This window comes from Carya illinoinensis, chromosome 8 (genome assembly GCF_018687715.1).
Source record: "Carya illinoinensis cultivar Pawnee chromosome 8, C.illinoinensisPawnee_v1, whole genome shotgun sequence".
NCBI lineage: Eukaryota > Viridiplantae > Streptophyta > Magnoliopsida > Fagales > Juglandaceae > Carya > Carya illinoinensis.
In genome coordinates, this window is record NC_056759.1 from 11,789,345 (window position 1) to 11,861,433 (window position 72,089).

A 72,089-nucleotide genomic window follows, 5' to 3' on the forward strand; every position below is an offset into this window, starting at 1 on the left:
GAAAAAGAAAAAAAAAATTAAATAGTACAGTAGAAGTAAAGAAGGAGCAATGATATCAGTATTATTTTTTGTTCGGCGGTGTTCCCATGTGCTTGCTTACTTCCTCGAGTACTAATAATGCTATCCATAAAATAGTTGGGAATTGGGATACGTACCTTTAGGAAACTCGGTGGAGAATCAAACAGGCCACAAGGCTCCACCCCCACGAAAACTCTTAAATATATGGTGTTCAATCGTCGACGTCGTTCCCCTCCATTAATTGTTTGGAATCAGGCATGCAGGCATGCATGCATGCAGTCGGACAAAATTCATTGAGTTGCCAATTAATCGGCCCTACTTCTACTTGGATATATTCTAGTACGTACTACGATATTAACCCTGCCACTACCATTACCACTACCAGCTATCACACGTTTCGATCAACTTCCTTCGATCATTGTTATTATGATCATGGAATAGCCCGACTTGTATATGTCATTTATTGATGATGTTTTCTAGGATATATATATGTGGAGACATGATTGAAGTACACAAATCGGCCCACTCCCCGACTGCTTTTTTCATGGGTTTTGATCTGATCTTGATCTTATGATCTTTAGTGTGTCGTTTTACTTTATGTGAAACCGAAGCAAAAGCTCCATCATAATTCTTTGAAGAAAACCCTCTTTGAGAACTTCAGACGGTGACTAGCTAGCTGGCTTCTCCCCCGATCATCCATCACATAAAATGGTTTGATTTAAGAGAGAACGTCTACTGATTCATACCACCATCGTATCAAAGAAATTGCAAAAAAGCAAAACATTAATACATCAACATGGATTCTTTGCGAATTACATGAGCTAATATTGGCTCGCTAGCTAATTAATATAGGTCAGCATGATGCATTATTTCCTAGCTGTAACGTCTGATCATAAGAGCGTACGTAAGCGCGTACATATAATATTCTTGATGTCCGACAGAGTCCCCACATTTCATGTGACCTGTGTTCACGTCTCTAAAGAATTAGTACAATTAATACATGATATATTAAGACGACAGTCCTAGCTAGCTAGGGCCCTGTTTGTTCTTTCACTTTTGAATTAATAAGGGTCTGTTCGTAACTCTTACCTGCATTATATCATCCTCTCGTGTTGGCAAAACAACTTTGGAGTGTTCTGCTGATCAGGCTGTACTCGCGGCCTGTATTATAGGAGAAAGAGTAATATATCATACATTATTTTTATATATTGTATAGTTTTTCAAATTAAATTATGTCACGTAAATGATATATATAGTGTAAATGCCTTCAAATAGAATTATTTATGTGAAAAATGTCGAGGACTCATGCGTATTGAAAAAAATATATATGCCACGTGTTATAGCTAGCAAAGATCAAAATGGCATAAATAATAGACATACCGTTGGCGCCCTCATCTTTGAGAATTATAAAGATCTCCGAGCTCCGGAACATGGAGTGGGAGAGAGATAGTACTACTTATATTCGTGGGTTTTCATGTTGGAAACGTAGAAAGTGGTTATAATACAAAGTTGCAGCAAGAATGTCATATGGGTCTATTAATTTAAGAGAAGTGTTAAAACTATAAAAATATTTTACAAAAGTAAATATTCAAACTTACGTGGTTTTATATAATATGTTAGATTTACTTTATAATAAAAATAATTTTAAAATCTAAAATACTACGTCAAATCATGTCAATTTGTGAGTTTATTTTTATAAAATCTTTTTGTGGCTTAAACATTTATCATTCTTTAATCGCACAAAAAAGATACAAGAAACTTTTGGGTTCATTTGAATTATAATCAAAATCTAAACCTTCCTCGTGTGAATGGTGCGTTTAAACTTGGTTAGAAGAAAATTGGACAAATTGAGAGCAAAAATGTCAGCCGGCTACAGTAGTGTATCCTCACTAGAGGTCCAGTGCAGAAATCGGGCCCTCAATCTTCACCAGAAGCACAGCCCATACATCCCATGCCAGCACTTGGGGCAGGTCTCTCTTGCGACATGACTCCTGTCTAGATTCATAAGAAGCTGCCTGCATTGGTATGGGCCAAATAATTTTTAATGTACAGCTTAAAGCTTTTCTGGCGCAACGAAGGGCCATCAGAACTTGTTCCTAGCTTGTCAAGGAAAGCCCGTATCATTTGGGCCGCTGTACTTGAATCGCAAAAAGACTAGTACTAAAAAGAAATGAGAAGATCGTTTGTGTATTGACCGCTCAATTAATATTTTGCATTAAAAAAATCAAAAAATAAAAAATATTGTCTCTAGAATTAGGGGTGTGTAGAGTTTGTGCTCTAGGAGAGTGAGAGTTTTGTGTGCTGTCTTAGACAGTGATCTAAGACAAAATTGTGTCTCAGACGGTTAATCTAGAGGAAGGGTGTAAAAAAACCCGAATCGGACCGGACCCGTTGTGCCGGTTTTAGACCAAATTGGTCCAGAACTGATTTCTATAAATGAAAAACTGGCCGAAACCGGTCCGATTTCGGTTCCAATTAATTTTTAACCGGACCGGTACTGTTTATATATTAATATTATATATAATATGTTTTATATTATATATAATTTTTAATCACATAAAAAATAATCATATATATACCAATACTAATATTCTAATATAGACTATAGTTATACTCATACTAATATAGTTATACTAAATCATCAAAACTAATAATAATATATAGCTATACTAATAGTCTTATATTAATACTATTATATTGTCTAATATATTATATAGCTATAACTAACACTAATATATATATACTAATACTAATCGTCTAATATAGGATTATAGTAGTTTTTTTTTTTTTTTACACTAGATTTCTTATTTTAATTTTTGTTTTATAGCAGTTTTTTATATAGCAGAATTTTGTTTATATAACAGATTTTTTTTATAAAACAGATTTTTTATATCAGAATTTTTTTACATAGTAGATTATTTTTATAAAGCAGATTTTTTATAGCAAAATTTTTTTTACATAACAGATTTTTTTTATAAAGCAGATTTTTGTAAATGGTAATAGATTTTTAATAAAATAGAATTAGTTTCTTTTTTATGACAAATTTGTATTTTATTAAAACCGGACCAAACCTGACCGGAAATTAGTAAAACTGAAATACCGGTTTAAAAAGAAAATCAGTATGTAATCGGTCTTGAAAAATGCAAAACCGATGCCTATTAGTTCAGTTTTAGATTTTGTCCAAAACCAGACCGAACCGGACTTGTTGCACCCCTAGTATGGAGGGGCAGGACAAGGCCCAACCAGCTATAAAGAAATGTATGTATTGAAAAGCTAGAAAAGTTAGAGTTTGACTTGTATTTCTCAGGTCAAAAGTTGTAATTGTCCGTCATATTAATAAATAAAATAATATTTCATTATAAAAAATAAAAGAAAAAAAATGTAATATTTCGCATTGATCCTCTTCCTTGTTTTAATTTAATGCATTATTGATTAAAAATGACTATTGATTACCTTAAGGAATAACCTTCCTGGCCCTTCTAGGCCTGAGTAGAAATTCGAAAATCCGACTCCGGCTCCGACTCAGCTCCAGCTCCACTGGAGTCGAAGTTCTTTTTCCCCTGGAAGTCGGACTCGGAGTCGGAGTTGGAGGTGGAGGTGTCCCGACTCCGACTCCGCTCCGATCCGACTCTGACACACCGACTCTGACTCCGATTAATCATCTGACTCCGACTCCGACTCCGATATTGTGCATATTTTATAAAAATATGTGTTATCAATATATTAACATCTAATAAATAATAATGTATAAACATTATAATGAATAATATAAGTTAATATAGTTACTATAAGTTAATTTACATTACTAATTTACTATAAGTTACTATAAGTTACTATACCTTATATAGTTAATTTACATTATTAATTTACTATAAGTTACTATATAATAATATAGTTACTATATAAGCTACTATACCTTATATTATATAGTTAATTTACATTACTAATTTACTATAAGTTACTATATAATAATATAATTACTATATAAGTTACTATACCTTATTTAGTTAATTTACATTACTAACTTACTATAAGTTACTATATAAGTTACTATAGCTTATTTTATATTTTATATTACTAATTTAATATAAGTTAATATAGGCTATATCGTTATTATATAAGTTATTATAGCTTATTTTATATTTTACAATTTACATTACTAGTTTACTATAAGTTAATATATAATATATAGTTATATTATATATAATTATAGATTATATATATACTATATATATATATATATATTAAGGGCTTATATAATATATAGTTACTATACTATTTATTTTTTATACATTAATCATATATATTTACATATTTTATATAACTATACCTTATATACTATAATATATATAGTTATACTTATATAATATAATATATATATATATATAGTTATATATTAACTTACTAATTAACTATACTTATATAATATATATAGTTATACTTATATAATATATAGTTATATTATATATAATATTATAGTTAATATATATAGTATTAAAACAAAATTAATATTTGATTTAGAGTTAAAAAAATAAAAAATAAAAAGGCTGAAAATACCAAAACAGAGTTCAACGGCTTCGTTGGACTCTGTTTTGGTTGCCAAAATAGAGTTAATTTTAGTAAAACGACGTCGTTTTGGAGGTAAACGGTGCCGTTTACTTCAGTCCTAAGAGTGAAGACTAGTTTTATTCCCCCCCCCCCCCCCCCCCCATATTGAACTATGGCCGAGCCCTACTTTTGATTAGGGTTTATTTGTATTCTGTAGTATCTTTGATTCTTTATACTTCAAACTCAGCAACCCCCCATGATAGTTGAAACAGCGCAGGGACAGCCTAGCCTTCAACTCCCTCAGCCACCATGAAACGGCGCAGCCCCAGCCTCCGATGGCTTCTCCGGTATCTCCTCTCTCTCTCTCTCTCTCTAGTGCTTCGTCGATACTAAATTAATTGTAGGTTTTTTTCTGGTATTTTAGCTGATCATCATGATCTAACCCGGCCTCCTAGCTATGCATTGATTATATATCTTCCAACAAAAAGCCCAACTCCGACTCCTCTCCGACGAGTTGGAGTCAGAGTGTCGGAGTCGGAGGTCGGATTCGGCCTCCGACAAAGTTGGAGTCGGAGGAGGCCAAATCCGACTCCAGTTGGATCGATGCTCAGCCCTAGTCCCTTTTGATGGATTTATATACAGTTAGAGCCCTGAAGGTGTTGTTAGTTTTGCACTCCTACATTGGAAGCTGAATGGGTGGAGAGATATAAATTGAATAATTAAAAGTTATGTATTATTGACTTTACATTTTACCTTTATTTCATTAAATATTTTTAGTGTAGAACATTTATTAATGAAAGAGAAATGCTTTTTTGTCTTAAACTTTTTTCATCCCTAATATACTTACCAGGTGGAATATTTAAGACTATTTAAGTAGTTAATATACAAACACTTTAGGGCTAGTTTAGATAATGAGTTAAGACGAAGTGAATTGATATGGTTAGTGAATAGTAGTAAGATAATTTGTGAATAATAGTGAAATAATTTAAGTTAAAATATTTCTTAGAGTTTTAGAAAATAAGAAAGAAAAAATTGAATAAAAATATTATAAAGTTAAAATATTGTTATAATATAATTGTTTAATACTATTTTTGTTTTGAATTTCAAAACATTTAGTTTTTTTTTTTAGTTTAGAAAAATTATAATAATTAAATAATGATTAAATAAAAAAGTTAAAATTTGAAATTAAAATGTGTTTGTATTTATATTTATTATATTTGAATATTGAAATAAGATGAAAGTATCTCTATTCAAATCAAGTCTTAAAATATGTCCGTGAGTGTGGTTGTGAATATAATAAGATATAGAATGAAAATTGGTGTTTTTTTTTTTTTAAATGAGAATCAGTTTTGAGAGAGATTGAGATCTACTATAATTTTAATTTTTATTATTCAAATACAGTTTATATCTAATAGAAATATAGATACAATATGTGGACTCTTATCTTTGCATGTGGTGGGATTTGCATGCAATATTTAATGAGAAACTCTTGTTTCAACTGGCTTGGGGAACTTCCATGTAACTGGGCACGCCTTTTGATAACAAAATTTATCTTTTCCTACTTCTCTTCATTTTATTGTTACCACCTCTCTTTCTCTATCGATTTTGTTGGTGATAATCCTCTCCTCCTATTTCCCTCTCCTTTCACAATCAATGAAGCCTTCAAAGCTACGCACAGAAATGATTGAAAGTGAGATTGAAAGCTTTAAAACCTTCAAAGATCGCCAATATGGTTTTGGAGTTCGTAGTGGGATTGAAAGTGGAAGGATGAATCTAGAAGCACGAAGGCTCAACTAAAAGGATGTGGCCACTAATGTTTTTTTATTTTTGAGTTTCAAAGTTTATTCTATTTTGGGATTCTATTTAGATAATGAATTCATGTTTGAAAAAACAGATCTCTATCATTTCTTTTTATCAGAAAACCCATAATCTTACAAATAGCCTAAAGTTATTTTCCCCCATCCTTCTTCTTCTTCCCCATTCCCTTCCAACTTGTACTTAAAGGAAGTTTGAGAGCGGGTGACTGCATCGGGCCTCGACAAAGAAATCGCATCCTCGTTGTAGTCGATGGTTGTGGCATCTACAAGGAGTCTAGCGAGAGGGTAGAAACGGGAGGAGTGGGCGAATAAGGAGAGTATCCGTTTTCATTTTTTTTAATATATCATTTGACATGAAAAAATGTCACGTCAGCTGATTACATTGTGGTTATATCTCGAAACAATAGTTCTACAGACAGTCGTGGGTTACAAGCGTGGTGCAATCGGCTGACGTGCCAGATATTAAAAAAAAAAAAAAAAAAAAAAAAAAAAAGGGCCAAAAACGCAAAATGGGTTTCAGCTTCATATTTCCCGCTCTGTTATTACAGGCATTGGTGCGAGAGGTGCGAGAGGTTCCCATCGAAGCAGCTCCAGCTCACGGCATCACTGCGTGGGCCGTTCGTTAGTGTGGGTGCAGAAACGAAGTGGGTTGGGCGTTGGTTGGTGTGAGTCAAGGCTGTGAATCGGGTTGGGTCAGTGTGGTGGGCTCGGTTTGGGTCAGTGTAGTGGGCTCGGTTTGGGTCAGTGTGGTGGGCTCGGTCTGGGTTAGCGTCGTTGCCACTGTTTCGGCCAGGTACATGGGCCAAGATACCAGGTCATCCATCTCGTGGGTCAGGTCCGTGGTTGGGTCAGGTCCGTGGGTCATTTGCGTGGAGCATCTGCGTGAGTTGAATCCGTAAGCTCCTAAGTCATTCTTCAATCTGCAATAATAGTTACATTTGCTTAAATAAATACCAGTTATTGATAACAATAAAGCATGTATTGATTTACTTAACAATATAAGAATTTGGCAGGAGTTTTAAGTTAGATATGAAGAAATTTGTTGGCTAAAAATAATAATTTTGAGGTTAAATATTGTGGTTTAATTATTGTGGGTTAGTTGTTGTTAAATTTATGTTTGTAGTAGTATGAACAGAGGATGTCATGTATGTAGTTGGTTTAGTAATCCCTACTGCCTTGGTTGTTCATGAAGATGGCATGTTTCTATTGATTTACTTAAGAATAAAAAAATTTAACAAGAAAAAATAGTTAAATATGTAGAAATATTTTGGCTGAAAATATTAATTTTGTAGTTCCATATTGTGGTTTAATTATTGTGGTTTAGTTGTTAAATATTGTGGTGGTGTATTTATTTTTGATATATTTATAAGTAGATGTAAAATTGAATTTTTGTTCCAAGAGCTGGGTATGAAATGTTTAGAAATATGAAAGAGGGTGGATTTTCAGCCTTGTGCTATTATTTATTGCACTTTAAAACTATAGTAATCTTGTATTCTATGCTCTTTAAAAGTATATAAACAAATTTCATGTAGTATTGTTATATTTATTTTTTCATAGAATAAGTAGCAAAGGATATTAGTCATCACTCAAAGTTCTTGGTCATCCATGATATAATTTTCCTGAAACCTTATCAAAGACTAACCTTGGATATTGAACAACTTTTACAGGGCATGGGAAAAGGGGAAGAACACCCGTCTTCCCATACACTATCTAGCTCAATTCCCCCCACTTCAGTATGTTATTTGAGCCTATATAAAACTTATTGGTATTATAAGTTTAGCATTCTAATTAGCATTATTATTTTTATGTTAGGACATTCTTGAAACTGGTTTAGTAAAGTATACAAATTACATGCACGGTTATTTTGGACCAGTGCCTGAATGGTCACCAACTTTTATGCCATATCAAGCTGGCTACCAAATTCCAATCAACATTCAGGTGGTTTTGAAGCTTGAATCTTGTTGTATTTGTAGTTATTTAATATTTTTTATTAAAAGTAGTTTAAATGTTTTCTTTTTTTCTTTTAAGCAGAATGTTGGTTACCCATTTCAATATGGGATGACACCTCCGAGGGCAATTATCAATACAAGCTCCGCAACGAGTGCAAGAGTTGGTGACCGAGATACACGCATTTGTTTGGAAATTGAAGAGGCATGTAGTTCCGCTAAAGTTGATGAAGAGAATATCATGGATAGATCAAATGAAATTGAAATCGATGATGGCACTACCGGTACACCACAGGTAGTTCCATCATCAGATGGTGATGATATCATCGAGGAGCCCAACTCGGGGATGGAGTTTAATTCGTTTGATGAATTGTTGAGCTATTATAAGCATTATGCTAAGAAGAACGGGTTTGGGGTGATGACCCAAAGGAGCGAGAGGTCAGAAGATCAATCAGTCAGATATGTCACCCTTGGGTGTGCACGGGGAGGAAAGGCCCGGAATAAAAGTTTAAATGTTGCCAACCCTCGTCCAACAAGAAAGACGGACTGTAAGGCAAGGATTAATGCCTTAAGAGTCGAGGGGAAGATGCGGTTGACAACAGTTTATAATACACATAATCACGGACTAAGCCCAAAAAAGAGTCGCTTCTTTCGATGTAATAGAGATGTGAGTGAGACCGTTAAAAGGGTCCTAGACACAAACGACATAGCTGGCATCCGACTGAATAAGAGTTATGGATCTCTTGTCGTAGGGGCAGGTGGGTTTGAGAACCTCCCATTTTTGGAGAAGGATTGTCGCAATTACATCCACAAAGCACGACATCTACGACTTGGTGCAGGGGGTGCTGGAGCACTGAGAGATTATTTTATGAGGATGCAGTTTAAAAATAACGGGTTTTTTGCATTGATGGATTTGGACGATGACGGTAGGTTGAAGAATGTTTTCTGGTCAAATCCACGTAGTCGGGCAGCCTACCAATATTTTGGTGATGTGGTGACATTCGACACCACATACCTGACAAATAGGTATGGGATGCCCTTTGCACCATTTGTTGGTGTAAATCACCACGGGCAGTCGATTCTTTTGGGAGCTGGCCTGATTTCTAGTGAGGACACAGAGACTTTTGCATGGTTATTCAGAACTTGGTTGCAGTGTATGGACGGTATATCTCCAAAGGTCATTATTACTGATCAAGATCGAGCAATGAAAAATGCAATTGCACTTATCTTTCCGGAAACACGACACAGGTTTTGCCTATGGCATATACTGAAAAAAGTCCCTGAGAAGCTTGGGTCATATGCTGCGTACAAAAGTGGGCTGAAAACTGGGTTAATGAAATGTGTGTACGACACACAATCTATTGAGGACTTTGAAAAGTGTTGGGCCGAGTTTATTAACACATTTGAGTTACATGAGAATGCGTGGTTGAATAGTTTATATGCAGAGCGTGATCATTGGGTACCGGTTTTCCTAAAAGAGACCTTTTGGGCTGGAATGAGTACAACCCAACGCAGCGAGAGTATGAATGCCTTTTTTGATGGTTATGTCCATTCGAAGACAAACTTGAAGGAGTTTGTCGACCAGTTTGACAGTGCGCTTAAGAAGAAAATTGAGAATGAAAATCAGGCAGAATTCCAGTCTTTTAGTGTCACTATCCCCTGCGTATCTAGATCTCCAATAGAAAAGAAGTTTCAAGAGTTATACACCAACGCGAAATTCAAGGAAGTTCAGCAACAAGTAATTGGTGTGCTTGATCTGGAGACATCTCTACTGACGTCAGATGGTGTTTTGAAGAGTTATTTGGTAGAAGATGAAGTTCGTATTCAGGAGTTCACAAAAAGCTTGACATATTCCGTGGAATTGAATGTGGATGATTGCAATGCAAAATGTTCATGTGGGTTATTTCAAATGAGGGGGATACTGTGTAGACATATTTTGGCGATATTCAAATCAAACGGCATAAAATCATTGCCAGACCGGTACATTTTAGACCGGTGGAGGAAGGACATCAAAAGGAGATACACATTAATCCGAAGCAGCTACGACGAAGGGGAGCTGAGGCCAAATGGTAATAGATATCCTATCCTTTTGAATATGTGTTATACGATGATAGATTATGCGGTGGATTGTAATGAGCACTTTGAAGATGCAAAGAAGAGGATACATGAGATGACTGAATGTTATCGTCAGAACCAGCGCCCCATATCTTTCACCGAATCAGGTTCGTTCGAAGGCTACGACTTGTTTAGTATATCATCTTATTTGGTTAGTTCATTATAACCAAAACTAACCAAACTACAAAAATGTATCAATATATAATTTTGTAAGCTTAAAATGCAGGGGGTTTGGAGATGGTAGTTACAACTGCCGTTGGTAGCTCACAACAAGTCAAGAGTCCAAATGTTGTCAGAGGGAAAGGAAGACCCCCATCTTTGAGGAGAGCATCCAGGATGGAGACAGAGCTGAGCAAGGTTAAAGCCAAACAAAGTAAGGCACAAGTGGGAGGAAAGCGCAAACATAATCATGTATTAACCAAAACCCAACTGCCCCCTTTATTCTAATGTTTATAAAGTTTCACACATAAAAGTTAGCAAAGTATTGAGTATTTTTATTTTTTACTTTATTATTAGCGAGATGAAGGAGATACAACAGCAAAGGAGACGCGCAGGAATTTATTTGGCCCAATAGAGACCCCCATCTTCAATGTTGGAAATTTTCAGGTATATTAGAAGCATTTGGAATATATTTTAGAAGAAATTAGGTGGAATTCATATGTTACGTAATTGGTGTGCACTGAAAGCAATTAATAATCATTGGTAGCTAACTTCATAGAGATATTGCTCTAGATTGTGGCAAACAGCGCAGCAACTGACATTTGTGGTACCCAGTTTGGTCATACAGTATTTGGGACTCAAGAAACAGTAAGGCTTGTTGGTAACTTTCAATTAAATTCATGTATTCAACAACTAAAGATAATATCTATTTTTACTTCATTACAGTTGCAATTTGGGTTGGATGGATCACAACTAGAGTGTATGGATGGGACACAACCAGATCAAACAATGAGGTTGATGGATTTTTAAAAACATGAATTTTTTGTTGAAAAGCTGTAATTCCTAGAGAATTGCTCTAGTATATGGTGTAATTATTATGTTTTGCAAGTCTATAATGTTACAGTCGATGTCACTGAGAGTTACATATTAGGGGTTGTAATTATTAGATTTGGAATTTTAAGCAACTTCATGTAACCTGTGAAACCTACGGGTTTAAATTGTAAAGCATAATATTGTATTAATATCACTTCAGGTGGTTTTGAAATTTTAGAAGAAATTGCAAACTGGGTTAATAGGGGAAATTCAAGAGTTTGACAAAATTCAATATAGGATACGTGAGTCCTAGCTAACTTTCAGGTATGTAGACACTGAGTTGTTATGGTTTATTCAGGCAGTTGATGCATTATTTTGTTGGTACGCGCAAGGTCTAGTTATGATTTAAAACAAAGTAAGCCAACAAGCCTGAGTTGTTATGGTTTATTGAAGGAGTGTATATGGTTTATCAGCAACGCAGGAGTTATATTGGTTTATTTAAGCAACACGGACAAGGAGTTACACACTGGAGCAACAAGCATTAGTTGTTGGTTCCTGTAATCCAAACTCAATTCGTGTCTATATATCAGATTCCTGTAATCCAAAGCAATTCAAGTTGCTGAAATAGAAATTCAGACGGGCTCAGCCCTTCCAACCAGATTCTCTTGGTAGCTAAAATCATTCAATTTCATTAATAGATTCTATTTCAGAGTACATCCACCATCAAGCACAAAATGAAACTTGTTTATGAGTCTCAAACATTGAATCCGAACCCCATAGTACATAAACCATCAAGACAGAACAGAACAAAAAAAAAGGAAAAATCTCATTACAAACGTCCAAGTTTTGTTCAGACTAACTTAATATACATACACAAAATAAAGCTATACATTCAAATAGAAATCACTTAGACACCAGAAAGTAACATGAGACAACAATGGCAACAGCCCAATACAGATTGTTTAGTGTGCGTCTCCGCCTGTTTTGAGCATCTTGCTTCCGAACCTCCTCAAGTATATTAGCCAACATCTTCTCCATGGCATCGGCTCGCTTTCTGAACTCAATTTTATCCATTCTCAGCTCTTCCTCCCTCCTTAATAGATATTGCTTTATATCTTCAATTTCTTGCTCTACGTCCAAAGCACCATCCGCCCACTTGAAGAACTTGCAATACGGTAAGCCCTATTCATTAATTACATTGACAAAAATGTTAGATGTACCCTCTTCAAAAACAAGTGACTATAAAAATGTTACATGAACGAATGTTTTACCTCATTGTTGTACTTCGGGCAGCCTAAGAAGGGTCGTCCTGGATTTTTGGGAGTATTTGAGTATCTCAGTGTTGCCTCAACCTCACAGAAGCAGGAAGGTTGACTCGAAGTACGTTTACCAATGGATGAAGAAGACGAAGGTGATGACAACATAATTTTCCTGAACCAGAACATATAAACATTTAATCATATTCAAATCCATCCAAGTAAGCTTAAAAACAGAACAACTAAAGGTATGAAATCAAGAGAATATCATGCAAATAATATCAGTTCAGCCTCATTTAATCATATTCAAATCCATCCAAGTAAGCTTAAAAACAGAACAACTAAAGGTATGAAATCAAGAGAATATCATGCAAATAATATCACTTCAATCCCATTTAATCATATTCAAATCCATCCAAGTAAGCTTAAAAACAGAACAACTAAAGGTATGAAATCAAGAGAATATCATGCAAATAATATCACTTCAATCCCATTTAATCATATTCAAATCCATCCAAGTAAGCTTATAAACAGAACAACTAAAGTTATGAAATGAAGAGAATATCATGCAAATAATATCACTTCAGCCTCATTTAATCATATTCAAATTCATCCAAGTAAGCTTAGAAACAGAACAACTAAAGGTATTAAATCAAGAGAATATCATGCAAATAATATCACTTCAGCCTCATTTTAATCATATTCAAATCCATCCAAGTAAGCTTAAAAACAGAACAACTAAAGGTATGAAATCAAGAGAATATCATGCAAATAATATCACTTCAGCCTCATTTAATCATATTCAAATCCATCCAAGTAAGCTTAAAAACAGAACAACTAAAGGTATGAAATCAAGAGAATATCATGTAAATAATATCACTTCAATCCCATTTAATCATATTCAAATCCATCCAACTAAGCTTATAAACAAAACAACTAAAGGTATGAAATCAAGAGAATATCATGCAAATAATATCACTTCAATCCCATTTAATCATATTCAAATCCATCCAAGTAAGCTTAAAAACAGAACAACTAAAGGTATGAAATCAAGAGAATATCATGCAAATAATATCACTTCAATCCCATTTAATCATATTCAAATCCATCCAACTAAGCTTAAAAATAGAACAACTAAAGGTATGAAATCAAGAGAATATCATGCAAATAATATCACTTCAATCCCATTTAATCATATTCAAATCCATCCAAGTAAGCTTAAAAACAGAACAACTAAAGGTATGAAATCAAGAGAATATCATGCAAATAATATCACTTCAATCCCATTTAATCATCTTCAAATCCATCCAAGTAAGCTTATAAACAGAACAACTAAAGTTATGAAATGAAGAGAATATCATGCAAATAATATCACTTCAGCCTCATTTAATCATATTCAAATTCATCCAAGTAAGCTTAGAAACAGAACAACTAAAGGTATTAAATCAAGAGAATATCATGCAAATAATATCACTTCAGCCTCATTTTAATCATATTCAAATCCATCCAAGTAAGCTTAAAAACATAACAACTAAAGGTATGAAATCAAGAGAATATCATGCAAATAATATCACTTCAGCCTCATTTAATCATATTCAAATCCATCCAAGTAAGCTTAAAAACAGAACAACTAAAGGTATGAAATCAAGAGAATATCATGCAAATAATATCACTTCAATCCCATTTAATCATATTCAAATCCATCCAACTAAGCTTATAAACAGAACAACTAAAGGTATGAAATCAAGGGAATATCATGCAAATAATATCACTTCAATCCCATTTAATCATATTCAAATCCATCCAAGTAAGCTTAAAAACAGAACAACTAAAGGTATGAAATCAAGAGAATATCATGCAAATAATATCACTTCAATCCCATTTAATCATATTCAAATCCATCCAAGTAAGCTTATAAACAGAACAACTAAAGTTATGAAATGAAGAGAATATCATGCAAATAATATCACTTCAGCCTCATTTAATCATATTCAAATTCATCCAAGTAAGCTTAGAAACAGAACAACTAAAGGTATGAAATCAAGAGAATATCATGCAAATAATATCACTTCAGCCTCATTTTAATCATATTCAAATCCATCCAAGTAAGCTTAAAAACAGAACAACTAAAGGTATGAAATCAAGAGAATATCATGCAAATAATATCACTTCAGCCTCATTTAATCATATTCAAATCCATCCAAGTAAGCTTAAAAACAGAACAACTAAAGGTATGAAATCAAGAGAATATCATGCAAATAATATCACTTCAATCCCATTTAATCATATTCAAATCCATCCAACTAAGCTTATAAACAGAACAACTAAAGTAAAACTCAACTTCGGTTGGACACAGGGTGCTGCATTCATTCTCAATGCTGCATAAATAATAACCTCCAGACGAAACAAGCACAAAATCAGATTCAGTCCCCAAAATAAACATAACAAATACATGCAAATAAATAAATAATATCTTTCTTCCTAAATTGAAAGGGGGAGCTTACGTATTTATGTATGGGTTCTCTGGCCAATTGCCCAGTGCCCAAATCCGAGGTCCAAGAAGAACGGGTTAGGTTTAGGGTTAGGGTTAGGGTTAGGGTTAGGATTAGGGTTTCGGGAATTAGGGTTTCGGGAATTAGGGTTAGGGTTCGGGAATTAGGGTTAGGGTTAGGGTTAGGGTTCGGGAATTAGGGTTAGGGTTAGGGTTAGGGTTTCGGGATCCACCAGGGTGAAGAGACAATGTTCTCTTTTTCAAGACTAACCGAGGTGGGAAAGATGATAAAATCTAACAAAACTTGTGAAATCGAAAACACTAGGGATAACCCACACAAATATTACAACCCAGACTTGCGAAATATACAAGTGAATCGTTATGGAGAACCCAGACTTGCGAAAGACAAATCTCGAGAAATCGAAATGAGAACCTAGATAAATCTCGAGAAATCGAAGTGACTGAAACCGAGGAACTACCAATCCTGGATCTGCGAAAGAAATGACAAAAATATATAAGGATGAAGCACCATTCCAACTCAGACTAAGGATTCATGTAAATAAAAGTGGGATACAACAATTAGGGTTAGGGTTCTTCGCAAACACAAGGAGAACCCACACTGTGAAATCGAATACACAGTGCTGAACCCACACTATGAAATCGAATACACAGTGTTGAACCCACACTCATTTAGAACCCCGGTTAGTCAAATCAACAAAACTACAGAAGAACCAAAAAACCGAAGGATAACCAAGTCCTACGAAAGAGTCTAAACGAGAAATCCAACTGATAACACAAACATCTAAAAAAATGAAACCGAGGAACTAAAATCCTGCGAAATATTTTAGACAAAAATACAAGTTTGAAGCACCATTCAAACTCAGAGTAAGGGATCGAAGGGTTAGGGTTCTTCGTGAGTATCAGAGGAGAGATGAGAGGGAAGGGGCGATGGAGAAGACGAGGGGAGTCGGCTGAAGTGTTTGAGTTAGGGTTTGGTGAGGGTAATGAATATAAACCATTGACAGTACGCACCGTTTCATTACTAAAGTGGGTGTCGGTTCGATTTCCACTCGGCTCCTTTTCAATTCACTTTAATGAAACGAACCGTTTCATTAACAGTGCCACGTAGGACCCCGACTGCGCCGCCGCTCCCCAAAGCGACTGTAAACAACATTTTCCATCTTGAAAACTGATATTTTATAACAAAAAATATACACAGCAGTCTTATATTTTTTTACATTATTAAAAAATATGAATTTATTATTTTATTCTCTTTTATTTTATACTTAAAAAATAATGATGTGTTGGATGTGAAGCTAATTTTATAAAATGAAATGAAATGATACTTAGCTTCTTCTTTTTTAATTCAAATTGTAAAAACTATTTTAGATAAAAAGAAAGAATAGTAAGAAATTAAGATTATTTCTCCAATTAGGCTTGGTAAAAGTGGCAACTGTAGTTCCGAGGAATGGATTAGGCCTCACAAGACTCGAAATCTGTACTTTTGATAGTGCTGTGTGCTTCTTTCTTTGAACTTTCATCCATTTATATCTTTCCATGTCTGGGAAGTTGTTCTTACTTATCAAAATAGGTGTTATAATTATAAATAGATTTTATAAAAATAAATTTTTAAATTGATATAATTATTTGTGACACGATTTATTTTATAATAAAAATAATTTTATAATATAACGCAAGAGCATTCACATTAGGTTTTCTATAAAATTTCTTATAATTTAATTAAAAATGACATTTCCTAAAACTTTTTCCTAAATTTTATTCATCTTTCAAAAATCTTATACATCTCATCTTTTATATTCTATTAAAATATTATTTTTTTTCTCTCACTTCTATTTACAAACTTAACTACTTAATAATTCAATATTTTTTGTTATGTTTTGAACTATTACTCTAGTGAATATTTTAAACAAAAATTTAAATTATTTTTTGTGGGTATGATAATATTTTTAAAATTAACTTTTATATATTTTTGTAATTATTTAAATTATTTTTAAAATTATTATTTAAAAATATATCAAATATGAGAATTATAGAAAGTGTAGATGATTAGAAATAGGTAAGCATGATAAAAAGTGTAAATGATTAGAATAAAATATTAATAAGAAATATTTTGAGAATGTACAGTAATTTTCCAAATACATCCCATAAACACTTTTCTTGAAATGAAGATTCGAATGTAAAGATAATTTTAATGAAATCTCTAAAATTTTCATTAAATTATAAAAAAAATATACCTATGTCGAGAATGCTCTTATATCAAGTCATGTCAATCTAAAATTTTTTTGTAGTTAAAAACATTTTTCTATTCTCAATTACTTCAGTTTAATTTATAAAAAATTTATTATTATTTTATTATTATTTATAAACCATGTCAGTGTTATCCGAAATTAATGATAGCTATGGCATTACCTTTCCGCGCAAATTGGTCGTGCATGAAGTACTCCCTTCATCTCCGACACTGAAGTTGACACCCCAAGCCTTATATGATTATATCATTACAGTGGATGGCCTTTTGGCTTCCAAAACCAGTACAGGCTGAACAGTTTGCCCATGATGATCTATTCTTCTACACCCCTAAATTAATTGACAATTTCGCGACTGCAGACAGCGTCACCCAATGTCAAAACAAATATAGAATAATCTGAAGAGAAAATGGTCGCCAGGGAGTGATCAGAATGCATGTGAGAATCAACGCTAGCTATATATCCACGGTATCTTTCACATGGACGGCGGTACTTTAAATAAATTAGCCGTTGATAAATTCCAGAGAGTTTTTAAGTTCTGGGTGGACGTTTCTGCCATCAGATCATCTGCATGCGTGATTGGATGAAGATATGTACCAAAACGAATTATTCAAAATATTAATTGTTTTTGTATTTACGAACTTTCATGGGTATTTCCGTACACAGATTCCAAATTTAAGGGCTAGTACACGAAGGAGCTAGGAAGCAACTCTTTCCTGACTGGCCAACCCGTGAAAAAGATTGCACTTATCCTCCTGCTCTGTTGGGTCTGGACAAAGAAAGCCAGCCATGACTCTTTCGTCTGTATGTATTGATTAGTTTTTAGCAACAGTGGCATCAGGAACAAGAACCAAAAAATCTTCACACACACTCACACACATATACAGCTATTGAATCCACGACAAGTCACCATCATTGCAGAAATTCAAGAATTTTCAAGAGATGAAAAGCCGACTGTCTTCGTTTGATGAAGAAGAAGATGAGAATGGGTTATCGAAAATGGTTCATTATTGGTGGCGTTCAGCTGCCGAGTTTGATGAATGTGTCAAGCTCAAGTTTGACCTCCCAAACGTTTCAAGCCTAACACCTAGGCTTAAAGTGCTAAGGGAAATGGAAAGGTTGGCTTTGGTTGCACCTGATGGACTGAACGAGCTTCGGCACAAGCTTTTCACGTATCGTTCTGGTAATTTTTGGGTGCCTACGGGGGGGATCAACAAGGAAGACATGGACATTCCTCCAACCATTACAATTCTCTTGCTGGGTTTTACTGGTTCAGGCAAAAGCTCACTCGTGAACCTTATGTACAGTGTTCTTGGGCGCTCTGGACTAATACCATTCTCTCAAACATCACTAGGTAAGCCACTGCTTATAAGTTCTAGTTTTGCTTATGGTGTGCATTTTTGTGCCGAAAATGTACTCAAAGATGTTTGAATTGTACTGATTCAAGATAACGGATCATTGAAGTAGTATCCTGTTTTCTGTTGCAGGGAGTTCTTCCGATTTCACCTCTATGCTTATGAAAGAGCATAATGTGTTGAGGTCTATGCAAAGCGGGTTTTGTGTGTATGATTCAAGGGGCTTTAATTATGATAAAATGGGGGAGAATCTCGAAGAATTGTCGAGTTGGATGACTGATGGTGTTAATCATAATCAGCTATGCTTAAGGTTGGGAGATGATGCATTGAACAATGATGATATGGAAAATCACACCATGAATTCATCTTCAAAATTCATCAAAAGGAGAGTGAACTATGCAATGGTGGTGGCTAATACAGCAGAGATCTATAGAGCTTCAAAAGCAGGTGATTTCAAGCCACTGGAAGCCATCAGAGAACTCTTGTGCTGTCCTGTTCTTAAAAAAACCAGTAAGACCTCTATAATTTTAAAGTTCGTTTATTTTTTCTACTTCTGTCCCAAGTATGCCACCAAACAAGATTTTTTAAAACCTAAATTGGTTCCATATGATTTAACATCGTCATAAATATGATGTTGAAGTACAGAAATCATTTTCACAGCAAACATTATAATCCGAAGCACTATTCAATGAGCACAACAGGAGACCTACTTTGTAAAACATAATTATCAAAGTGATGTACTGAAGTTTCTTGTCATTTGTCAATCCAGTTAGGTTTCATCCACTTTAAAAGTTTGAAAGTGATTTTCTTATTCAATCTTTTATCAATCATGACTAAACTGAATACATCATAAGCTCCTCCATGATGGTCATTCCGACCCTACAACTTATGAATTTTACTCATCAAATCTCAGCCACAAACTTAATAGATGACAAAAAGATTTTTACCATCTGATCCTTGGCCTTTCTTAAATTAATTGATTTTCCTGTAAGTCAAGACTCAGGATGTCCATTTTGAAGGTCATGTCATCTTGGACAGACGACCTACCATGGGCCTGGCCAGTTGAAATACACGTGCTAACTGCTAATGTTGTCTCTATTGCTTAAAAACTTTTGTTTTTGGATCTGTTAAACACCTTATTATTCTTTTAGGGGTAAATCTTGTGAGTATGGCATATCTGCTACGGTAATGAGCAATAGATTCTCGCAGTAGATTCTCATATCAGTGATATAATAAGTGTTGGATCAATTGGGGCTGCAGATGAGAACCCTCTACTGATCTTAACACACGGAGACATGTTATCAACGGAGGAGAGGATCGAGGGACGGCTGAAGATATGTGAATGGCTAGGTATATCAGAGACAACTGGGGTGTATGATATTGTGTGCCTCACACAGTATGGATATCTTGCAGAAGAATCAGACCCTGTCACAGCCTATGCCTTATCTGAAGCTGTTTATAGAGCGTTGCTTGTATCAGATAGGGGTCACTTTCCGAAAAAAGATATGTGGGACTGGGCAGTGCTCATATTGTCGTGGCTAATGTGCTTCTTTGCAACTTTCTTCGCTTTCCTTTCTGATGTTTGCTCCAAACTCGGGCAGAGGAATAAACTGTTGTGAATGATATTGGTGTCTTGTAGGAAGTATTCGTTGGTGTTTGATAGGCTGATGCGTCTTTTGCTGTTTGGTGTTCGCATTGCTGACTAGTGAGTTTTGAGATTGGCCAACTCAATGACTTTACGTGTAAATGAAACATTCTTCAAGCACAAAATGTAGTCTAACTTAGCTTCTGTTTGACCCCAAGAGTCAATAACTTCAATTCGCGTTGCTAGTTATAATGAAATACCAAGCATATTCATGTATTTGAATTTAAATGGTGAGGCTGTTCATGCCAACATTACTCTCTCTCTCTCTCTCTCTCTCTCTCTCTCTCTCTCTCTCTCTCTCTCTCTCTCTCTCTCTCTCTCTCTCTCTCTCTCTCTCTCTCTCTCTCTCTCTCTCTCTCTCTCTCTCTCTCTCATTTTAAATGTTTGCTACATCTTTAAAGTCTCAACTTTAGAGTAAGAGAGACTAGTATATTAATATTTTCTATAATTTTCAAACAAAACACTTATCTTTAATTTTAATTTTAATGTCCACATTTTCCATGGGTAACATTTAATATAGTGGGGTTCACGTTAGGGCTACTCATCTGGCCTACCCCTGTGACAGCCCGGGCCCCAGCCCCTGCTTGGAATTAGATGGTGACTAAAGTATCAGGACATGCAATACAAGGTTACATACCTCGTACATGACAGTTAAGATGTAATGCATATATAATCTAGCAATATGCAGTAAATCACAACAAAAAGCTCTTTAACTACTTAAGGACAGTGGCAATAATTAAACATGGTACCAAATGTAAAATCTCAAAAGTTAATACTTCCATAAGCAAGTTTTCTAAAAGAGTTAATTGTTTGAAAACATTTCCCCAAAACAAGGGACCCTCAAAATATTGTTTTTCTAAAATATCTTCAAAATATTATCACCAAAAGACTAAAGCCTCTCCGGCTTAATCCTCTTCTCAAGCAACTGATCTTTGCTTAGGCTCCTGAGTCACTTAAGTTCGTCAATGAGTTGTATTGCTTCAGTAAGGGGTTTGTCGATGGACTCCAAAAGCTTGGGGATCGAGGGCTCAGAAGAGCTAGCCTCCATTTTCAACACTATCCTCTCCAGAGGGAGTGTCGTCCTCTTTCATTTTGTCATCTCATCTTATCACCACTTCTATCATTCTGGTTGGGGAGAATGGTAATGAAAACTAACACAGTAAGATTTTAAGAAATCTCAACAAGTAAACAGTCAACACACAATAAATAACACATGCATATATAAGAAAACCACAAACAGTCGCAATTTAATAATAAATGCATGAACATGAACTTTTACGTAGACCTTGACACATGCAACTTAAACTTTTCATAAATATTCCTTTTATCTTTTAGACTTCTTAACACGTGTTCATATCATTTGAGCTCGGGTTCTTGTACTTGGCACAACATTTCATATCATAACATTTCATGGCATAGCATATCATATCATATCATAGAGCTTAAAAGCCTTGTTCATTTCATGATTCACATGAATGGATATCTCATGGCTTCCCTAAGTACTATGTATTCCTCGCTAGTTATTACATCAACTATCGATCCCTTTGAACGAGGTAACTACATCTTATCATAAACATTATCTTTTATTGAAATTCACTTACTTCACCTTCATTGTAACACTCACCCACTAGCTTTAGGCGAAACCTAGCTCTGATATCCTTTCATAGGAACCTTTTGAGACCCGTCGACTTTACTTCATCGACTCAGGGGTCTCCACTTGACTTTAAACACTCTAAAATGGATAGGAAGTTCCACTAGGGCATTTCCTTGTCCTAGCATTTTGGGTCGTGATAATTTACTTTTGACTCTTCAATTTGTAAAACATAGACTCCAATGCATGAAACATGACATAACACTTCATCATACTCATGCAAATATGTGCAACCCAAAACATATATAAATCCAATCACCATGTACATCTCACAGTATGGCTTGAAAATATTAGAACATGCAACCATAGGATGAACACATGTAAACATATATGAAATACACTCCTTCCAATCCAAAACAAATTTGGATTCCCTCAATATAGCCTTGGCTAAAACATCCAAGTCCTCCAAACAAGGATCTTCATCATCACATTTCATATTCACATGCTTCCACACGTTCATAGATCAAAACAAGCATACAAAGCATATATATATATATGATAAAGCCGAAACCCTAAACATGGCATATCCAAGATATGCATCAACATATCATTATCCAATCATGGCATTTCATCTTTATATCAAAACCGAATATACACTCCACAATGTAGCAAGACTCAACCAATGAAATATCAAACAAGAGTTCACAATATATATATACAAGAGTTATCCAAATAAATACATGTAAGACATATTAAAAAACACTAGAGAAACCCTAGTCTCGAAGTAGAGGTGGACATGTGTGTGCATCTCTGGTTTTTAAAAAGTGTCTTTCAAATAAAACCCTAGAGTCCGAAACTCTTGAGGACAAAAAACCCTAGCTTTTCCTCTAGGTATTGGTCGTGGCCTTCAACCCCTTTCCTACCATTCATAAGTTTAAACAAATAATACTCTTCAGGTTCTTCCTTCTCTAGGAGTGAAACCCTAGTTTTCTTTCTAAGTAAAAACCGAAACCCAAGCCCTTCAAAACTTGTGTTTCCTTCATTCAAAGTTTCTTCTTCCTTTTAAATAAAAGCCTTAGTTTCTAAAGTGAAAGTGTGTGGTTGTGAACAAAACCTTAAAACCAAATGAAGATGGTGGGTTTTTCCCTCTTGGCCGTATTTGTATGTGAAAGAAATGGCAGAATAGTTCTTACCTCCTTGAGTTCTTCCTCTAGCCAAATGGTGTAGGGAAAATCCTTGTGATTTTTGAAATGATTGGGGTGAAAGAGTGGTATTTGATTGGTGAGAAAGTGATGAGAAAGTGTAAGAACTTGAAAGGAAATGGTGAGTGCCGAAATCCGTGAGAAGAAAGTTGAAGATTTAAGCAAAAAGACCTCCAAGACTTTCGGCCATGCCTTTTTATAGAGAGCTTTCTATCCTTTTAGAAAAACAAGAGCTTTTGCATGGATGTCACTTGGCAAAAGACTCTTCCATTTCACCCTTGATGGGATTGCATGGGAAAGTCAAAAGCCTTTTCCAAGGATGGCGTGTAGCCTCCAAATCCGAACCCCTCTCTTGCCTCATCTTCCACTTTTGCCCTTCTTCTCTTGTCTAGATATAATGCACTTGATGGTTAAAAGGTAAAATCATAATTTCAAGTCCTTCTTGAAATTTCTCTACCATGTGTAAGGTTACCATGTGGCAAAGTGTGTGTGTTGTTTGCTTTGGCATAAAACCATAGATCTCCCCTAGGTGATCCTTGGCCTTCCCAAGACAAATCCCTTGGCCTTCCCCATGCAATCCGTCGCTCTCTCTCTCTCTCTCTCTCTCTCTCTCTCTCTCTATTCCAATATTCTTCTAGAACATGGCTCTCCCCTTCTCAAGTAAGATCTCCTTAAAACCCCAAAGGTTTCCTTCTTACTCCACACATGCATGACAAATGGCAACACCTAAAATGGCCTTAGCAAAGGGGCGTGTAAGCCCTAGCTCAAGTGACATCATCCTCCATTCAAACCTTCTAGAAACTCATGCATGCAAGACAAGTGTCTCACCATGCCTTCTCCCTAGGATTCTTGCTAGAAAAGATTAGAAAGTCCCTCCTTGCCATGCGACACCTACTTCAAGCCTTAGGAAACATTTTGGGCCTTCCAAACCTAATGCTATCCTATTTGGCCGAATCCCACATTGACCTTGTCGGGCTTCTCTTCTTCTTTCCTCCTTTATAGCTTTCTAAACTTATAGTCCTTAAGATCTAAGAATAAGACATACTATAGGGCTTTTCTTCCAACACTTGGATTATTTATCTCTCTTTCTAAAAGATTAAAAGACTTTTCTAAATAAAATAATAAAAAATAGACTTGACAAAGTTCGAGTTCTCACAACCCTCCCCCCCCCCCCCAACATGGGCTTGAGCAGGCAATCTACCCGGCCCAAGCAAACAAGCGGGAGGGCATTTTAATATAAGTTGTGGCGGGTGCCACTACCCATCCACCCATATTTCACCCTTCCACCCCACATATTTGGCATAAAAGCCAAAAGGGTGAAAACCCTAATTTGTCTCAACTCTCTCCTCTCTCAATTCCTCTTGCCGTCTAAGTCATCTCTCAATCTCCTCTTTCTTCTCCTTTTGCATCTCCTCCTTTATTGTTGGCACTATCCCCACAGCAGTGCAACATATCGTCTCATCCTTCTCTTCTTCCTCTTCTCTTCTGCTCCTCCTCCAAAGGCTACGACATGGCCATAGGTATGCTCAAAGAACCACAACCATGATGGGCCATAGGTCTCTACACAAAGTCGCAAACCCACCTCTTCTTCTTCCTTTTCTCATTTCCTCCTCCTCCACGTGGTTTTTTGCTTAGATCCACGGCCACAACTAGCTGTAGTTCTCTGCTCCGAGCCACAAGCCACAACGTGGTCGTCGTTTTGTTCAGAGAACCACGGGCCATGGTTCTTCTTCTTCATGTTCCTCTTCTTTGGTTGTGGTTTGATTTTTGTTGGTTAATCGATATGGATTCTAGTTTTGAGTTGATTTTAGTTTGCTTGAATTTTGGTTGGCTAGGTGTGGTCATGGGTTGATTTTGGCTAGGTATAGCCGAGCCACGAATTTGGTGGTTTGGTTTAGTTTGCTAGGCATGGTCGTTGGTTGATTTTGGTTTGGTTGATTGATTTTTGGATGGAGGAGTGGTCGAGCCATGGATCTAATTGGCTGATCTTGGTAGGGGCAAGGATATGGCCGATGCTCCGAGCCACTCGTCCACCCATCGATTGGACGAGGCTAAGGCATATATGGAAGAGGGAATGGGATGTCGAGACAATAATGACTCCCCACCCAAGTGGAGGGCAAGGTGCACGAGGGGTGGTTGCTTGCCTGTATAGGGCGGGTAGCACTCCTAGTTCATGCGTTGTATCTATGCCTTTTTGAATTATGAAAAGTATTTTGGAAAAAAATATATATAAAAATCTGAATTTGAGACAAAACAAAGGAAAATGACACATTTTCTACAAATTTTTTCTAAGTGTATTTTAAATCGAGAGCATTTTTACAAAAATACATTTTCTTTTAAACAAAGTTGTAAAAAAATGTTATGAGAGAAAAAATGGTGCAATCTTCGACTCCATTATCATTGCAGGTTTACAGAACTTCAGCGAAAGAAAAAAGAGCAATGCTACTCATTATTCTCTCATCATCCTATGGTGTAATATTAGATAATTGGAGATTATTTATTATATTTTACATATAAACCTATTATCTAATGTTACATCATGAGATAATGAGAAGATAATGAAAAATAGAATGATGGATATATTTTCTTAAAAAATAAAATACAAACAAACTACTTTTCACACAGGCACTATCCAAGAACCTTCAGATAGCAGTTGAATTCTATAACTGTGAAAAATCCCTGTAAAATGTGGATGAAATTGGGGAATCTTCTTTACCCTCCTTTCTGAACTTTTTTTTCTTGAAAAATGATACTTAGATTGATAAAAGAGAAATTTACTCATTGTGATTTTTATTTTTATTTTTTATTTTTATTATTTAATGGTTAAGTTCAAAGTGATTATTAATGAATTGATTTTTTTTATTATTTTAAAAATATTTTAAAAAAATAATAATAATAGTTTTAAAAAAATGCATTTGTTAATGATTTTGCTTATCAACGAGGGGCACCATTCTCATCCCCTAACATTGTCCTTTTTTTCTTTCACGTATTATTTGTTAATGATTTTGTTTGCTTGAATGGAGGTAGAACGGATAAAACACCGACAAATGGTGTGGTCACCAATGCACACATATATGCATATTAATTCCTTCTCCTTCCCCTCCCTCTCAACCAAATCATTGTTGTCTTTATATTTCCTTCCCTCAATTCTCCTTGGCCACTTTTTTCTATCCCTGCAATTTTGAAATTTGATGAAATAGTGATCTCCAGACTCCAACATAGGGATTGCAAAGTGCAAACCCCATGACAATATTACTCTCATTGTTCACTCTCCTCTTCATCTTGCACTCCAACTTCTCCTTAACCGCATCAACTACGACTAACAGTACAACCGCAGTAGCAGCAGCAGCAATGTCCAAAGACCAAACATCATGCTTAATGTGCACTGGATGCAGTGAGAACCCATGCCCTGTGCCATCACCACCCCCACCTCCTTCTCTGCCAGTCCTCCCCGAATGCCCACCACCTCCTCAGCCTCCTTGTCTTGACAATTGCATCTACCCGCCGCCGCCACCATCACAGCCCATGGGGCCACCTTTTCCTCCATTTATACCTCCTACACCAGATAAACCAGGACCCTTAAAGCTCTCACCACCAAACCCAATTGTTCCTTACTTCACTTTTTAATATTACATCCCTCCACCGCCTGTCCTTTCTAATTCTGTCCATTTGAAAATGCAACCATTAATTGTTTCCTCCACTGTTCTTTTCCTTTCTATTCTCTGCATTTTCTAGATGCATTGCATTAAATTCTGATCATATTAGAAGGGGTCTTTGTGGCTCTCTCACTCTTCTAGCATTCGGCCTGCTTCTCATATTATGAATCACCAGTGTAGGGGGAAAAACAATAGGAAGAAATAAGGTAATTTGTTGATTGAAGGAATATATAGTATTGCATGCGTTCCCGAGGTATTTGAAATGTCCTCTACTTTTTTGTTATTAATGTTAGAAAAATAAATGAACTTGTTTAACTCTTGTTATTAAGTGCTCCTTTAATAATTTTTTTAATAATATTTCCAAGATAAAATTTAGCCAGAAGGTTGCAAATTAACCTTCTGCATGCTTTGCTCGTACGAATATGGGTCGAGTAGTATTAACAATTCTGATTAGGATACCAAGTTCTGGCAATACATATTGTCATGTACACACATTTCTTCTTTATTTTTCAAAGTTTCCTTTCCTGAATTAATCTTAAGCTCGAATCAGAAGTAACATCGCACACATAATTAAATAAGGTGTGGCAGTACTACTGCTTCTATGTTCTTATTATCATGCGCATTATTACCAATATTACAGCGATAAATCTTCCTTTTTTTTCATTTAATTTGAAATGGGAATAAGTTTGGATAAAGAGACAAGGGACATAGGGTCCAGATGCTTGCTAGCTAGCCTTCGTTTGTTTGCATCTATTTGGTTGGTATATATAATGGAGGGTTCCTCTAAAGGAAGAATAAACAACATGGGCGGATTCTGGGAACGTCCTCGATTCCACGTACTGCATGCGAATAATCGTGTCCATCACTTTTTGTATGGTTCATGTAGTAAGGAAATGACAACATGGAGATAGGGACGTTTCTAAAGGTTTCATAAACAAACATGCTACTACGCACGACATGTCAGATCAGGAATATATCTATAGTCAGTTTTCTCATGGAGATTGAATAACGATTATCTCACCACCTATCGTTGATAGATTTCGCTAATCTTCTTCAGACAATGATTATGGGGTTCCTTCTATCGGTAATTTATACATGCATGACTTTAAATAATGAAGTTATAATAGTATATTAAACAAGTAATTACATGTATATATATATATTTGGTAATTCTAAATTAATAAAAATGCTTGATAACCAAATCTTAAATTAATATTACAAAATATTATGTTTATTTAAATAGTATGATATTTCATAATACGATAAAAGTAGGGAATGCCTAGTAGATTTTTGGAAGTAAATTATTTCATCTTCTAGTAAAATTGGTCTATAATGATTTTTTATTTTCTTTCAATTTCTTAACTAACGTGGCCATATATATATATATATGATTGGTTACGAAATTTTTTTACCAAACCACAACCTCGATCTCTTTTGGGTAGAGGCATGCATGAGTAATACATGATCATGTCATGATCAATCTAGCTGATCTCTACAATATTATACCAAAAGGCCGATTGATTGCAAGGAATGGAAGTAATTTCACTTCCTTTTATATGTTGATATGTTTGCTGATTTCAAAATAACAAACCGTCTCGATCTTATTTCCTATTTTTATGTACGTATAATTAGCCCACGAACCCACGATGATCATGATATATATGTACAAATGGTACCATCATGATATCCATAACTACGAACGTTTGTGTCCAGAAAACGCCCTACTTCTACAGTATCTTCATCAACCGCCATAATCAATTTCCGTATTCGAAATTAAAATACCTCATTAATTACCCTCTCTGATTACTACTTAAACACACACACACACACTATACACAGTCTCCCTCTCTCCACGTAACTCTCCAGAATCTTATAGAAATGGCGAAAGCGACTGTTTCTGTTGTAAGCAAGGAACAAAGGAACAATATAACAACCATCGGCCATCCCCCTTACTTTGAGGTCCACTTTAGTTTTCCCTTTATTGTTTTCTTTCTAAACCATCACATTTTTTACGCTCCTTTTTTCTTTGGCCCGGCAGATGATCAGCGAGGCCATATTGACACTCAAGGAAGGTCGTGACGCCCAAGCAGGAGAGAAGGCGGCCAAGAAGTTTGCAGAGAAGAGGGTGAAAACCAAGAGACTCAGCAAGGTTAAGACCCCGGAGAAGAACCCTAAGATCAAGAAGATAAAGAAGAAGAGGTTGAAGCCGATGAAGAGGAAGGGTACTTCGAAGCCAGGGGTTTCGGCGAGGCCGACCAATCAAGTGATCATCCGCAATGGCACTAGGTGTAGTTGTAGTATTCATTATGGTATGTAATGTAGTTAATATTTAAAATGCTTGTTGATGTATGTATAATATATGCTTGTATTGTCTATTTGTAGTTTGTTTTTAGATCTCTTGGACTAAATTATGATCGAGTAATGATACACGTAAAATCTTTTTTTTAGAGCTCTTTATATAACCATATTTTAAACTTGAGGGTATTTCTATAAAAAGATGTTATTTTTATAAGTTATTTTAAAAAAACCATTTAAAACGTGATTATATAAAAAATTGTAAAAACAGTTGAATGTGTATCATTTTTCCTTCTAAAATCCAACCATTATACAACATTCATACTGTGTTCAAAGAAGCTCAACACATTTGTAGCTGCTTGGTTGAGTGTTTTAACAAAAATAAAATTCATATAGTACTGCCCAACAAAATAAAGTTTTTTATCTGAAGTTTGACTACTCCAATGCAACACCGTTAATTACATCCCCTTCGGCTAAATTAATATGCATACTTGTATGGATAAGGTGAATCAGTGCCATAAAAGACATCCGTTGGGTTAAGTTTAAGCTTAATCTTGTAGAAAAGTCCAACCCATGTTGGAAATAGAAGCCCATAGCCGAGTAAAGAGAAATGAGGGGAAAGATAAGGCCCAATGGCCTGACATAAGATAAAAAACTGGTGGAATAAAAGTATGAAAGTACAAAACTGAAAGGAACATAAAGTGGGTTGAAGCTAAAAAAGTAAGATAAGATATAAAGTAAAGAGCACGAGTTGTTTTTTTTTTTTTTCCTAAAAAAGTGAGATAAGATATAAAGCAAAGAGCACGAGTTTTTTTTTTTTTTTCCTAAAAAAGTGAGATAAGATATAAAGCAAAGAACACGAGATAGATAAAGGGAAGGGACTTTTTACGCAACCAGATGACTTTTTTCAATGAATTTTGTTATATATAAGTATAATAGTTAATATTAATTTATTTATATTTAAAATTTAAATTAATATTATTTTTAATAAAATTTATTTTTTGACAAATCACATTATATTGATGTACAAATTAATACATAATTATATTTATAACTATATTTTTCCTTTTTCAATCTCCCCTTAACCCCTTTTTTCTAATCATTGTACTAAGAAAGTGAGCTTTGGTACATAATAAAACCACTAAATATAATAGAGGGTGGCATTATAGTCAGAGTACTACTATATCTATAACTAAATCACACAAAAATAATAATATAAAATGATGTGAATTTATCTTATCTATTAAATCTACTTTACAAAAAAATAATTCTATAATCTAAAGAATCACATTAAACTATGTTAGTTTGTAGAATTATTTTTATATAATTATTTTGTAATTAGATTATTTTCCTTATAGCCATCGACTCTCAACAAGCGTTTTTTTTTTTTCATGTATTCTTCTAATTATCGTGAACAATTTCTTTTTAAGACGCTTTTTTAATCACTAAATTAAAAAAGAAAAAAAGTGTCAGGAATCCATTATCGAAACCCACTATTGGGACTATTAGAATTTTCCTATAGTAGATTATGCTCTCAACAAACTTGTAGATATAAGTTTTAATGTTGAATCACATAAATATAAGTATCTATCTCTTTATTTATATCTTCTTCAATTTATTTACTATTAAAATCATAAATGATAATGCATGGCCGTTCAAGCATACCGTATACCATTCCACCGTCTTGTTGAAACTCAACCGCGACGGAAACATCTTCATGAAATTGGTACGAGGCAGCTAGGAAGTATAAACATATCACTTATCTCTAGACACAGTTGTCTCATCACCATTCCTTTCTCAAAAGTCAAGCAAGTTGTGGTCCTTAAATGGGTCAGCACCAACGGTTTACCACCTCGATCAATTATGGCATGAAAATTGAGGCCGCATTGCCATCAAGTTCAACGGCACTGATCGTGTGATACTATCTACCTCTCTCTTGCACCTCCCAACTAAACAATTCACAAAATAAAGCCTTTAGACTCCCACTTGCTCAGTGATGAGTAACAGAAATTAAATATATTTGTTCGTGTAAGATGGAAGGACGCCCACATAGGCAAACACCTCCTATACTATAACGGACCACAGCGTCGTTACATGCTTCTGAATACGTTAATTAAAGTGAATAAAAGCTTCCCTTTAAGGCCAGCCGTATGAGATGCACAAGAACGGCTATATATAGTCCCTTCCTCAAATGTTTTTTTGTTATCCCAAAAAGTATTGAATCTCTCTTTTTGATCTCTCTTAATAAAATATTTACGATGTGGATTAGTTTAGTGTTACTCTAGTTTATTCTACGTAGTACACTTTATCACTGAGAAGAGACATTTGAGGCTTGTTAAATTATTTGTTCAGGTTAGATAAACTTGTGGAGTAATTCAATAAGTTATGTTTGAAGTATTCCGCTATATATTTTAACATTGGTATAAGAGCTTTTTATTTAAATTGCTTCCAGTTTACCAAGCCTTTTTTTTTCTTTTTTTTGCGTATTTTTTTTAAAATTGTGCATGGGTGTCATTTTTTGTTTTTATTTCATGCATGCATGAGTAGGTAGAGCCGCTGTAAGTACCAATAGCACCGCCACGTTGGTGCTATGCGCACATGTAGGAACAGTGACGTTTTTACAAACTATGGAAGTGTAATGTGGTGTTGCTGCAAGGTGCAGCAACTGTGGAAGCGCACTGTAGTGGCACAGCACACACCAAAGAGGTGCTACGTGCAGTGGTGCTGAGTGCACCACACCAATGCTTGCAATGCAACGGTGTTGTGCACCATAGAGATGCAGCGTGCACCACAGAGATGGTGCTGTGATCGTCGCTGGGAAAGGCTGTGCTGGGGCTACTTGTGAGATGTCCGGAGAAAGAGGCAGCTGTTGTTCTTCGAATGGCACTGTTCATTTGAATAGTACCCTATATGAAAGTTGAAAAAGACTCATGAAATGGGCTTTGCCCTTCGACCCATTAGTCTTATAAAAAGATAGAGCTGGGCTCATTTTGGCCCAATGTTTATAAGTCCAATTTTTTTTAACAAGAAATAAAGCAATAAAAGTGGCAACCTAGGACCACTTCACAAAACCAAGCTAAGCACACCACCGGGTTGCAAGTTTCTCTTAATTTATGTGGGATTTTTTAATTTATTTATTATACATTTATTTTTTTCAAAAATAATAATTTTTTTGCATGATGACCAACAAGTACAAGAAGTGATACACTCACTACCAAATTCTTGGGAGGCAGTAAGCCAAAATCTGACACACAATAAGAATATCAAGGATTTTGATAATGTCTCGAGTAACTTGGAACTTGAGGTTAAGCACCTAGAGGCTACTAAGTCCAAATATTAGGCCTACATGGCTGAGTCTAGTTCGGACGAGGCATCTAGGCCTCAGTGTAAGAAGTTCATAATAGGGGTAGTTGCTTGATAAGTAAAGAAAGTGTCAAGAACTTCTCAGTGCAGCAAGAGAGTCAAGAGCGGGAAGAACAAGTCAAAGTTAAAGTGCTTCAACTGCCAAAAGAAATGTCACTTCGCTCATGACTGTACTGAGCTGAAGAAAGTACACTTTGACTATTCTCGCATTGTTTTTGTAACTATTTATGTGATGGTTGCTCATTCATATCCTGTATGGACTATTAATTTAAGAGCAACCGAACACATAGCACAAGATCGAGTCGGTTTTGTGAAGTATCGTCTGATTCTATCTGGGAGTCATGATATTAAGGTGGGGGAATGAAGCTAACGTGGAGATGTTGGAACTTGGTACCTAAAAACTGGACTTGCGAGAAGGTTGCACTCTATTTCTTCACGATGTGCTATACGCTCCCGAGATTTGATGAGACTTACTTTCTATAGTTAATTTATTAAGACATGGTTTTCGGATTATATTTGAAAATAATGGTGTTTCCTTATATTTGGGCAATGTTTTTTATGGTTGTGCTTTTGTATCAGATGGTTTTATAATAATGGATTTGGACTATTCAAATATGAATGAGTCAATTGTTTTTCTTTCTGCATTTGATAATTTTGATTTATATAAATGGTGTGGTAGACTTGGTTGTGTAGGGTAAGAAATAAGAGAAAATATTGAGAGCATCCACCATTCATCACTGCACACAAAACACCCTATAAAAAACATCTATATATCCTATGAAAAATATCCCTACACCTTATAAAAACCTATAAGTGTGTGGTGTGCGACATGAATAGTGGCTGCTCCCTAGTAAATACCAAGAAATAATGATTAGGTTAGCTAGAGAATGTCTAATAGGCAATCTCGCATAAGGGAATGTTCACATGTGGGCAAAATGACCTTAGCGAGATTGCCTATTATTTGGAGAGAAATGAATTGGCCTGATAATGATGTGTATAGAAACAGTGAGATATTTCTTGTTGATTAATCGTGTTCCACATAAATCTTTTCATCCTTTAAAAGGGTTAAGATAAGGGGATCTTCTATCCCCTTACCTATTTATTATTTGTTTAGAGGTGCTTGGCAAGTGCTAGATAAAGATGAGGAGAAGAGACTCATCTCTAGGTTTGCTTTTGCTCAAGGCACCTTATTAGTTAATCATCTCTTTTTTACTGATGATAATTTACTTTTTTGCAAAGCTAATGCACTAGAGTGTAGCAGATTGTATAGATTGCTGAGTTTGTATGAACATGCATCTGGACAAAGGCTAAATCTGGAGAAAACAACTATTTATTTTAGCAAGAACACAAGATAAGTTTCTAAAGATGCAATTATGTCAAGAGCAAGGCTGAGGGAAGCAAGATTATATGAGCAATTCCTAGGTCTTCCTTCCTATGTAGGCAGACAAAAACTAGCAACTTTTAGGCCCATCTTTGATTCCATAAGAAATAGAATGAGCAATTGGAAGGTCAACTTTCTAACTCAGGTAGGCAAGGAGGTGCTGTTGAAGTCTATAGTATAGATAATTCCAACCTACTGCAAAGTATTTTTAAACTCCCTAAAGCAATTTTATCTTCTATAAATAAGCTCATGAAAAAGTTTTGGTGGGGCAGTAGAGGTGAGAGGACTAAAACTCAATGGATTACGTAGAAACAAATGGGAAAACCTAAAGGAGAATAAGGTCTAGGATATAGAGACTTTGAGGAGTTTAATCTAGCCCTTCTTGCAAAGCAAAGGTGGAGAGTCATTCAACAACCATCATCCTTAGCAGCTCGAGTTCTTAAAGTGAAATACTTTTACATATCAAATTTTTTACATGCAAAGGTTGGTAGTAATGCTTCTTATTTGTGGAGGAGTATTATGGAGGCTAGATTAGTCCTACAAGAGGGTCTAATTTGGAGAATTGACAATGGTGAATCAAAGCATATATGGATAGATAAGTGGCTTCCTCGACTATCTACTTACAAGGTACAATCTCCCCAACACAAGTTTTATGCTACGAAGAAAGTGTCTGATCTTGTTGACAAGCAAGCAGGGGCATGGGACATGGCTATTTTGAGAGAGGTTTTTGTTGAAGAGGAAGTGAATTTGATTAGCAGGATCCCAATTGGTGTGAGTAATGTCCAAGACAAGCTAATCTGGAGGTGCACTACTAAAGGAAGATTCACTATCAAAAGTGCTTACTATTTAGTAGGAAAAATGGCAGCAAATCAGAAGGGGCAATCATCTCAAAGTGTGCAGAATAGTGCATTCTAGAAAAACATAAGGAAGCTAATTGTGGCAAATGCTACACGCTTGTTAATGTGGAGAGCTTGCCATGAATCTTTACCTACAAGTCAGAATTTAGTTAAAAGGAAAATCATTGAGTGACTCCCTATGTGCCTAATCTGTAAACTTGAACTAGAATCTGCGACACATGCTCTCTGGTCATGTATTTCTACTCCAGATGTGTGGGGAGCAAGCTTAAAATGTCTACAGAAAGTCAAGGTAGTGGAGATCCCTTTTAAGGAATTGGTAATGGACCTCTCCTTAGTGCTGTGCGCATCAGACCTGGCAATCTTTGCAAAAGCTATATATCAATTGTGGAAAAGAAGAAACAGTTATGCTTTTTAGGGTAAGTTTATCGATCCAAACTCAATTGTACAGTATGCTACACAAAAAGTAATTGACTTCCAGGTTGTGAAGCAAAAACCAATGGGAGAAGGGGTGACAGCAAGTCAAGATCTTCCTCAATGGATTGCTCCTCCTTCACAGGTTTATAAGGCCAATTGGGATGCTTCTGTGGATTGAGTAAATTGCAGAGTTGGTATTGGGGTCATCATTAGAGATTGGACTGGTAATGTGGTTGCAATTCTCAGGTCTCAAAAGGAAACGTTTTCCAAATCCAACTATGGCAAAGGCAGTAGGGGCACTTAAAGCAGTAATTATTTGCCAACAGCTGAACTTGTCTAGAATCATACTTAAGGGAAAAGGAACTGTGACTCAGATAAATAGACTTCAGTAGGAATGATCATTCAGGATATTAGAAATAAGCTAAGCATGATGCAACAGTGGTCAGTTAAGCGCATCTCAAGGAATTTACTTATTAGCTAAGGATGCACTTAAACTCTATGATAAGAGCATTGTATTGGAGGGTTTTCCTCCTTGTATCCAAGCTTTGATGCTTTAAGATAATAAGAATTGTTATTTTTCTTTTCAAATAAATAAATAAAATTAAAAAATATGTAGTCCAAAGACCATGATCTTATCCTTAGGTGTGTGGCACGTGCCATGTCGAGCCACGTATTAAATAAGGACAGCGACGACCGTGAGAAATTCAGGTAGATGGTAGAATTAGCTGCTGCTCTCATTTACGATCGATCGCCATTTTTACTCCCCCATCAACCATCACACGCAAATCCATTTACTATATATTTATATATCTTCAAATATATATATTTATTCCTGCATTTATTTTCATACGGAATTTATCGACTTCTTCGATCCCTCACCAACCTCTCTTTTTCACTCTGAAAATATTGGTTTTAGAGAGAGAGTTCAGAGAACAGCTCCAACAACAATGGAAGGTGTCTCTGCGACCACGTACAAGGTGGGGTTGAGAGGATACTGGAGGAGGAGAGGCTACGAGAAGTTAAATGGGTCGGGTCATAGGCGGAGGACACGGTCGGGGCAGCTGGGTTCGTCTCGGTGGAGATCACGGTTCTGGAGGTGGCGGATCAAGATCACGCCCAGGCTCCGAGTCCTGAGACTTCCTTCACCCAAGAGTCTCTTAGTCCGGCTTCGCGACTGGTACGTGAAGCTGATGCTCCGACTGGCCAACTCGCGGGTGTGCAGTGTCGGCGGGTACGGTACTAATACTGTGGCGGCCTGCGATGGGTTCCCGAGAGGCACACTCAAGGAGTACGACGAGAAAATGATCGTCGAGATATACAAATCCATGGTCATGGGGCAGGGCCATCTGGTTCCTCGCCAAACAGCAAAACTTTGCTCTGAAAGGTAATTTTCGTTTTGGTTTTATTTATCTTATTTAATGAATAACCAACATGTAATTTTAATTTGTAAAAGTAATTTTACAAATTAATGACATTTGATTGGATCGCTTCAAATATTATTGAAAGGTTATATATTTGATAACTCACGCACCAAATATTTATGATTTTAATTATTTTTTTTCTTACTAACAAATTAATTAACTAATTGTAAATTATGATAAATAACAAATTAATAATAATAAATTATTTCAATATTATCTTTTTATTATTTTTTAGTGTGGTTCTCTTAATTGTTACAATAAGTACTAGTAGGCTATTAAAATTGTTACAATTAATCGGCTACTAAAATTGTTAATTAATGTCTTCTGACTTTTTATAAGTAATTAATGAGGTTAGTTGGGAAAGTTTTTATTAAATATTTCTGCACAAACATATATGGTCTATATATATTTTTTAAAAATTCTAAATTCTAATTTCATGGGTAATGCCTAGATTCAATTTTATAATAAGTAAGTTTCGAGCACTCATTTTGAAATTAATTTTTTTATATATTTAAGATTTATTTACTTTTTTTATAATAAATATATAAAATTTGCATACTTTATAACTGTAAATATTATAATTTTTCTAATTTCATAATCAGGTGGCTTGTTGTTGCCTTTTGTTTTTCCACATGTTTTATAACTTTTTAACTTAATTAATATGATAAGAAAGCTAGATCTCATCATGAAAATCATGAAACCCTAAACTCTAATTATAATTGAATAAAAAGCGAAATCACCTTCACAAAAAATATGCGTGGATGGATGCTTTACCGTTCAATATGTGTGATGGAGCTAGCTGCGGCCTGCCCCAGATATACCTTGTTTTTTTTTTAAGTGACATGAGACACTAGTAAACATGATGATCAGATTATTGCACGACATTTAATAGTATTAATCACGTGGGTTAGAGGGTCGTTTTTACAGTCTCTTTCTTGATCAAAAGCATAAGCATTATTACTAAGAAACTACATACATATATATACATACAGTAAATATTATAATATTATACCTATGCTCTTCATGATCATGGTCTGTCATCCAGCAACACATTATAAAGTACTTAAGAAATAATCTTGTACGTTTCTGATCCTTATAATATAATTCTCACCTTCCTAAAATTTTGAAATATTAGTTGTTGTCTAAGTTATTTTTTCTATTATATATACATTATCAGTGTTGATTAATTTAACACTTCCCCACCTTAAAATAGATCAATATAATTGTACAACTGATCATAATCATCTCTTATATTTAATCAACTTGAAAGGTAGATCATTAATTATTATTTAGTTAATTACTTGTATCTCATTTATAATTATTTTAATATTATGAAATCCCACAATGGAATCATGTATAACGTCATCTGTATTTCTAGACTATAAAATGGGGGAGATATGGTGAAGATGATAGCTAGGGGAGGTTTTTCAATTAAAATAGATATATAGTGGTGTTTTCGAGGGCCTTGTGAATTGCTTCGAAGCTCCCTTCAAGCTAGGATGCATGTCTTCCCTCGATTTTAGCTTGCATTCTTCCATGCTCCAAGGAAGACAATTAGGGCTCCATAAAATGAGGGATCTGTACTTATGCATTTGTTTTCTTTTTATTTGGATTCTCTAGAGTTTTTGAAACTGATCTAGGATCTAGATTGAAAAAAAAGATAGACACACAAAGTAATCCTATAGCATTCTTAATTGTTTAATTGAGTTAATGTTAGGATCTAGAATGGAAAAAAGATAGACACACAAAATAATCCTATGGCATTCTTGACTGCCCGAGTTAATGTTGTGAACCCACTTTATGTGTATATTTCTCTCATACTCTAAACTCTAAAGTTCAAGTAGGAAGATTAATAGTTTCTTTCTTAAGCACTGACGTAGGGTTGCAACTATTGGGTTATCTTTACTAATGGTACGTAGCATCATTGTTAATTTTTAGCCGCCATACAGTGGAAAATGACCATGGATGAGGGAAGTAGGATACCCCATATGAAAGGCTCATTATAGTGGCAACAATGCTCAGAGGGGATAAGAAAATAAAAGGGTAATGAACCAAAGTTCATGCGTATTTTCATTTTGATGTAATCTAACAAATGGATCAAATTGTTGCGATGAATAAGTCGCAACTGGTAAAAATATACTATATATGATTTGTCTGTTTTGGCATGTTTCATTGGAGATCGATGTTAACTTCTATTGCTTTCGAATTCTTATCTTTGGCAACTCATAAGGAACCAAGTGTACTAGAGTGTGGGACTCGCATGTCAGTGAGAACATAGGATATTGGATTGAGACACATGAGTCCGGCCCATAAGTCAAGAACTAGCATAAGCCTCACATACTACTTGGATGATATTGATTATAATTAATGCTGCATGGCCAATAGATTGACATTTGAGAAATTCTGTGATTTGGCGTGTACAAGAACGTGGGGCTCGCATGTCTCTGAGAATGGGATGGGCCGAGACACATTTATCTTAAGCCAAGAAATAGCGTGAGCCTCACATACTACTTTGATGACGGCATTTATTGCCTTCGGATAGATTGGCATTTGATAAATGCTGTGGTGTGGCGTGTACGAGTGTTGGGTGGCTAGTGAAAAAGTTGCAACTCTCCTACAAGAAAGTGAAGAGGGATATTAGGTTAGGGTTGGCGATTAAAAATTTTTATCTTATATTAAAAATTTTCATATCATTATTATAATTTTTCTAAATTTTTATATAAAATATAATAAATAATTTAATTTTTTTTAATTTTTTTAAATTCTAAAATAATAATAATAATATGAAAATATAATATTTTGATATTTTACTTTAAAACTCAAAATTTTCATTTTTAAATTCTTACTTGCCAAACTAAATCTCGGGAGCCCATCCTCCATCCTAGAAGTACACAAGGAAGGAAGATGAATTTGGCCTTTTAGAGAGAGAGAGGTAGGGAAGTTTCCTTAAGAAAGGTTTTGGATGTAACCCGACTTAGGATTAATTTAGGTGGTGAAGTATTTTAAGAATACTTTATTATTATTTATTATTTTATTGTTACTTTTTATTTATTTTTTACTATTTTGTACTACTAGTCATTATTATGTAATATTTTTTCATTATCTTTTCACTATTATTTATAAAGTATCTGAAATCAACTCACTACCTAAACGCAATCTTAATATAAGAAAAATTATATACACTATACTATCATCCCACTTGCATCCTATTAAATAAGATGTGACACATTTATTATCACTGAATAATTTTTTATTACATGCTTCTTTATCATCAAATGATAATAAATACGTCACATTATATATAATAAGATGCAAGTGAAATGATGGTGTAGTATATAACATTATTCTTAATATAGTTCCAATGAAAAGTTTAATTAGAAGATGACAACCTCTAGAGTTTGAGCCTCTAAAAGCATTTTCATCACATACTGTAAAATCACAAATTCTTCAAATTTTGAAAAAATGTTTGGGGATGAAACCGCTTCCCATCTCATTCTCCAATTTAGGGTAAATGAATAGGGTTGCTATAGAGAATCTCCAAATATAGAAATCTATTGTTTGTTCTCAAATCATTATTTTAAATTTATAATTGTTTGTAATTAAGTTTATAAAGAAAGATGAAAAAAAAGTAATAAAAAAAAGAATAAAAAAATATTATTTTAATATAATAGAGAAAGAATAAGGAATGTGATGTATGATATTTTTGAAAAATAAATAAAATTTAAAAAAAAATTAAAAATATAATTTTTAATTAAATTATAAAAAATTTTATGGAGAGTTAAATGTGAATGCTCTGACCTCTTTAATTTCCTACACCAACGGTCAGTAGACATTCTACACAATAGGCTGCACTGCAACTGGTCCAAACGTAGAAGCAGAGAGATAGGTAGGTACGAAGGGTGAACGTAAATCGGGCTGCGTCACACCTAGTTAGCGCATTCATGCTTTATCTAGCATAAGTACGTACGTACACGTACTTACTACAAGTTGTAAGTACGAACGTATATATATATATATTAAAATTAGAAAAATGATAAGGCAACTACCTCTAGGAGCTCTTTTCAAAAAAAAAATACTACCTCTAGGAGCTATAGCTGTCCATTTTTATCTTTTTATTAATTTTTTTTACTTCGCAATAAACGAAATATTTTTTAATGATATTTTAAATTTTAAAAAAAACATTTAAAATGTTAAAAAAATACATTTAAAAAAACAAAAAAAAAATAAACTATTAATGATAGCTCCCAACGAGAGCCAGGAGTTGTCACCATAGCATCATCTTTAAAATTGCCATGCCATTCACGCTTGGCCTGCAACTTGGTATTGTAAAGTTGGTTTTGAACCCGATCCCACCCAAGGGTCATATCCAAGTAGCCAACCTAAACCGATTCGACCCGAACAAAAGCAAATCAGGTCGAACCCGTATGACCCGATCTCAAAACCAAGGTCGTTGTCAATGCTTCCAAAAACACAAACTGATTCAAATCATCCAAAAATTTACTGACCACGGGAGAGGAAGAGAAGGAATTGGTCTTGGGATCGAAGGAGGAGAAGATCTCGACCTACCCAGCACCGGCAGCGGCAGCGGCGGCAACAAATCTGCTTTTTGGCTCTTCTCCTCTTCTCTGCATAGCAAACTCAATAAAACTTTGCTTTTTAGCTTCTCTCTTAGCTTGGGGCTCAGATCCGACTCTGGTTTTGAAAATGAGTGTAGCTATACTAATGGAGGACAACTGCTAAGGAATTTAACTTATGGTAGTTTTTGCAAGATGATTTTGGTAGGAAGAGGTCATGGAAAAAATTTAATTTATAGGCTTTTTTCCGTTTCTGCGTTTTCCTCCTCTTCTTTGCATATCAAAGTCACTGATTATGATCTCGGCCATGGAGAGTTGCTGGTGGTAGGCCTTTTCAGCTGAAATAATCGACGCATACGAAGAAAGCATGAAATGTATTCTCAGATAGGGAACAAAGTTAGTCTTAAACTTTATGAGATCCACGTTCAAAGCACTATCAAAACGCAGAGATGCAGTCAAAGAAATCACCTGCCCACAAAAAAATTCCCTATTAGCAATGTTGTTCATAAGATTTGAAATTATTATTTTCCTTTACCTGGGAAACGAGCCTGTTGAGATTGGTGTAAGTGGATCTTTCAATGTCCAGGACTCTAGTGATTTGAGTGGGTCAAATTCCGTCCGATATTAGTCGGATTGGATGGTTGTCGAAACTAACCTTTACTCAACCCGACTTTAGCCGGTTTGACCCAATCAGATTGTGCAAGTTGTGCGGTCTAGCGGGTATTTTGCACAGGCCTAATTCACGGCATTGTAATGTTACAATAAGTCTACAATAAACAACTTTGAAATAGAATACAATTAAATATTTGCTGTGTACATACTTAAGTACTGTGCGTTTCTTTTAAAAAGAGTTAGTGAATATGAGATATATATTAAAATATTAAAATTTTTAATTATAGACCTCATTTTTCTTTTAAAAAAAATTAAACCGTACTTACATAATTCATAACTACATATAATTATTCGTAAACGTGTTGGCTAGGACCTAGAATGGAAAGTTCGAGCAAATACAGGGCTTCGCCCTTGGGCCTCTACTTTTTGAAACATACTGGGTGTTATTGTTATTAGGTGATAGGAGAGTAGAGAGATACCGGCCGAAACAGAAACCTACATAAATGGGCCAATTGGGTTAATTTGGGCTACTTGCAGAACTCCAGCCCGGCCTTTATCTATAAGAAACCAAAGGTGCAAAACAACAAACTACCTGTTACATATTCGGTAGATTTGCTTCTTACAAGTCGGTATATGAACATGATATTTATTATGAAATCACACGTACGTTACACGTTTAGAAGCAACAAAAAAAAAAAAATAATCAAACACCAATAATTTTTCGACGCGGAATACTTCCGCGTGATCAATAGTCATGACATGTGGTGGATGAGTCAATACAGGAGACTTGTAAATAAATATTTCCGAGATTCGGAGTAGAGTCAATAATGTTTATATATGTATTAGAAGAAAAATATGTGCTATCCTACGGATAAGATGAACTCAAATTTAAAATTAAGAATAAGACATCATGACTTGTAGTTGTATATATGGCTCATCTAAATTAAAGCAAAAAATAATAAAAGCCGCGTTGAGAACAACATAATACCTGAAAAAACAGGTAGAATGCATGCATGCTTGCCTTGTAAAAAGTAGGCAAATTTAATGTTTTTTTTTTTTTATTTTTTATTTTTTTTTATGTAATTAATATCATACCTTAGGAGCTAAGGAAACTTATAAAAACAAGACAAGCTACGCTTTACCTGTAGAGATCGATATAAATCCTAAAAGAAAAGGATATATATTATATATATAAATATATATAGTATGATCTAGACTTTGGAGTCAATACCTTTCTCAAGTCTCCTTGATTTAACTTCATTGTTGTCGTTTTTTAATGTCATGATCTTATGTATCTTTTGTTTTTTTGTAACATGAGCGTGTTGATCACGGATTCGGCGAAGATAATGTTTTTAGGAAGTTTCATGCACATTAGATGCACATTAATTCATCTTAAATATTTTCATTATCATTTAATAAATTAAGCACGCACGCGTACGTGGGGTTACATGTTCTTTATAAGTTACCATTAATAATAAATTACTGTAGGTCATTTTCTTGAGTCTATTTTCCAGTCGTCTCTTTTAGTTTTGTTTTGCCTGCATGCAGTTTCGGAAGCAAGCTCAAAAGTCTTGGAAAATGGAGGGTAGAGAGTACTTCAAGTCAGATTGCTAAGATATTAGAAGCGGTCCTCGGCCATTAACATTTTTTTGGCCTTTCTGTTGAGCAATTCAGCGGTTGCAGTTGATTCAAATAACCAAATCCTTACTGCATTGACTACATCGAGCTTCATTAGTATGTCATAGACCGTGCTGATAACAGGATTAATTATGAATAAGGGAAATATTTCCCCCCACATAAGGTGGTCACCAATTGTCACCGATTGAGTTTATTTTATTTTATTTTTTACTTAATAGAGTAAATATTTTTTAATGAATTTGTTATTTTTTAAAAAAAAATTCACTGAAAATTCATTAAAAAAATAAATAAAAACTAAAGAATGTCAATGGATTAGTTGGCAAAACTATAAGTGCATGTGATGCAAGGGGATTGGTCCAACGGGTTCCTAATCCCATTTTTATGGTACAACTGATCATTTTGGCTACCAACTTTTAGCCCAAGTTACATGACTTGTTCATAGGAATTTACAATAATTCGATTTTTTCTCAAATATTACACATAGACGATAGAGCAAAGCTAGACACACGGACAAGACTCGGTCAATGCGTTTATTTTTTTGGAAATTGGTGCCAATCTGAATCAATGTGAAATCGGGTGGAGAAACGAGAAAAGAAAATTTCAAATGATAGGGGACCGAAAGTGGTCATTCCACTCTGATCTATTCTCTATTTTGTTTTTTTTATAAAAAAATATTTTAATTATAAATATTTAGTAAAAAAATAAATTTATAAATTAATATAATTTAATGTGATACTTTATATTATAAAATTAAATTAATTTTTGAATTTATTTTTAAATAATTTATTTATATTTTTAATAGTTCTTTTTTAATAATTAAGAAATTGGTTATTAATAAATGTGTATATTTTTTTTAATATTTAAAACTGTTTAAAAAATAATTTTTAAAAAAAATATAATTGCATCGATCGATACAACGGGACAAATTTTCGACCATTACCGAGAAAGGAGGCTTCCAGTACGGGAGGTATTGATCACCCAACGGCTAAACAAACCATGGAAAAATATGAGTGGACTCAGCCAAAGTGCTTTGTCATTTGAAAATTTGGAGTTTTTTTTTTTTTTATTCTTTTTAGACGTTTTAATCGTAAATTAATTTATAAATTAATATAATTTGATATATTTTATTAAATTATAAAATTATTTTTATCATAAAATAAACTTAATATATTGAATAAAAGCATATTTTATAAAATTCTAACAATTATTTTATTTAATGGTAGAAAGTTCGAGTCAAGTATGTAGAGTGCTAACGGCTACTCCAAATTAACGTCTAGAATCTGCCCTCAACGACCTTCTCTGAATTCTCGCCACTTGCGCTGAACTGCACAGTAGCTGATATTTTATTAATTGTTTTACTGCCATGAATCTGCGAGGCTTTTATTGGCTGCACGGAAGGGGAAAAAATAAATAAATAAATAAATAATCCCTTTTATATAAGAGATTTTATAAAATGAAATTTTATAGATTTACATAATTTAATGTAAAACGGCATATTGTAAAATATGTTGCAGTGTAAATTAAATCTAATCTATTTATGTTGCAGTGTTTTTGAAAATAAGACCATTCATTTTTATTTATTGGCTTCCTACCGCTTTGTCTCTCACAAGATTGAGATCGAATCTTGACTAGGTTTGTTTTGAAGAGTGTCAATGGCCAGTAGACCTCATAGTCCTCTCCATAAAATAGGTTAAAGTAGTTATATGTATTCAACTCGATTTTTTCTTGCCTTAGTTCAGAACTCGAATAATGGAGTTTCAGGGGGTGATTATTAGCCGTAATTTTATCCAGATTAATAACTGAATTACCCACCTGCCCATATCTTAGAGCATGTACGGACACATGAGGCAAGTATCGAGTTTAACACCTGATATCAACCAACCGAAATTACTTTTTTTAAAAATTAGTTATGTCCAATTTGAGTACTCACATTTTCGAATTTTGGATTCTTCTAAGTATTAGCCCAGGCTAACTCAGGCAAATATCCAAACCACATTACAAATTCGAGTATAGGTATAACTAGGTATCTGAATCTATACTGAGTGAACATTCTTAATTTTAAGGTAAATAGTTGTTCCTAAAAGGATACCATCCACTAAAATAATGCCCATGTCATGCGATGCTTTAGGGATTGTCACCACCTCTCACATATTGTTTCTCAAATGTCTAACAAACCATTATTACTCTAGTAATAATAACTTCTTTATAGAAAGAGCCATTCTCCTTTATTTAAAGGACGTGTCCCGAACTTAAATCTTGATGAGTGGAGCAACGGAAGCAAAGCTAGCTGGGTGACGTAATGTACTAATGTGCCTCACTTCAAGTCATTCTCATGCTTTTGATCATGGGCATCATATGTTGAGTGCATGCATCATGTGTTCCATTCTGCTCATTCAATTATAGGCACTGCTGAATTAAAGGCCTTAGACATGTTATTGTCACCGACCGACTACACATCGACGTGAATCCACTGCGCGCAATCCCAAAACGTTCTGATCGATAATTGTCAATAATGGTTTTTAATGTCAAAACGACGATTCAATTCTATAATTTTATCGTTGTCAAAGTATTACGCACATGAAAATAAAAGGTTTTATAGAAATAGAGAAAGCTTACATTTCTTATATGCAAATTGAGTCAAATCTCACCTACTTAAAATTAGTGTGACAAAGAAATTTCACGAAAAGAAAATCATAGATTGACATATTTTGATATGAAATATTAGATTGTAAAATTATTTTTATTATAAAATAGATCTAATATATCATATTTGTAAGTTTATTTTTATAATATCTTTTTATACTTGTAACAATTCTCATATTTAAGTACATGTTAAGGATTGCAGTGAGAAATATAACTTATATGGACTATAAGAAAAACAGATTTTTTTGACTAATATTTTGCAATTGAAATGACTATTTCTGACTAAAATGAGTACGTTTTCATCGAAAATAGTCATTTTGATTATAAAATATTAGTCACAAAAATCTATTTTTCTTGTAGAATTATAATTTTAGAATTTATAAATTATAATTTAATTAATAAATTTTACTATTAAAAAATTATTTACTGTTTGATAACTATATATTTAAAACACTTCCAAACATATTATGTTTGTTTGAAAATAAATTTAAAAAAAAAAATGCTTTCTGATGTAGAAATTATGATTATTTGAATTGTTAAAAATTATGATCATATTCTTAAAAGTTTAAAAGTTGTAATTATCTAAAAATTGTATAGATATTTCGTCAACTAACAAAATTTTTAAAATTTGAATTACGTTTCACATTCTTCAAAAAAGTACTTTTAAGGAAAAATATCAAAATGATGATTTTTCTCAAACATACTTTTTAACTCATTTGAAATAAAAAGTGTTTTAATATGTAACATCTAAATGACTTAATTTTTCAATTAAAGAACTTTTAAAACTATTTAATCACTTTTTAAGACTTTTACCGAATGCCAAACAAGTCCTAATTGGTGCTTAGGCAAAAGCTTAAGCTTCTTAACATACCCGACAATTAAAGTCTAGGGTATAGTGTGGGAGGCTTTATCTTACTATGTGTTGGAATGCATATATGGTCTTTTTGGTTGTGGATTTGTTCTCTTCATATGAATTTTATTGGACTGTAATTTTATTGTGATTGAATATGAGGAGAGTAGCTGGATATGCTCCAACATGTGCAATTAATACAACGAATGCTTATAAGATACAAAATTATGTTAATCAGGTGATATCGATAATTTATAAGAATTCAACAAATAAATTCAAGCAGATTGATACATTTAATATTAGTCAATCATGAACAATTTATTCACCAAGATGTGTACGTGACACGATCGATTATTTAAAGATTTTTGTCCGGTTTAAATGTTTGATCCATGTGATTAAATATATTGAATTATAATTTAGTGGATTTAATAGTTCCTAACCCCCTAAATATATGTAATTTATCCTTTTGATTTTTTTTTTCCATAAACTTTAGAGGAATGTATTATTGTCCAAAAAAGCTTTTTAAAAAATGGGTTTTGACTAATATATATATTAGTAATAATAATTTAGGACCCATCAAATATAAAGAACTATTATATTTATAGTTATAAAATATACATAAATTATATATTTATTTTAAAAAAGTTAAATAAATATAAAATTTATATTAAAAAAATAATACTATATATAATCTTAAAAGTTTTGTAGACTAGTTAAAAAAAATTTATTATTAAAATCAGATTTTATATATATATATATATATTTAAATACAAAAAATTTACTCACAGTAAATATCATTTCTCTATTAATATTACTCAAAGGAAATTTTTTTTTATCATCTTCACATTTCACACACTACACTTATTTTAATTTTTTTTTCATTTTTTCTATAATAAATATGTAGTGTGTAGATGATAAATAGAATAATTTAATTAGTTTAATAAGAATAAAATGAAATAATAAAAAATAAAAATAAAAAATATTATTTTAATATATAAAATATGTGGTATGGGAAAATGTATAACATTATCCTTACTCAAATCCAATAGACATGACTGGATAGTGGAAGCCAGGCTGGTGGAGTGAAAGAGAGCAGGGAGTACAGACTGCTCTGCTGCATCCGCAGGAGCACCGTACGCCCTGCCTACACCTAACCTCCCTGAGAAAAGTAAAAGCAAATTCAACGTCACCACCCTGCGGCAACAATCTATTGGTTTGAATAGTCAATCTGGTCCACCTATCTTCTGTGAATTAGGCACTTGCTGCCTCTCTCCTGTGTTCTGCTGAACTCCACTGGATTTTTCCTCTCCTCAGGCTTTTTATTTTATTTTACTTTTATAAAATCACAAAAAATAGACAAAATTGTGAATTCAGAAATATTAGGACCAACGTCTCTGTCTTTTAATTATATTATTTAATTTAGTTGCCTTGATTCCCTTACATGTTAACGTTGGGTGACGAAAAATAAAAATAAAAATAGCTTTATTAAAATAAAAATAATAATAAAGGGAGGACAAGCCGTGCTGTACCAGTTTAGGTTTTGTCGTTGTTTTTTTAGGCATCTGATCTTGTTGTTTTATTCTTATGTGGGGAACATGTTGTTTTATATTTTTATTAATTATAAATAAGTAATTCTATACACTTCATAATTATATATAAAATTAATATCTCTTATTTATTTTTATAAAATTTTTCATTTCCTCTCATCTAATCATTATAATTTTTTTTAAATTTTCATACAAAATAAAATAAACAATTCAACTTTTTTAAATTTCAATACAAAAATAATATTAAAACAATATATTCTAATAAAATTTTATTCAACTTTCAACTTTAATATCAAATTATATCATCTCTGAAAACAAACGAGGCTAATTTGTTCGTTTTAAAATCAAATAGCTGAGATTTTAGAATTTAGAAAAGTTTAAATAGTGAGTTGAGATAGGATAAAAGTTGAAAATTGAATAAAATATTATTTTTATTTTAAAATTTAAAAAAATTAAATTATTTATTATATTTTGTATGAGAATTTAGAAAACTTATAATGATTAGATAATATAAGATTAGTTGAGATACTTTCAACAAGGTCTTAATGTTTATTACTTTTATCAACCCAATATTTACTGTTTTAGTGTCTATTGTAGTTCGCATTCAAGGCTATAAAGAGAATTGTAAAAGATTTGTCCGGTATGAGCGTAATTCTTAAAAAAAAAAAAATGATATTTTCATTATTAAATATATATAAGTTATGTGCATTTTTCCTAAAAAGAATAACTAAAAACTCACATAAAAAAATTATTTTTTAACAATGAACTTTATTTTTTTTAAAAAAACGATACAAAATTTATACATTAATTTAAAACTATATTTAACATTACTTAATTAAAAAAATAATAATAATTTCAAAAAGAATAAATTGTAAAGCTAAATTGGATACATAAAAACGTTGTAAAGCACATGGTAATTAATCTCTCTTGCATTTTGTAAACCACACATAAAATGCAAATCAACAAAAAAAACTTCAGTTGTTTTTATAAAAGGCAAGTGGATCATGTGTTGCTATACTTATGTAGAGTGTTTCTCTCAAAAGGTTTTAAAAATGGATTAATTTAAAAATTATTTATTTATTTATTATTATTTTGCTTATAAAAGGTAAAAGCTAATAGCTCAGTTTTGACCAATCAAATTAGATTTTTTCCAAAATCACAATCACACACCCACTTCAAAATCAAAAGTCATAAGCACGCTCCTTGTTTTAGTCTATATGTCTATTTTCCACATTAGAATTAAAATCAAAATAACTTCTCAAGATAAGTGTGTTCATTATTCATCATTCCATGTTTTTAAGGTTCAACATGCTTTTGAATCGTAATTACAAATTTATTATAATTTTTTCTAAGAGTTTCATTTTTTTCCATTATTAATTCTATATGAGACGTAGTACTGTCACAAAGAGATGCAATAAAAGTAATTTTACAAATTGGTGTGATTTATATAATTCGTTAGATCTACTTTATAATAAAAATAATTTTACAATCAAATGAATTACACCAATTTATGAGATTAATTTTGTATAATCTATTTGAGATTAAAGTATTTCTCATACTATATATATATAATGTAATATAAAATAAAGTGAGATGGTGGAGTTTATTTTAGGTAAAGAGTTTTTTAGAGTGGATAAATTAGACTCTTGGGTTAAGATTGTTTTGGATAATTTGTACAACTTATAAGTTAATAAATTTCACCTTATAATTGATATTCCAATATTTTTTTTTCCCTAATTTCAGTGGATAATATCATATTCCATTAACAAAACCAAGTGGGGATAGAGATTTGGGTTAGATTATATGTAGCATTCAATCTATTTTGTAATAAAATAATTTTATAATTTAATGCATAATTTTAAACCACATTAATTTATAAATTTATTTTTATAAAATTTGTTTATAGTTAAAACATTTTCTCTATCCGTTGTGCACTTTGAGATGGTTTGAGGATTGCCTGCCTATACAATAGCCCGACGTTCGGCCTTAAGAGCATTCTCGTTGGCTTGCTTGGTCAAATTTTATATAAGTTAGCTCAAAAACTCTTCACATTAAATTGAGTAAATCTAAAATAATTTAGACTTTTGCTATAGTGGTTAGCTAAAGATAAAAGATTACTATTCATTCATTAAATATTAAAATATTAATTTCTCATTCCAAATAAATAAATTAAATTAACTAGAATATAATTAACATTTAACATTTAGAATATAATTATTATTAACATTTAATAATGTTTTTAATATTAATTGAATATAATACAATTATTATTAACATTTAACAATACTTTTTTTAATATTAATTTAATTAGAATATAATTACTATTAACATTTAGTAATACTTTTTTGTAATATTAATTTAATATAATATAATAATTATTATTAATATTTAATAATATTTTTTTAATATTAATTTAATTAAAATATAATTATTATTAACATTTAACTTGTAGAATTATAAAATGTGATAAAATAAATTAAATAAAAAATTATTAATTTAATAATATTTTATTATATAGAGAATAAATGATTAATTTGATGTGAAAATTGAATTTAGATGAAATAGATAAATATAAAGAAGTGTTGATATTGATTACATTTAAAGATAAATTTAGTTAAACCGTTGAAAATGTTCTAAATGGCGCGCACAGCTAGTTGCGCACTGGTTTCGCACGGCTAGTTGCGTCACTTCAGGGCCAAATTTAGGGCGGTGCATCGGCGCCGCCGCTAGCCACTTATATATATATATATATATATATATATTTTATAACTACTTTTTCTCCCTGTTTTAACGTTTTTATTTTTTATTTTTTATTTTGAGAGGGCGTCCAAAAAAGATTTGTCTTGGAATGGCATATGCTAGATGACATATAGTTATAAACTATTTAGTATGGACAAACCTTTATTAAAAAATTTGAATAAAAAATTACATGAATAGTTAACTATTTAGTAAAGAATAATTCTATTTATTATCTTCACACATTATACATAATATATATTTTATTTGATTTTTTTAACAAATATAAAGTATATAAATGATAAGTAGAACAACTCAATTAGTTTAACAAGAATAAGATAAAATTAAAATTAAAAAAATAAAAAATAATTTTGAAATATGTAAAATATGTGATGTAGGATGATGAGTAGTATCTATTACACACACATACATACATACATATATATATATATATATATTATAAGAAAAATTCTACTAATCATCTGCACACTTCATATTTCTCATATCGTATTTATTTTTATTTTTTTATTTTTTTATTTTTCTTAAACTAATTAAATTATTATATTCATCTTCTATATATTACATATTTAATAAAATAAAAAATAAATAAAAATAAATATAATGTGTGGAATAATAGGTAATAAAGCTCATAGGAGAAATATTAGAATGAAGTTTTACACCATACATATCTACTTAATAAAATGGTGACTTGTTATTTTTATTATTTTATTTATATATATATATATATTTAAATATTAAAATATAAGAGTAAAAATAAAAAATTACATATTAATTAGAGAGAGTTGTATATTATAAGACTTCTACTTACAATTTTTTTATATTTACAAGAGTTATCCTTGAATATTTATCTATTTTAATTTTGTGTTGGACCGTAGATTTCTATGGTGGAAAAGGCAAGGCAAAGCTGGAAAAGAAATGCTTGTTCTCTCTCCATCTAGCTCTCTGCGCTTCTCTCTCTACTTGTACCGAAGCCTTCTGTCGTCCATCTTCTGGGAAGGCGAGAGATGGTGTGAGGGAGGAAGAAGAGGAGGGGATTAAGAGTTCTAGCGGTGCATTGTAGTAGAGGGCAATTATCCTGGGCCCTGGTTCGGTTCATGGAGGATTTTTCTTCTCCACCTCTGCTTTATCTCTCCTCCGTGGTGGTCGCTTCGTTCCCACGGCAACCTTACTTCGATTGATAGAAAAAGGAGCAAACTTCGAATCAAAAGCTTTTCCATTCTCGCTCTACGTATTTATTAATCATCTTTCTTGGACAAAACTCTGGCGGACCTTAAAGGAACCTTAGCGTTCCTCTCTTCGATTCTAGCTGATCGGTTCGATTTCAAGTCCAAGAAGAAGAAGAAACGGAGAGGGTTTTACAACGTGAAGATGCTCTGGATTATGAGGTTCTCTGGCTTCTTCTCCGCCGCAATGGTCATGATCGTCCTCTCTCCTTCCCTGCAGTCCTTCCCTCCGGCCGAAGCCATCCGGTCCTCTCACCTCGACAACTACCTGCGTCTACCCGTTCAAGTGTCCCCTTCCGATTACCTCGTCCACTTTTCGTTCCGAAAAGCCCCAGCTTTTCGCAATGCCGGTGAATGCGGTTCTGTCATCTCGCTTATATCGGGCGAAACCAGCGTCTGCGATCCTAATTTGGTACACGTGGCGATTACGCTCGACATCGAGTACCTCCGGGGCTCAATTGCCGCCGTCCATTCGATTCTGCAGCACTCTCAGTGCCCGGAGAGTATCTTCTTCCACTTCCTGGTCTCGGAGACGAATCTGGAAACCTTAGTGAGGTCCACTTTCCCTCAGTTGAAGTTCAAGGTGTACTACTTCGATCCTGAGGTCGTTCGGGGCCTGATTTCGACCTCGGTGAGGCAAGCGCTAGAGCAGCCGCTGAATTACGCGAGGAATTACTTGGCCGATCTTCTCGAGCCCTGCGTGCGTAGAGTGATATACTTGGATTCTGACCTAGTCGTGGTCGATGACATCTCCAAGCTGTGGACTACGAACTTGGGTTCTAAAACCATCGGAGCCCCGGAGTACTGCCACGCCAACTTCACCAAGTACTTCACGGCAGGATTCTGGTTGGACCAGCGGTTTACCGGCGTTTTCGAGGGCCGGAAGCCGTGCTACTTCAACTCCGGGGTGATGGTAATAGATCTGGCCAAGTGGAGACGGGTCGGGTACACGGGGCGGATCGAGAGATGGATGGAAATCCAGAAGAGCCACCGGATTTACGAGCTCGGGTCCCTACCGCCGTTCCTGCTGGTATTCGCGGGACACGTGGCGCCCATAGAGCACCGGTGGAACCAGCACGGTTTAGGCGGCGATAACATCAGGGGCAGCTGTCGTGACCTCCATCCTGGTCCGGTTAGCTTACTGCATTGGTCCGGTAGCGGCAAGCCATGGCTCAGGCTGGACTCCAAGCGACCGTGCCCGCTCGATGCTCTTTGGGCACCCTACGACTTGTACGGACTGTCCCACTGAAAATTTACCATCCTCCGTGACATTGGCGGGGTGGATGCTCGCCGGTAAATTCCCTCCCGGACTGTTTTTTTGTTAAATTTTCTCCTCATTATACTGTGTTCTCTCCTTCCTATTTCCCCATCACCTCTGCTACCCAGAATTTTCTTCTTCTCCTTATTTTGATTTTCTTTCATTTTCATTAGTAACTTATTTTTCAGGGATTTGTATTCTATTCTATTCTATTACTCCTTCTGAAAATAAGATAGAAAAAAACAGGTTATTCAATTTGTTATTGCATTATGGCCGAACTCTATTTAGTGTGTGTGTGTTTAGATTTGTAGCATTCTCTGGTTATGGTTCTCTTTAGGAATTGCTCTTGAATTTCGGGATGGCATTCATCGAATGTACTTAAACACTACGGTGGCCAAATATTTTGTGTGTGCGCGCGCGCTTAAACGCTTTAATTTTGTTTGGCAAGGAAGAAAATGTTGAAGAGAGAAAAGAAAGGGAATCAATCTAAGAAATGTCGGTGGATGGAGAGAGAGAGAGAGAGGGGGGGGGGGGGGGGGGAGAAGGGGGGGGAGATGTACGTTCGATGATTTTGTTTGAAGTTGTCCATTTCCGTAACAACGTGGATGTCTATGGGGTGTGCTGTTGGGTGGCGGCATGAGGATGCTGAATTGAGGCGATTGGAAGAATCTAACTAAAAAAGGCTTTAAAATGTTCGCTTCGGGGGGCAGCGGGGTGGAATACTTGGGAGTTGAGAGCTACTCTCCTAGACCCGGCTATGTCCCTTTGCCCACTTTGCCGGCAATCCCTTGTTGATTGATTCTCTCTCACCTTTTTTTATTTTTTCTTGGTAGTTTTTGGGATCTATATCTATCTTATTAATTCGATTTTTCTAGAGCATAAAATGATTGATAATACTAATAAGATTAGCAAATAATGGTTGGATTTGGGACCCAGATCACATTGTTGCGTAGAAAGTGTCCAGAGTAGAAGGAAATGGATTCCTTTTGCCCTGGTAGCACACGTGGACTGTGAACTGGGAGTCTGGCAATAATCAGGGTTTAACATGTGGTCAGTATGATCAATCATTAGATTGCTAAGATATGTTTTGTTGGGCTTTGTTTGCCTTTTCCCAAGTTTAGAGTTATGTGGGTAACTTATTCTTTGTTTAGTTGTGTTATGGATTTAAATAAGAAAAATGATTGGGACTTGGCAACAGTCTCTGAAAAATATGAGTGTGACATCGACAGCAAAGCTGTCGACAATAATTTTATTATTATTATTATGTTAAATAATCTCCTAATGCAATCTTTTGTTGTGGTTTTAAATCATTCTGGGTTTGGGTAGATGGTTGTAGAAGCGAGAGGTGGGCAATTGATTGGTGCATGCGAGCGCGAGGCCGACCGACATACAGTCAGAGCAACCACTTTGCTTACATAGTTACAAACACCAGATTAATGGGTTTGTACATTGAACGATTAGCTTTATGCATGAGAGATAGATAGAGAGAGAAAAAGGAGAGAGAGATCCTTTTCTCTGCCCCAGTATGTATGTATAATTCTATTTTTGGGTAGGAGAGAGAGTAGGTTATTCACGTGGATGGAATTGACTCGTACGTACGTGCCTCAATATATATTGTTTGATGAACTCTATCTGCATGGTAACAAGATGAAAGGTGAATGAAAGGACTCGATGCATAAGAGGCCAACACGCTTTAAAGGTATTGAGAGCTACAGGTTGGCGTAACCCCTCCGCCCTTTTCATCGGTTGGTCCACACTGATTAGCATACATGTTCTTCAATTATTCTATCTATGCGTGCCATTTATTGCATATATATGTGTGTGGCACGTTATATGCTATTAAAGATCTTTTGTTATGACTTCTCTTTCAGCTAGCATCCAATCTCTGATCTTGAATCATGATTAGTTTAACCCGAGAAAGTAGAAGACAACTCAAGGTGGGCTCTTTGTAGAGATGCTGATATCCCATCCCCCATTCAAGCTTTTTTATGGGTCTAAAAACATCTACAAGTCGTTTTAGTATGTAAAGAAAGGAACAAAAGAAAGAAAAACAAGGCAAGCAACACACTCACACGTAGGCCGAAAGGCTGATATCAGGCCATGGGGAAACCTCTAAAGCTAGAAACAGCCATTTAATTAAAATCTTGGGTTGAGGGACCATTAGCAGTCTCTTGGCCCACCACCATTAATCGTTTCCCAAAATACAAGTATCCCTTTTGAACTTACTAGGGAGTCCTAGTCCTACATATACAAGGTTATCAAACCTCTAAATCATCTTTTGGCGTGGGACTGGGACGTACTTTGTTGTACCTAAAAAACTCATGACTCGGACCAGATATACTTGAAAAAATACCTAATAGATTCTGAAAATACATCATCCTGACGGTTCTAAAGGCATAATAATAGAACTACCGTGGTTTAAATTACAGCAAGTAATTTAGTGGCTCAGTTTTTTGTCAATGGCTTTGAATGGATGGTCTGAAACAGCTCAAGTTCGAAGGGAAAATTCCTCCCTCCCCCACCTTCTTGGGTCGGGCCTCATACCAAGTCCGGCTCACCATCATGGGGAGGTCCAGGCCAAAACAAGCGTCTGTCTGGTCTCCTGCCTGAATGATGCACAAAACGTCACACCACGTTAAATACGTTAACATTGGGTGCATATATGAAATCCAAGTAGAAGATCTTGTTACTTACAAAAGACTGCCACATTAAATATGGCAGCATAACAATCTGGACTGACAAGACCCCAGCGTGAGGGGTATAAGTAGCATAAAGCTATTACCTAAAAAATGTTAATCACAATCACCAGATTCTTAGCTCTTTCTCTCTTGGCTACACACTCGACCACCCTTTTTTATTCTTTTGCAATTTCTCGGCAAAGTTTGGAGCTGGTAGCTACAAAACAAAACACATCTTAATAAAAGTAATTCAGGATGGTTTGAAAAACTTTATATACATATCCCTTAAATTTTAGATTCATCCCAAAGATGTATTCATTCAAAAATTTCTCAATTTTTGGGTTCTAATATGAAATTCTTGAGAATTGTCCAGATTTACAATATATTAAATTTATAAACTTTGTTGTATCCAGGGGTGATTTACCAGAAAGATGGTAGTAAACTTTGAATGAGCGAGGGCAAATATCATGTTAAAAGAAGCGATGCAACTCCCTCAAGTTTTGTTCTTGCTATCACACGAGTTTTCTAAACCTTAATTAGGATGCACATGATGGCTATGAAGCCGAGGCGGCATTTGGCTGCAGTAGAGGACTGTACGTGTACTCTTCGACTGTGACAGCTCCGGAGTACCAATTCAATGAGAGGTAGCCGGCTGACTTAAGATACTAAAAGAGTTAAGACATTAGGTGCAACTTTAGGAGCCCTCAATTTTTGTTTTTGGTCAGCCCTCAGTTCTTAATTTCATTCTACTAGCCAAAGCCAGGATATTGGTATAAGATAGATACCGTCAAGAGTGCTAGGAAATGTATACCAAACTTGTGGGCCATGGTCCTAAGGATGCTATAATGGCTACTTCTTAAAGATAGAAAATGAGGTGCGAAATCACTAATTATTCTAAAAATTTAAACTGATAGAAAGGAATAGATTTAATCATTTATATTTATAATACTCCCCCTTAAGTGTGAGCTAAACTCCTATTCAATGAGTGTATTTTTTAAATAAGTGGTAATTTCATATGGTATCAAAGTAAAGATTCTGAATTTAAACTCTGACTCTACACTTTACCTATTTAATTAAATATTCTATATATTGAGGGGGAGTGTTGAAACAAATATAAATGATTAAATCTATCCCTTCATATCAATTTAAGATTTTGGGACAAATGGTGATTTTACATGAGGCTGGAATAATAATTAGGTCCATAAAATAGGAATATCATTTATACCTTGGAGTTGTATTCAATCTAGCCATGTAACGGAGTAAGATGGGGAAGGGGAGTTGTTTTAGGATTTATCAATCTATTAGCTATATATGTTATTTTAGGATTTCGAGTAAGTTGTTGTGGGTTATTTAGGCACCTATAAGTAATAGACATTAATTTAATTAAACTTTTAATCTATAGGGTTATAATATTCTATCATGTATAGGGCTGTAACACAATCGGTCCAGATCAGAAAAATCGACTGGACTGAATGGTTCAATCTGGATCAGACCGAACATATAGTCTTATTGGTCAATTTTTGGATGTGACTTTTTTGGACCGGACTAGATTGAGACTGACCGCATGTATATATATATTTAAATATTTTCTATAAATATAATATATTATTTTATATAGTAGTTGTATAAGTTAATTATGTAATTTTCATTCAATGAATCACTATTGACCATATATACAATGAAGTTATTTAATATTCATTAGTCATATATAAAATGTTAAAAAGATCACTTAATTTTAATTTTACTAATTTAATTAATTTTTTATATTAATCTTTCTATCAAGAAAAGAAAAAGAAGAAAAAAAGCTCATGGAGCGATAGCTAACGATCCGGTCTGACAAATATGATGGACCGAAATTTTCGATCCGTGACCCCTCGGACTAGACCGAACCGATTACACCCCTAAATTCATGTTGACTAATGACTAAAACTCTAACCATTATTTCATATGCCCTTAGACTACTGAATTCTAATCTTATCAAACTATTAACCTGTAAATTCTACCATCTAGGGCTCCTATGCTCATTTTGTGGGGGGTTTGGATAGCCAGAAATGATCATTGTCACAATGGAAAGATCATTATCACAATGGAAAGGAAACAATAGTTTAGTTATTCACAAGGTCTATCGATGGATATCTGAGTTGAATATGTTGATAAAACCATCCAAGGTTTTACCTTTTGATGCAAATCTATCCTTGCAAGCTTTGGATTTAAATCCAATACAAGTGATGATGGTTAAAAGGCTTATTTTACTAAGTTGGCAGCACCATCTTCTGGGATGCTTAAATTTAATATAGATGGGTCTGGTTATAATAGGCCTAGGAAGACAGTGTGAAGGCATTATTAGAGCAATTTGGTTTTTGCTCTCTTTCATTTGGGAGATGGCATCAACACCTATGCAGAACTAATGGCTTTTAGACAAGGTTTGTTATACTACTTACAATTTGGTTTATTGAGAGTGATTTTTTAAATAGATTCAGTAGTTCTTGTTAGGGATGACAATTCATGTGCACGGATTATGTTTGTGTTGTATCAAATCATGAGTATTAAACTACATGGATTAACTTGTTTTGACTCAAACCCATTTATCTCAAATCCAAACCCGCTTGTTTCATGTGACTCATGAGTCGTATCAAATATTGCTACTCCTAGTTTTTGTACATACATTGGTTTACAAATTCTATTCGTCCTCCCTAGCAGTACTGTGGCATATGGGATGACATATTATCATTTCAGCAAGTTTTCCCATTTTCTCTTCAACACTCATATAGAGAAAATAACTCTTGGCAGATGCTTTGGCTAAAATAGGGTAAAATAGGGGCTGTGGGTATTTCAGGAACTTAATTCTTCCCAGCTTCCTAACGCTGCATTAGGTGAATTTAGGATGGATTGCATGTACTTGCCTCATTAAATACATTTTGTTTCATATAGTTTTCTAAATTGTACACAATCTATATAATACTTGATTGTTGTTTGTAAATATGAACATCTAGCTTTTTACATTCAGAATAATATTTTTGTTTTAGTATTTGAAAAAATTGAATTGTTTATTGTATTTTGTTTGAAAATTTAGAAAAGTTGTAATGATTATATGAGATGAGATAAGTTAAAATTTTTTCTGAATCCAAACAAGACAAAGATAGTTTACTTTTCTTGAAGTCTCGGTTTTGGGATTTTAGAGATAGTTTACTTTTCTTGAAGTCTTGGTTTTGGGATTTTAGGGACCCCAGGCTTTCTACAGTACACTGATATTGATTGGTAAGATTCAAATATTAAAATTTTTCTTCCAAATCAAATTATGAAATGTAAATTTGCTTCAAGCTGTAGATTATTGTTTGTTAATCTGGATACATTAACTCAATTTTCAGCAGGACTTGAGTCTGTGGATTTAATAATTATGTGGGAACGAATGTGGACATATATAGTGATAGATGTTCCGGGTTACAATGGCTGAATCCTTACCGAGCGAAAGGTGCCAGGAAGAACCAAATTTGGCATTTAATTTGTAAATGCAGACAGCGTTGGTATTGCCTATTTTCAAACTATCTGAAATAATATGGACCCATAATGCCTTTGTCACGAAGCATGCAGAAGAATTTTATCGCCTTGATGTGTGTCCTTGTTATGCTCATTTGGATTCACCCCAAAAAACCAAAACCAATGAAAACTCCTAAAAATCATAGAACCACCCAAGTACACACATACACAAAAACAAAGGACCGGACAAAGGTTGAGCAAGTTTTCAAACGTACTGAAACTTCAACTTGAGACTATTTTCCAAGGATTTTTATTTCATTGAAAGCTACATTCAGTAAGAATGTTGATTATAGAGAAACATAAATGTATAATATATTGAGTCAACCCAAGTGTGAGTGCAGGTGGTGTATAGTTGCTGCACATGCACCGTTCTCAAATTTGGCATGTTAGGCACCGTTTGGTGCTTTTGTTTTGTTAGGCACCTTCCCAAGCATCATGCAGCAGATTGCTGCAACGTAGTGGCCTGCTCTCTTATAAATAAGAGAGCTTAAGTGTGCAGAAAATTCATCCTTACTGCAGTGAGAGATCAAACGCAGTGGGAGAGAGAAAGAAAAAAACAAGAAGAAAGAGAGACGTGAGGGAGAGATGAGAATTTGTATATTTTTGTAAATCTTGTACAAATTCTATAAAAGAGGCTCCAGTGGACGTAGGCAATTGCTGAACCACTTTAAAATTATCTTGTATAATTTTCGGACAGGCCGGAAGTGCAACAATTGGTATCAGAGCTCTGGTTCGAGCTGTCTGAAAATTCAAGTTGGTCAAAATCAATTTTTGACAACTCTAGGGTATTCCTCGCGTTGAGATGAATCCGTTGCCGTAAACGGAATAAAAAACGGAAGTCGGACGAGCCCACACGCGTCCCTAGAAGATCGGCGCGTGCATCTGCTGCAACCCACTCGCCCCCACGCGCATCGGAGGTTGAAGACAAGTGATCCACACGCGCCCACACGCGCCCATGCGCTCTAGAGGAGGAAGACGCGTGTCAGACACGCGCCCACGCGCTCTCACGCGCCCTACAGAGGTTGAGCGCGTGTTATACACGCACCTCACGCGCTCCCCATGCGCACAAAGAATTGTAGTGCGTGTGATCCACGCGCCCACGAGCTGCCCAGATGCCCTACTCCGCGCGTGCATCCCAAGCGCCAGAAAGATCAAAACCGTCTGTTTTTCAGATCATTTTGGGCTAGATTTGTGCCAGTTGGAGTTCCATCGCGATGATCAAATAGTGCTGACAAACTATTTGGATCATTCCGGACTCATCGGTACGGTAGGAATGTTGAGATTCGCTATCAGTACTTTTGATCTGAACCGTCCACGTGTTGTAGATCATTTTGGGCTAGATCGCAACTAGTTGGAGTCATGATGGACTCATGTGTTTAGGGCTTGATCGCAGCCAGTTGGAGTCATGACGGACTCATTTGCTGTGGGCTTGATCGTAGCCAGTTGGAGTCATGACGGACTCATTTATTTTGGGCTTGATCGCAGCCAGTTGGAGTCGTGACGGACTCATTTATTTTGGGCTTGATCGTAGCCAATTGGAGTCGTGAAGGACTCAATTGTTTTTGGCTTGATCGCAACCAGTTAGAGTCATGCCAGACTCATTGGTTTTGGACTTGATGTCAGCCAGTTAGAGTCTAATGTTGCCGGACTCAGTTCATTTGGGCTTGATTTAAGCCAGTTGGGATCATGAAGTTTGAGGAGTAAACTTTAGATCATTGGACGATGCTGATTAACTTGTTATATTAGCAGGTTTTGACAGTCATACAATTCATGGAGCATATTGTCGGATCTCATTGTGGCTTTCTTTGAAAAGCCAGTTGCAAATAACAAAGTGCTGATGAAAAAATTGTTCAACTTCAGAAAAGACAGAAGGTACTATTGTTGCCCAATAGTATTTGGCGTTGCGGTCAAAAAGTTGGGAGGTCATGAGAATGACTATGAGTAATTCTGCAAAAAAGACGAAGTTGAAGAGATCTTATCCTAGATGAGGAGGTGTGCAGAAGAAATTCTGGTAAGATCTCGAGTTTGTGACAAGACAGACTACAAGAAGTTGCTAAAATCAGGAGAAAATTGAGAATGATGTTGTGAATATGGTGACTGAAGAAATACAAGACGTTGTATTTCTTGTAGTGCACAATGCTGTTAAAAATAGCTTGAAGACAACAGTCATTCAGGTATATTTTCTCAAAAAGACATGGAAGGTCACGAATGATTCATTGGTCTTGGCTCGTGGTAATGGTCGTGTGAATTAGATGAGGAAGTTAAAGGAATTCAGTTTTACTTTTCCTCATCTAAGTTTGAAGAAATCTCCCTAGACCACGACATGAAGTAAAGGTGTGAGAGATGAGAACAAAACATCAGATGTTCCAGGGATATCTACACCTAAAGTTGATGATCACATAACTGCCAAGACGATCAGACCTCCATGGTGGTTACTACCTTAAACTATATCCTGCTGAATGAAGGTAGTGAACTACGGTATAAAGAAATCTTGCAAGAGTGGAGATTATGCAAGTCGAAGTTAGCAGAGGCTGCACACAAGATGGGCACATCGACTGAAGACAGGATATGTTAGCAGCAGGATGGGGAGTCAGTCACCTAGGTCAGAGATGGAGACCTCAGCAATAGGTTCTCTGATATGTGTCAAGGTCCGTGCGAGACCATTGATTCCCAGTGTAGTGGGAGATGTGTTGCCCTATATAGATGTGTTAATTAAGGGCACTGTACGTGATGAACTAAAGTTATGCATCACTTTAGTTAGTCTTCTAAGATGAAGACATGAGCTATAAAATTGTATAGATGATAAGGGATCATGCTAGAGATAGAGGCTAGCATGTTGAGAACCAGTCTCCAAGTTGGAGATTGGTGTGATTGTAGGACTATGGAGTCTGGTTTGAAAGCTGTAAAGGCACCAGGCAGATTGTTCGCTCGGATGTAGGGCTCGAGTGAAACTCAGTTCACTCAAGGTGTGCATGAGTGCGGACTCATGGACTTGAGCAAAAGAAGAATCCTAGAGAGTTGAGATTGTGCAGTAAAGCACTTGTAAATCTCATCTGAAGAAAATCTCTTGCAAGTTTCGTGGATGTAGACGATGCTAATGCATTTGAAGATGCATTTGGAGAGGCGTTTGGACATCCATTTGAAGACGTACCTGCAGATGCACGCGCTAGGTAGGACGTCTGGGCGGACGGTTGCATGGTTACCTTGCTTCCATGGAATATAGGGGTGTGACATGTTTTTCGTGAAGGAAATGCTATAGCTAATTTTCTTGCCAAGCAGGGTGCTGGGGGTGCTAACATGGATTGGAATGGTGATGGCAATATGGTTCCTAGCAAATTGAATTTTTGGTGGTTTTGTATTGGATTCTTTTGGGTTCTTTTGATGCTTATTTGTCGTACATTCTCCAAACTAACTTCTCAGGTGTCGATTTTGTAACCACGGTTTTCCTCCGCTACAAATGAGGAAATGGTGAAAAAAAAAAAACATGGGTACCGTCCCCTTCTTAAAAAACAAACATAAATCCTTCAAAGTATGAAATGGTGAAAACTTAGTACATTCTCCAAACTAAGAAAGAGTAAGAAAAAAATATCACATTACAAGGCCAAAAGTACATGAAGCTCAGGAACTTCATTTCTGTTCAATCCAGACCAGAGAAGTAAGAACAATCGACTATACTAGTGCAACATATCCCCGAGCATGGCGTGTCATGCTTGGTCCAATCAGAAATATATAGTTCAGAGTACACAAGCCAAGTAAATTCAATGTGAATGAAGCAGAAAATAACAAAACGTAACTACAATATGAAGCTGAGGAACCTTCATTTCTGTTGCCTGTGGCTGCCTGCATTTACAGCTGCCTAGGACATTCACGGGAACTGGAACTTCATGTAATCTTGCTTACCAGAAGGAGGGCTAATATACACCCAAAGCAAGGAAAGAATGATTGACACCAATCCTGACCACACAAAGACAATGGTCGGAACCCTTCCCCTCCTTCCCATCAACCCCTTGGCAAATGGGTAGAGATGGCACAACACCCAGAAGCTGAAGAACACCCCTCCGACGAGCTTGCTCCACTGAGGGAACAGGCTGTACATTGTCCTTGCTACTCCAACAGCGATTGCAATCATGTTCACCATAATGATTGTGATTGGAGGAATCATTAAGAAGCTCCATTTAACCTCATATAGATCTGCAAATTCATCATCTCCATCGTCTGGAGTGGCAGACTTAGAGGTCAATGTAAAAGAGATGTCAACTCCTGCTATAACCTTCAGTAATCCTTGTATCACAGCAGCAGGATGGGCACTTGTTCCACCGATCAACCAAAACTGTTCATTTCGCCACCAATCATGGAGATTAATACCTGACCATTTAATTTCAAGAATTGCAAGCATGCACAAGGTGAGGGTGATGGCCAACAAGAACACCAGGAAGGTCACACTGAGGGATTGGACAATGAACTGCCCAGAAAAGAGAGAAGCTGCAGGCAAAAAGCAATAGACTATGAGAAACAAAGATGTGAAAGGGTACATTCCCACATTGAAATATGCAACCCTCTGCAAGAATTTCATTCGGTAGCTTGCAAACAGTGCATTGTTCCTTGAGAAGAAAATCTCAACGGACCCTGTTGCCCATCGAAGTACTTGGTGAAGCCTGTCAGTCAGATTAATTGGAGCCGTCCCTCGGAATGCATCCCTTTTGGTGACACAGTATATTGATCTCCACCCTCTGTTGTGCATTCTATAACCAGTTACCACATCTTCTGTTACAGAACCGTATATCCATCCTACTCTTTTACCCCACTCAGTTTTATCCTCATAGAAGCAAGAAATAACACTTATCGCCTCTGCCACAGTTGCAGCATCTAAAGGCTCACGAGGAACGGCAAGAGAACCAGCAGGTCTGCCTCGGTAACCATTTCCTTGTAAATCTTGAAGCAACCTTCCTTGGTATTCTGCTACTGGGATAGATGCAGTCAGAGAATTAGAGTTACCAAACCTCCTCGGAAGAAGCAAGGACTCGATATCTGCATCATCATCATTATGATCATCATTGATTGGCAAAATTACCTCTTCATTCTCTTCCTTCTTTCCCACCTTTGATCTTCTCAGAAACAACTTAATTTTCCTCCTACCAAACCATCCATGGTGTTCTGTGGTTCTGGGAGGACTAAACCCATAGAGTGCAGTTCTTCGGAAAATGCAGCCTGTCCCTACATACATTGGACCCTGTAGCCCATCCAGAGCCCTCATACACACATCAAAGAAAACTGTATTATGATTTGCATACCGGTCATTCGGATCAATACCCTCAAACCTTTGTGGGAATTGAACATAACAGATCCTGTCACCTCCCCTGTCCAGCATAAAGCACATTCCTTCCCTAAGAGCCAAGGAGTTGTATATGTAGTGATCACAGTCGAGATTAAGAATGAATGGGCCATTTGACATGATTGCACTGGTTCGCACAAGTGCATTCATGGCTCCAGCTTTCTTGTTGTGATCATAGCCTGGCCTCTTCTCTCGAGACACGTACGCCAGCATTGGCAATCTAATGTCAACTTCTGTTGTGTCAATCAAATTCTCCGCATCTGCTTCTGCACCATAAACCGATTCTACATTGGGTGGAGCTAGCATTGCCTGCAGCGAAACCACATATTAGTGTTTGAAAATCATGAGCAATTCAAAAGCAAGGCGCTGTACAAATTGAAATGTGAAGAATTACCTGAATAATACCAGCATGGTCCCCTCTTGAGTGGTCCGTCTCTCCTGAAGTCCATGTTCCAGGCCAATGAGAACCATCTGACATCCAAGTAGCCTTAGGAACCTTAACAGGTTCAGAGAGACTTCCCCCCATTTCCATCTGTTTCTTCTTTGCTCGCAGCTCTTCGTGCGCATTATAAGCATCAGATCTTCGTCGTATAGACTCTGGTAAGGAATTGATCCTTACTTTGAATTCATCATACTCTCTCTTCACCCGCCTCCTCTCCCTTACGAAATCAAGCCGTACTTTGTTCTTAAGAAAATCGCGCTTCTGCCCAAAATATGCTTCAGGATTCCTTGGTTCTATCCCATGTTTTCGACAAAAAGGTACCCAAATTCTCGCAAAGCTGGCAGTCTCGGCAAGAGCTTCAAATGTCAAAAGAGAGCCACCATCATCGGACAAGTAACAAGCGAGCTTTTCCACCGGATAATCAACGGAGAGGATCGAAAGAATGGTGTTCGCAGTGACAAGAGGGGGTTCTTTTTCTGCGTCTGCCGTGGAAACAAACACATCAATCCCCGGAAGGTCGGAGCGCCCTTTCGGGTTGCGCAGGTTTGGAGATTCGAACCGCTCTTTAAGAACAGAGAGGTCAGTAACTCTGTTTACGGGGCAGAGCTTAGGGAGCTGATCTAGAAGCCACGAAAAAGCAAACCAAGTCTCACAAACTGTGGACGTTCCCCACAACCACATTGCATCGCGGTTTGGGTGTCGAATCCTCCAAGTAAGAAAAAAACCGAGGGCGACAAGACGTAGCAGAATAAGTAATCTGCACAAAAACAAAGTTCCAGTTTTTGAAATTTAGATGGTCATCACAAACCAAACGAAACCAGCTGAATTAGCCAAGCTTATAAATAACCATACCAATAATTGAAATAGTCATTATTAAGAACATGAAATAACTATGTCCCAAATCAATTTAGTGGGAGATATATTACACCAAGTCAGGCAGGATCAACACTAACCACCATTCGAATTCGCGACTAGCACAAAAATTATATATTTCAAGATAAAAATGGACTCTACAAATAAAACATACAAAGAGTGGATGAGAACAGAGTCCAGAGTTGAGCTCACCTATATGGACTGAGAATGGCAGCAGAAACCTTCACTTTTCTTGTCAAAGGCCGCCTATTTCTCTCTCCAAAATCCGGAGGGTGTTCAAACTCGTTAGTCCCAGACCCAACCCCATACCCATCTTTAGGCCACAGCGCATTCCCATACCCATACGTCCCTTTCGTTTCGAATAGCCACCGGGTGTGATCAAAATCTGGCGGATGGTTTTGTTGTGCCTTAAAAGATTTCACGACCGAAAGTCGCTTATCCAGCTTAAACTCTGCCATAGAAGGCAATGGCAAGGCTTGGTCCTCTGCTTCCGACCTGGGTTCATCATCATCATCTTCGTCGTCATCATCATCACTAACTTCCTTATAAGATTCTTTGCACCCAGGGCACCTCCCTCCTCCACTTCCAACACAATCCAAGTAACAATCCCTGCAAATCTTGAACCCGCATTCGCATAAACCCCTCCTCGTTTTCATCCCTTGCATTGCCTTCTCATCACAACCCTTCATCCCACAAATTAGTCCCGATTTCAATGCTGGATCCGTCCCTTCCATTGAGCAATCAATAACATGTCCTCTAGTGACCGAATTGTACCCTCCGGTGAATAGAGTACCCGAGATGAAGCTCCTCTCAGGCTTTCCGGCACTCTTACAGTCCTCGGGGAGACTAGTCTGAGAAGCTGACATGGGCTGGTGATCAGGAGTAGGTGGTATATGCACGGTGTAACTCACAAAGTCGGAGTTCAGTTCCTCCGTGGTGGAGGTAGTTTCCTCCTTCGACATCGAACAGTACTTTCCGCCGCTCGAAAGCCTTCGGTTTCCTCGGCTGCTGAGAGGAGAATTCTGGCTGTTCGAAACCGAAGCTCGCGGCACTGGGCTGGTTAAGCCCATGCTTCTGATCCCTCCTCCTTTCCCTCCTGATGAGACCGTGATGGTCACCGGGGAGGAAGAAGGGGACGAAGCCGATTTCACCATTTTATTAACAGCTCAATTTCGGCCAAGAAAGCAAAGCTTTCCTAAGAAAGAAAGAGAAATGCACTGAGAAAATATGGAAGAGTCGCAATGGAAAAAAGTAGTGAGAGAAAGAGAGAATCCTCAAAGACCCATTACGAAAAAAACCGAGTTTCGAAATGAAAAATGGGAAATCGTAGAGGAAGCTGAGATACTTGGGAGAGAGAGGAGGAGGAGGTGGAAGAAGAAGAAGAGGAAGAAGAAGAAACTTGGGGGGCAACGGTCGGATTTGAAAATGGTCTTCCTTGGGGTTTGCGAGAAAAGGATTAGAATCTCAACGGTCGGCAGATCTGGATCGTACGTTAGGAACTAGTTGCTTTTGACCTGAAACGGTCGATTTAGGTGGAAAGCTTCGGTTATAATGAAGTCAGTCGGTCCCATCTTCAACGGTCGAGTAGGAAAGTAAATGTCTTTACATGTTTTTGAAAGGTCCCCTGGATTTCAACTTTTGCTGTTCCTGATCATGCATTTAATTATTTTGGTCCAAACAAAGTTAAAATTTTTTTAACATCTTCCAAAAGAAATACAATTAAGTTTATAATTTAAAGCTTTTTATGATATATTACTTGTTTTAGTTTTCAAACTTTCGGATCCAATCTCTTTTAGGTGAGAATTTAAATCCATAATCTACAGCTTAATCTTGGACTTTATGAATCTTAAGTTTTCCTTTACTACCTTTTAGCTTGTTAAAGTAAGAATCGATTTTGTTTGGTATACAATATGTTCTATTGAGATAAATATTCTTAAGTTACGTTCTGATGTTAAGCTGAATTGAGTTGAATATTTTATGAATAGTAATGAGTTGAGTTGGTAGAGTAAATTATGTAGAATTCATCTAAGATGAATTTAAATGTATTTAGATGTTAAAATGAATTTAGAATTATTTATAAGAAGTTAAAAAATGTCGTGAGTCTCATATGTAAATAGACTTTGAGTTAAGATAAGTTTAATAATTTGAGAGTTGAGTGTTTGAATATTCGACTCAGATTAAAATTAGATTGAACTAAATTAATTTCAGTGAAATTTAATAACCAAACAGAGCTTTAAAGTTTTTGGCCTGAATTAAAATTTTAAAATGAGAGAGATAAACATGAGAGTTTTTCATGACAAGTTCTTTTTAATTATTTTAAAATGAGAGAGATAGACATAAGAGTTTTTCATGACAAGTTCTTTTTAATTATATCAGCTACAACTTTATAAAATGAATATAAAACCTATGTATTTAATGGGTATAACATTCTCTTCTTGCCTACTCAATTCATAACTAAATTACTAATGCTTAATTTGCTTCATTGCCTCACAATTGTCTTTTAACAGCATTTTAGGCGAAAGTATATGCATGCCATTTTTATTCAGATTAAAAGAATTCTTCCATATGGCAAGGGTAAGCAGATTAAAGGGGAGCCAGAGGAAAACGGTTCAAACATTCCATTATAAACAAAGCAAAAAAAGATTGGCTAGTTTTCAAAAATGCACAAATTCTCAAAAAGCTTCCTCAACAGCATACTGGACAGATTCTTCATAAATGGACTAAGCCTCCAAGATCATTTCTTCAAAGCCAACTTAGTTGATAAGATGAATGATAAGATTGGTATAGGAGTGATTATTTGAGATGGACAAGCCAGGGGATAGGTTCTTTGAGTGCCAACAGATGTCTATTTGCAAGTCTTAGGGTGACTGAGTCTTATGTCATCATGATTACAGCAAATTTTTGTAAGGACTTAGGCATTCGAGCATTGATATTAGAGGGAGATGCTTTATGAGTGGTGAATAATATTTTAATGAAGAATAAGGATTTGTCACAAGCAGGTGGGTTAGTTGAAGATGTCATAATTGTGCTCAATTCTTTTGCTAATTGGTCAGTCCTTCATATAAGGAGAGAAGCTAATCAAGCTACTCATATTCTTGCTCGAGAAACATTATTTTTTCAAAAAGATTCTATAATTTTGGAAAAAATTTTAAAATATATTCAGTCAATTATTTCTCTTAAGATATTATAAGATTAGTTGAGCAATGAAATTCATCTTAAAAAAGAAAAAAAAAAAGGAAAGAAAAAGACTCAAGGATGGAAAATTCAAAGGGACACGTCTTTAAATGTGCAGCAAGAGCATTGCTTTTTTTTTTTTTTAAATCAAGCTTTAGCAAGATATCATAACAAGATATAAAAGCATCCGGGCATTAAATGAGGTGAGAAAGATAAGAGAAATGTTGGAATTTGATAATGGGTTTTGAAAATTTCTTTCATATTTTTTTATATTATTTTTTTATTATTATTTTTATTTAATGATTAAGTAAGTATTTTTTTTATTGATATTGTGAATTTTATTTTTTAAAAAATATTTGAAATTATTTTAAAAATATATGAAAAACTAAAAAAAAAAATTCACACTTCTTGGGACCCAAATTTGGATCCCAAGTAGATGGTTGTAGAGCTACTTGAAAAATAAATCTCTATAATTAATGAGAAAGCGATATAAATCCAACCATGCGTGACAAAAAGAATGGAGGTGATAGATGTAATGAGAATAATTGCATTTAAAGAGATGATTTATATAAATCTTAAATAAACAAATCTCATATAAGTCCTTTGGATCCCACTTTAAACAAATGTAAAAGAAATATTTTTTTTATCAATCCAACACACTTTTTTATAAATAGCTTATATGAGGCTTCATTTATTTTTATTTTTATTTATTTTTTTATTTTTCTATATGAGGCTTCATTTATAAGAACACATCTATTTTTGCTAAAATGTATAAGAGCTTATGGAATCTAATCTCAACCATGTATTTGAAAAGAGAGTAAAGTGGTAATAATATACAGGAGATGTCCTGTTACTAGACAACTGGAGACGAGCCATTTCTTGTACATGGTATAGTTGCTATTAATGTTGCAAATGTTTATAATTTGTATTTTTTTTTTCAATTTTTGCTTTGTTGATGGACTCAACATGAGATTAACCCGATCAGTCATACAAGCCTAGATTTTATGCCTTTGTTATCTCAATTTAGGTTTAATGATTTGAGAATTTGTGGGCCTTGGTATTTATTTATTTATTTTTAATATGTTTGTGGCTTAAGGTATCTTCATCATTTTTCCTTTGCACACGTCTTTCCCAGCGTGCATCCGATGCTTGCAAACTCTAACCTTTGTGGAATGCTTTGTGTCTCTAACAGCTCTTATTATTAATTTGATATTATCTCTGACACAATGTAATCAGTGAGGTGCATGAAGACCAGGAGTTCAGATGAATTGGCTATTCAAACAAATGAATTGGCTATCTGGAGTGCTCTTTGCGACCCTTTTGAAAGTAGGCCTGCGGACATAATTCCAATCAATTTTAGGTTAATAGGCAGCTCTCCATTCGATAGCAGATTATTAAAAACAGCTCTGTTACAGGTACCCGCCGTTGGGTATCTTTTGCGGAATCGGCAATAGCCGGTATTAATAAAAATAAAAACAAAAAAGAGAAAAACATGAAATAAAACAAAAAAGGCAAGAGTGTTTGCAGCAACCTGTGTTCTTCTGGCTTTGAGAAGATAAATTTAGTACAAATCTAAAGTACTTACCTACCAGGAGCAGGTGTAAACCCAATGATGTAATAAGTGAGAATGATTCAAATACCAGATTCTATGAGTGAAATTGGAATTCTAAGGAGCCAAATAGGCAATGCAAAAGCCCATGCTGGGTAGAACAAGAAATCTCTCTGTTCTTGAACAAATTAGATGCTTGATGTCTTCCTGGGTTCTGAAACGATCTTGGGCAGCTTTGTCTTCCATTTTGGTTGTAACTTTAATACGAAAGACTTGTATTGTTGATGTGAACATTGTTATACGTAGTAAGTCTATTTGCAGAGAAGTATGGTTGTGAATTCTCTTTTATTGCAGACATGCATTTTAACAGAGTTCCACAAGGCAAAATTTATGAGAGAAATGCAAAAGAAAATACTAGAGAAAATTTATTGTCCAATAAACTTCATCACAATTGCAATCTGCGTATTTAGATTTAAACTAGCAGAAAAAGATCTCTATGAATTCAAGTCACAATGCAAACTTGTCATCGCATGCAACTGACTAAATACACACATCACTTATAAAAAGTTCTGTAAAGATGCTGCCACCACAGGACCAGAGTCTTTCTGTTCATCCCCAAAGAAGTTAGCCACAATCACACCAACGTCCTCCAATCCAACTCCAATACACAAGGGATTCAATGGAGTCCTAAAAGAAACATTTGCCCCCTCAACTTCATTACCATCATCGCTGTTTGAAACCCTCACATTAGGGCCAGCTCTACAGTTGCCCAAGCATTTACAACCAACAACAGCA

The 72,089-nt window shown here is 35.1% G+C and overlaps 6 protein-coding genes across 7 annotated transcripts; 4 read left to right on the forward strand and 2 right to left on the reverse strand.

Moving 5' to 3' along the window:
- Nucleotides 1–8,441: 8,441 nt before the first annotated feature.
- On the forward strand, nt 8,442–11,698 carry LOC122274410 (protein FAR1-RELATED SEQUENCE 5-like). Its single transcript, XM_043083450.1, has 6 exons — nt 8,442–9,323; nt 9,483–10,551; nt 10,671–10,855; nt 10,961–11,050; nt 11,177–11,264; nt 11,637–11,698. Exons 1-6 carry the CDS (start codon nt 8,442–8,444, stop codon nt 11,696–11,698), a joined length of 2,376 nt encoding a protein of 791 aa, XP_042939384.1.
- Nucleotides 11,699–12,243: 545 nt separating this feature from the next.
- LOC122318349 lies at nt 12,244–13,125 on the reverse strand. Its single transcript, XM_043135624.1, has 2 exons — nt 12,688–13,125; nt 12,244–12,598 (listed from the first exon to the last, which is right to left on the reverse strand). Exons 1-2 carry the CDS (start codon nt 12,859–12,861, stop codon nt 12,320–12,322), a joined length of 453 nt encoding a protein of 150 aa, XP_042991558.1. The 5' UTR covers nt 12,862–13,125; the 3' UTR covers nt 12,244–12,319.
- A 5,032-nt stretch (nt 13,126–18,157) lies between these two features.
- LOC122317846 lies at nt 18,158–20,686 on the forward strand. Its single transcript, XM_043134888.1, has 3 exons — nt 18,158–18,781; nt 18,915–19,292; nt 20,043–20,686. Exons 1-3 carry the CDS (start codon nt 18,370–18,372, stop codon nt 20,399–20,401), a joined length of 1,149 nt encoding a protein of 382 aa, XP_042990822.1. The 5' UTR covers nt 18,158–18,369; the 3' UTR covers nt 20,402–20,686.
- A 15,202-nt stretch (nt 20,687–35,888) lies between these two features.
- On the forward strand, nt 35,889–43,545 carry LOC122318183. 2 transcript variants are annotated; one of them, XM_043135370.1, is made up of 2 exons: nt 35,889–36,570; nt 43,342–43,545. In XM_043135370.1, exons 1-2 carry the CDS (start codon nt 36,134–36,136, stop codon nt 43,433–43,435), a joined length of 531 nt encoding a protein of 176 aa, XP_042991304.1. In that variant the 5' UTR covers nt 35,889–36,133; the 3' UTR covers nt 43,436–43,545. The 2 variants fall into 2 exon arrangements, with proteins under 2 accessions (XP_042991304.1, XP_042991305.1); XM_043135371.1 differs by lacking the exon at nt 43,342–43,545 and adding an exon at nt 38,546–38,677 and having other exon boundaries at nt 35,891–36,570.
- An 8,742-nt stretch (nt 43,546–52,287) lies between these two features.
- Nucleotides 52,288–53,964, forward strand: LOC122319118 (probable galacturonosyltransferase-like 7). The gene has a single exon (XM_043137032.1). It carries the CDS (start codon nt 52,597–52,599, stop codon nt 53,698–53,700), a length of 1,104 nt encoding a protein of 367 aa, XP_042992966.1. The 5' UTR covers nt 52,288–52,596; the 3' UTR covers nt 53,701–53,964.
- Nucleotides 53,965–63,454: 9,490 nt separating this feature from the next.
- On the reverse strand, nt 63,455–67,998 carry LOC122318846 (cellulose synthase-like protein D5). The gene is made up of 3 exons (XM_043136540.1): nt 66,764–67,998; nt 65,651–66,455; nt 63,455–65,565 (listed from the first exon to the last, which is right to left on the reverse strand). Exons 1-3 carry the CDS (start codon nt 67,723–67,725, stop codon nt 63,790–63,792), a joined length of 3,543 nt encoding a protein of 1,180 aa, XP_042992474.1. The 5' UTR covers nt 67,726–67,998; the 3' UTR covers nt 63,455–63,789.
- Between the last annotated feature and the right edge of the window lie 4,091 nt (nt 67,999–72,089).

Bases quoted from the DNA above. Each gene is read 5' to 3' on its own strand.
- LOC122274410 (XM_043083450.1), top strand. From the start codon at position 8,442: ATGACACCTCCGAGGGCAATTATCAATACAAGCTCCGCAACGAGTGCA. The intron at 9,324-9,482 runs GTGACATTCGAC...ACTTGGTTGCAG, and splicing joins ACCAATATTTTGGTGATGTG to TGTATGGACGGTATATCTCC. The intron at 11,051-11,176 runs GTATATTAGAAG...ATATTGCTCTAG, and splicing joins TCAATGTTGGAAATTTTCAG to ATTGTGGCAAACAGCGCAGC.
- LOC122318349 (XM_043135624.1), bottom strand. From the start codon at position 12,861: ATGTTCTGGTTCAGGAAAATTATGTTGTCATCACCTTCGTCTTCTTCA. The intron at 12,599-12,687 runs GTAAAACATTCG...ATTAATGAATAG, and splicing joins GCCCGAAGTACAACAATGAG to GGCTTACCGTATTGCAAGTT.
- LOC122317846 (XM_043134888.1), top strand. From the start codon at position 18,370: ATGAAAAGCCGACTGTCTTCGTTTGATGAAGAAGAAGATGAGAATGGG. The intron at 18,782-18,914 runs GTAAGCCACTGC...TTTCTGTTGCAG, and splicing joins ATTCTCTCAAACATCACTAG to GGAGTTCTTCCGATTTCACC. The intron at 19,293-20,042 runs GTAAGACCTCTA...TTGGGGCTGCAG, and splicing joins TCCTGTTCTTAAAAAAACCA to ATGAGAACCCTCTACTGATC.
- LOC122318183 (XM_043135370.1), top strand. From the start codon at position 36,134: ATGGAAGGTGTCTCTGCGACCACGTACAAGGTGGGGTTGAGAGGATAC. The intron at 36,571-43,341 runs GTAATTTTCGTT...GCCTGCATGCAG, and splicing joins GCAAAACTTTGCTCTGAAAG to TTTCGGAAGCAAGCTCAAAA.
- LOC122319118 (XM_043137032.1), top strand. From the start codon at position 52,597: ATGCTCTGGATTATGAGGTTCTCTGGCTTCTTCTCCGCCGCAATGGTC.
- LOC122318846 (XM_043136540.1), bottom strand. From the start codon at position 67,725: ATGGTGAAATCGGCTTCGTCCCCTTCTTCCTCCCCGGTGACCATCACG. The intron at 66,456-66,763 runs GTGAGCTCAACT...GTTTTTGTGCAG, and splicing joins GCCATTCTCAGTCCATATAG to ATTACTTATTCTGCTACGTC. The intron at 65,566-65,650 runs GTAATTCTTCAC...GTTTCGCTGCAG, and splicing joins ACCATGCTGGTATTATTCAG to GCAATGCTAGCTCCACCCAA.